Source organism: Sapajus apella, unplaced genomic scaffold, assembly GCF_009761245.1.
Source record: "Sapajus apella isolate SASKATOON/1434 unplaced genomic scaffold, GSC_monkey_1.0 scaffold21, whole genome shotgun sequence".
Taxonomy (NCBI): Eukaryota; Metazoa; Chordata; class Mammalia; order Primates; family Cebidae; genus Sapajus; species Sapajus apella.
The window spans coordinates 14,577,502-14,649,590 of NW_022436961.1; the positions used below are offsets into that span (position 1 = coordinate 14,577,502).

Consider the following 72,089-nt stretch of genomic DNA (forward strand, 5'->3'; position numbering starts at 1 on the left):
TGACACAAGGCTTATTACATTTTTCTTATCTTGCTAAGATCATTGGAGGTCGCTGCCCTGGTAATGTGGAGCCCATGCCAACCTCAACTGCTGGGGGTTTTTTTGTTTTTGTTTTTGTTTTTTTAAGACAGAGTCTCCCTCTATCACCCAGGCAGCTCAGTGTCACGATCTTGGCTGACTGCAGCCACTGCCTCCTGGTTCAAGCAATTCTCCTGCCTCAGGCTCCCAAGAAGCTGGGATTACAGGCACCTGCTGCTGTGCCTGGCTAATTTTTGTATGTTTTAGTAGAGACAGGTTTTGCTATGTAGTCTAGGATGGTCTCGAACTCCTGAGCTCAGGCAATCTGCCTGCCTTGGCCTCCCAAAGTGTTAGGACTACAGGCTTGAGCCGCCGCACTCGGCCTTCAACACCTTTTTAATCTGTTTGCCTTCTCTTATTCTGTTAGTCCTCTCCCCATACCTTCCTTCTCCCAGTGCTCCTCTGCTTGAGCTGATTTCTCTCTGCTTCTGCCTTAGGCCTGGTGCTTATGGTTGGCACATGGCCCTTGTAGCTACCCCCAAAGTGATGGCCACACAAAAAAATAATTCACAGTCCAGGTCAAGAGCGATGCAGTTGAAAACATCTCTATGGTAAATTTTGGGACTTGACAGAATCGTGTTTATTCTGATCAAACCACAGAATGACTAAAGCAGGGATGATGTAGATCAGCCCCTAGTTTTCATCTGAGGCACTTGCAGCCCACAGGTTGCCCAAGGAAAGCCAGCCAGTTTATGGCAGAATTGACTGGGAGCCCGTTGGGAGTCCTAGGGAGCTGGTTCCTTCTGTTCCAAGTAATGAGCAACTGACACCATCCATGGGTGACTCTGGAAAGTCTCAGGCTCTCTCCGGTGGTTCAGGAGCTGCTCAGGTGCCTTGAGGTGACACTTAATGGCCTTTTCCAGCAACAGGGCCACCTGCCGTAGATAGGCAGAGGCACTATTTAGTAGGATGCTTGTTAAATGAAATGCGGATAACCAAGAACTCACAATAGGACAAAGCTAACTGTATTTTCTAAAATACTCACAAAATGTCTGGACCTTCATCCTATTCCCAAATTTACACTTCTCTCATCAAGAGATGGAGTCTTGTCTGGGTTCGGGCTCACACCTATAATCTCAGCACTTTGGGAGGCCAAGGTGGGAGGATTGCTTCAGGCCAGTAGTTTGAGACCAGCCTAGGCAATTTAGGAAAACCCCATCTCTACAAAAAATTTAAAGATTAGTCAAGCATGGTGTTGCATGCCGATAGTCCCAGCTACTCAAGAGGCTGAGGTGGGAGGATTGCTCAGGCCTGGGAGGTTAAGGCTGCAGTGAGCCATGATCAGACCACTGCCTGGGAAACAGAGTGAGATCCTGTCTTTAAAAAAAGGTCACGAAGATCCTGTCTTTGTGACCTCTGAGGGTGGGTCAGAAAAGGTTGATGATTCTCCCTCATGTCCTCTCTCCCTCTCTCTTTCTTCATGTACCTCTGGAGCTCTAAGCTGTCACATAAGAAGCCATACTACTCTGACATGCAGAGACATAGAGACAGAGATGTCAGACATGTGAGAGAGCGAGTCTTCAGGTGATTCCAATCCCAGTTGCTGTCTGACTGTAATTGCATGAGAAACCCCAGTAAGTGCTGGAGGTGAAAACAAGACATCCACAGTGTGCTTGTGGAGAAGGGGATGATGGGCTGGGGTGGAAGTTGTCTTCACAGGGGAGGTACAACGTGAATTGGGTCTTGAAGGATGAATAAGAGCCCACCAGAAAAACAAAGGAAGAGGCTCTCAGGGCAGACATAGCAGCCTATGAGGCTACAGTTGGGGTGTGCAACAGCAACAAGAAGATGCAAGGGTTCCTGGGGTTGGAAATAAAGGACTTCATCTACAGAGTTAAGACATAAGCAAAGGGAAGCATCACGTGATGTTCTTTTTTTTTAGAGATAGAATCTTGCTCTGTCACCCAGACTGGAGTGCAGTGGCATGATCATAGCTCACTGCAGCCTCAAACTCCTGGGCTCAAATGATTCTCTCACCTCAGCCTCCAGAACAGGTATTCACCAGCACACCTGAATAATGGTTTTTTGTTTTGTTTTGTTTTAATTTTTTTAGTCAAGGCAGGGTCTCACTTTGTTGTCCAGCCTGGTCTCAAACTCCTGGGCTCAAGCAATCCTCTAATCTCAGCCTCCCAAGATGCTGAGATTACAGACGTGAGCCTGGATGTGATTTTCATTTGAGAAAGCTCATTTCATTTGAGAAAAATCACATCTTGGCTCACCACGCCCAGCCAAGATGTGATTTTCATTTGAGAAAGCTCCTCCTGACTGCAGAGGAAAGGGTGAGGTTGGGTGGGGGGTGGCAGAAATATCAGCAATGCTGTGGAAATGGTCCAGGTGAGAGAAGATAAAAGTCCAAATTAAGGCAGCAGCAGTTTAGATGGAGAGAAAATGGCAGTAGGGAGAAGGGAGGTGGCTTGAAAAGGGTGTGGTCACCTGCTAGGGGTGAGAGTGAAGAAACCTGCGATGGATCTGGGTTTGTAGCTCAGGCAACTGAGTGGTCGGTGGTGTTCTTCCTGTGGCTTCAGACTGCAGGCAGCCTGTGCTGGGTCAGGTGCAGGTGGACTCCTGTTTTGTCTATCCATGTATGAGCTTCTGCGGAGGATGTATGCTTCTCATCAGCAACAGAGGCATTTTTAAGTCCAGAAAAGGGATGAGCCTTGGAATAGTAAATAAAATGATGAAAGAAGAGGGTGATGAGCGAATTTGGAGGGCTACCACCCTTTGAGAAAGGAACAGAGAAAGCAGACCTGGAAATGGGAGTACGAAGAGCAGAGGAACCGATGAGAAGTCTGGGATCCCAAAAGCCAAGGCCATACCTGTCCCAGGGCTAAGGAATCAGCTCCGAAGGAAGCACGTTTCTTGGTGGAGTGTAGATGTTTCTCCCTTGCCTTACTGTCTGTCCTTCTGCAGCTGTTTAAGGCACAACATTGGAAGAATTGCATGGCTCGGCACTGATCTCTGGTTTATCACTTAAGGACAGTCATAACTTAAGTTTTTCAAGTTAACCCATTGACTTTAAATGGTTTTGGCCAGGAGTTTGCTTAATTTTTTAGGTAGTCATCAGAATTTTCAGTAAGAACATACTTAAAATGCAGGAAGCAGAGTGTTGTGGTCTTTGGATGTGGCTCAACTGATACAGTAACCAGATCTGCAGGTATATCCAAATTCCTCAGGGGCACACAGTACCAGGGAGCTTGCACAGTTTTTAGAATACGAAGGAATCCTGAGAGCTGCCAGCAATTAATTAATATTGATGGTTCCCTTCCTAGAAATGCTGGGCTTTGAAAGCACCTTAGATGTCATCAGTTGCAACCTCTAAAATGTACAGACTTTGGATGTTGTCATTAGAAGGCAGGGGCCAAGGTACTTTAATTCAGTTGGAAGCAGAACAAGAAGGGAAACTTGATTCTATGCAGAGCTGACCTACAGGTGGATATAAATTATTGATGAGGACTCAGCCTGATGAATTTGGGGGTAAAGGTGGATTGACTATAGATGAATCACAGAGTTTCTCTCAACCAGAGTGCCCAGGACTGGGACTCTAATTTTCCAGATGAGGAAACAAACAACTGCAGAAGTTAAGCAACTTACCAAAGTCAAACCCAGGTTAGAGCCAGAGCTGGGAAAATTCCTGGAGCTGACCCCTTGCTGAGTTCGTTTCCTTCCGCCCAGCCAGTCCTAGTTTTATCTGACGTGTCTATATCAAACATCATGAATATGAAAAGCAGAAGACCTTGTTCTAAGTGAACAAATGCTTGCAGTTAGGGATTTTTTTTTTTTTTTTTTTTTTTGGTAAAGCTTTTCCAATGTATACCAAATGCACCTGTGGAATATGCAAACAAGATTCCTACTGCATCTGGCCCAATAAATCATGTATCTTAAAAACTCGGTACTCATTGTATCCTTAAAACAGGTTTGGAAAATTAAGTAAAATTTTATCCACAGTGAGAATATAATTGTGAACTGCCTCCCAAAATCTAATTGTGTTTATCTCAGGATCATAGCACCACAGTGCACTACAAGGAATTCACCAATTACAGCTTAAAACTTCTGGGCTCGGCCAGGCGCGGTGGCTAAGGCTTATAAACCTAGCACTTTGGGAGCGGAGGCAGGTGGATCATCTGAGGTCAGGAGTTTGGGACCAGCCTGGCTAACATGGTGAAACCCTGTCTCTACTAAAAATACAAAAATTGCCAGGTGTGGTGGTGGACACCTGTAATCCCAGCTGCTCTACTCGGGAGGCTGAGGCAGGAGAATCGCTTGAACCTGGGAGAAAGGTTGCAGTGAGCCGAGATCGCACTACTGTACTCCATCCTGGGCAACAACAGCGAGACCTAATCTCAAAAAACAAAACAAAAAACTGGTTAAGTGCTCCCTTCAGCAGGTATCTGGATGTCAGCCTCTGCTTGCAACCCTGTACTTTGACTGCTGCCCTACTGCGGCTCCTTCTCTTCAAAAGTTTCCCTCACCCACTTGACCTCCAATTTGCCTATTGATTTGGCCCAGTGGACTTTTTTGTTTGGTTGTTTGGTTGTTTGGTTGTTGTTTGTTTATTTTATTTATTTATTTTTTTGAGACAGTTTTGCTCTGTCACTCAGGCTAGAGTGCAGTGGCACAATCTTGGCTCAATGCAAACTCTGCCTCCCAGGTTCAAGCCAATTTTATTGCCTCAGCCTCCTGAGTAGCTGGAATTATAGGAGTGCCACCACACTCAGCTGATTTTTGTATTTTTAGTAGAAACGGGGTTTTACCATGTTGCCCAGGCTGGTCTCAAACTCCTGACCTCAAGTGATCCACCCACCTCAGCATCTCAAAGTTCTGGGATTACAGGCATGAGCCACTATGCCCAGCCCCTAGAGGGCTTTTTACAGGCTTTGTTTAAAAAAAAATTGGGAGAAAAAGGCTTCCGTCTGTCTTATATTGAAAATGGCTCCCACATGCTCTCTCCTCTGTACAAGTCCTTTTTCTCTTGGCTTCCATAATATAGAATAGCAGAGTTTTTCTCTCAAGGACTAAATCCAGTGATTTGGAATTGCTTCCTAGAGCACAATATTGGGAAGGATTTTGAGGCAAGTCCAAGCTCTGCAGAGAAAACTGATCAGTTAGTGATGTCTGCAGTGAACAGACCATAGAAAGATCGTAGCTGGTGGATTTAGTATTTGGCATTGCTGATTACTTTTCTCAACTGGCCATCTCCTTTAAAAAAAAAAAAAAAAAAAACTGTAAATGTTGACCTTTTCTAAAGACTTGTCCTCGGCCTCGCACAATGTCTGTTACATTGTAGATGCTTGGAGATTGTTAGCTGATCTGTCCATTTCTGTCCTCTCTCCCCTAACAATTTGTTATAATCTCTTCTGTCATATCAACCTAGCGCTTCCACATACCTAACTCGTAAACTGACATAATAGCCAACTGACTGAGGGACAGCGCTACTTGGACAGCACACGATGACTTCAAGTGAAAAAGTTTTAAAAGTGTATTAACCTCCCTCACCTGTATACCATTCCCCATTTTTCCATACATTACTTCCATTAATGGCAATTTCGCCTCTGTCTTATTTCCTGTTTTCCCTTTGGCATCCTTTTAATTTAATCCCACGCCCTGGGACAACTGGCATGATCTTTTCTCTGGTCTATTTGGACAGTCTGTCAACCCTCTGGCCTACTGTATATGCTGCTACCATATTGTTATTTATGTCTCTTTTTTGGCATTTGTTGTTATCCTAATTTATTTTCTAGTTAGCTCCTTTTTTCAACTTCAGGGAATACATGTGCAGCTTTGCTCCATGGATAAACCAAAGTGCAGATCATGTAATTCCTTCCTTTGTTTGGCTTCCCCTAAAAGTGACCCTGAGACAAGAATTTGGGTGTAGGTATTTCATTTGGAAGGAAGAAAACCCCTAGGAAAGAGAGGGGTTAAAGAAGGAAGACAGAGAAGGGAGTGAAGTCAATGTTATGGTACATTGCCATGATTCCCCCTCAGGACTAAGGTCCTCACTCTCCCAGCTGCTGGGAGTGTTGCTGGTTGATGGTTTTAGCTGAGTCTCTAGGCAGGAACTGCTCTCAGCAGCAGAGAGCAGCCTCAACCCAGGTCCCAACCTGGGGCAGCCACATCCATTGACTAATCAACAGAGGATATAAAGCCCTACCCCCAACTTGGTCTCAATGGGTCAATGCTGAAGGGCTGTCCCAGCACTAGAGCTTCCTGTGGGATCCTCTGAAGCTTTAATGACACCACAGTTCAAGGACTCCTTCTATCCAGTCCTACTTTCTTTCTTCTTCATAGGTGTTGGTCTCAAAGGGATTCCCTAATAACCTTTAAACTTCTTACAGCCATCTGTGTATGGCAGGGTCTATTTTTCAGGTGACCCCTCCTAAGAGAGCTAATAAGGTTGCATTTAAGACAAAAATGCTGCTGTGAGCAACTGAGGTTCAATTCTTTCAGGACCCTTCGAGAACTGCATCAACCTCAGCAATGACCCATCAAGGAGCAAGAAAGCTGAGGTGTTTATCCAGCAGCTCTGTCCTTCATTGGTTGAGGAATGCTTCTAACGCAGTAATGTCCTGGTACTTCTAGCCTGTCTCTAGGTGGCCAGCCCAGAGAATGCTGTCAGGCAGAGATGCTGGAAGCCACCAACTCAAGGAGACTTGTCTGCAGGCGACTCTAAGAGTAGACTGATGGAATCTGGGCAGAGAACACCAATAGCATCTGCTACAATTCCCCTCCCCAAGAATCATCTATGGCTCCCATTTCCTAGAGCCAGGATCAAGCTCACAGAGCAGTTTTCAGCCACTGATGTGGCTGGTTGTTTGGACAAATGCAGCATTTTGACATTCTAAATGTAAACAGGGCAATCACACCCAGAGACTTCACACATCCGCTACTTATCCAGCCTCTGAAAACATTTAAGATCTGGGAACTTGGTCTAGAAAATAAGTTCAAATTTCTTTGACCACCTGCTTGGCAGCATTTGTGATCTTTCATCAAGTAAGCTTTCTAATCCTGTGTTCTTTTAATCCACTTCCTTCCACCCAGAATTGTCTATCTTGTGTGTGTGTGTGTGTGCGCGCGCGCGCACGCGTGTGCATGTGTGGTGTGTGTAAAACAAAATTCTAATCATGCAATACTATTCCAGAGACTTTTCACTGACCAAATCAATTTCAAATTCCTTGGTAAGGAAATGAGGGCTCCCACTGTCTGGCTAACCCCTATACATAGTCATGCCACCCCGAGGTACTCACGGTGGATTGGTTCCAGGATCCCCGCAGGTACCAAGATCCTCAGATGCTCAAGTCCATTAAACAAAATGATGTAGTATTTGCATACAACCTATACGCATTCTCTTCTATATTTTAAATCATCTGTAGATTACTTATAACACCTAATACAATGTAAATGATATGTAAATAGTTGTTATACTGTCTTCTTTATTTGTATTATTTGTATTGTTGTATTGTTATTTTTCTATTTCTTTGAATACTTTTTATCCATGGTTGGTTGAATCAGAACATTCAGAAATCATGCAGACAGCCACTGTGTTATATATTATATATAAAAGGCTGTATCTATCTTACTCTTTATTAGGACAGCCAATCCCGTAACTCCTAGTCTAAGACTGAAGGCCTGGGAACAAGGAGGGAGCATGGGTGCTGGTGGAAGTCCTGGAGTCTGAAAGTCTGTGCTTGTGACATTGAAGTTGAACCCAGGAGGATAAGGAAGAGGCTGCTGGGGAAGGATGATTGTAGTGGGAGCTATCTGTTGCCAACACAGAGGGTGGGGAAGCCTGCCAATTCTATGTGCATACTATGCATCAGTAGATACTTACCACACCTAGGGCAGAACCTTTAGCTTGGGTCCCCCTGAAACAGGATCCAGTGTCCAGTGTCCTCAAAGTGTAAACAGCAGCAACACCAAGAGACACATGCGTGGAAATGTTGGCCTCTAAAATCTTTGAAGTTCTTGGGGAATGTTGGTGACAGCTGGACACTGAAGAGCCTTTGGTGGTTCTCAGGCTGCTTCTCATTGATTGGAGGTGTCTCTAGGTCAGCACACACAATTTGCGGTTTTTATGGTTTAGTAATAGCTTGTTGTCCATTTTCAAGGATTAAGCCAAGTGGTGTTGATGTGATGATTACAGACATAAGTGCCATGCCCATTACTGCAATTAGCCCTCTATTAAAACAGATAGCATTTGTATAGAAAGCCTGAAGCTTCATAAGCTAAAAGGCAGGGAAACATTAAAATGTGGCCAGGAACAAGGAGACTGTATATTTCTGAAGAGGGCCAAGTTCCCTAAACGCACCTCTGGCCAACATATGTGACTTGACAGAGACGCATCTTTGCTAGAAAGGGGTTTTGTGAACAGCTTTCCATTTTCCCATCTACACTAGAAGCAACTAAAGGCCATTAGTCATTCCATGCAACACTGCTGTGAAACACAAGAACAATCTTACCATATTGCAGTTTGACAGAAGTTATAAGGCAGGTCAATGACAGATCCGAATCCTAAGATTCGACCTTTGATCTTTTGATGTTTCTCAGCATCTTCCAGTGTTTCGTTTGATATCTGCTTTGAGAGGCTTCAGGAAAAGAGATATGTTGCCAAGCCCAGTAATTAATGTTTGGTTTTATAAACAATTAAACAACCATCTGGTGGTTTGCTTCAGCGGCTGTGAAAGCCAGGCTTAATTGCTGTAGGGATCAAAATGGACATGATACATTTGGGTGACTGCATTTTGGGTTCCATCCAGTAGTTCCAGTCCCCATTACTATTAAAGAACCTGACATATGGGCCTGTAGTGATTCATTGACCGTCACTCCTCTGTCCAAGGGTGAGCACACATCACTGCAGCAATCCTGACTTGTCCACTCCACGTCCTCAGCCCTGACCAAGCATCAGGCATATAAATTGCGTTGAATGAATGAGTGAATAAATGTGGATGCTAGAAAGATGAAAATCCTCTATTTTTAAAAGAGTTTTCCCTGTAACATCTGCATTGGGTTTCTTGCGAGCACCTGTGCTGGTATAAGTGACGCACTTGTGCGTCATCTCTGTGTCTGTGTTTATGCAAGGATGGACTATTTTGGTGTCTTTGTTCCTTACTGATAAGCCTTAAACTAGTCAGTTGAATCTCTCATTTGGTTCTGTTTCTTCTACTGTGGTTTGGTTCAGTGCTTGGGTGGAAGAAGGCATCCTTCTCCCTGTCCTGCTATAGGAAAAAGTGCTCAGCACATAATATGTTGGAGCTGTTTCCCTCCTTGTTCTCTCGAGGCCTAAGAGTGCACAGAGTTGAATCATGCATAATGCATTTCCCAATTCCGTTGGACTTTCCTTCCTAAAATTTCATTCATGCTTACTGCTATGGTCTGAATGTTAGCATGACCCCAAAATTCGTATGTGGAAGTCCTAACTCCCAAGGTGATGGTGTCAGGAGTTAGAGCCAAGAGGTGGTGATTAGGTTATGGAGGGCAGAACCCTCATGAACGAGATCAGTGTCCATATAAAAGAGGCCAGAGAGCTCCTTTGCCCCTTCAACCACATGAGGACACAGTAAGATGACACTGTCCATGAGGAAGGGAAGCTTCACCAGACACCAAATCTACTCGCATCTCGATCTTGGACTTTCCACCCTCCAGAACTGTGAGCTATAAATGTGTGTGTTATTTATAAGCCACTCTGTATATGGTATTTTGTTATAGCAGCCCAAATGGAAAGAAGACATTCACCTGTGTTCATTCAGATGTCTGTCCTACCTTTTCATACGGTAAAATGCAGTGTTGCAAGAACCATGAGTTCTTGGGTCAGTTTGTGAAGTGCCAGGTTAACTAAAGCTAGCTAGAGCCTCATAATGCAGGATTCCTCTGAGCTTTTTTTTTTTTAATTTTAATTTTTAGTTCTTAGGTACATGTGCAGGACATGCAGGTTTGTAACATGGGTAAACATGTGCCGTGGTGATTTCCTGCACCTATTCACTCATCACGTAGTTATTAAGCCCAGCAGGCATTAGCTATTTTCCCTAATACTCTCCCTCCCCACCGCATCCTCTGACAGGATCTAGTGCATGTTGTTCCCCTTCCCGTGTCCATATGTTCTCACTGTTCAGCGCCCACTTATAAGTGGTTTTTGTTTTCTGTTTTTGCATTAGTTTGGTGAGGATAGTGGCTTCCAGCTTCATCCATGTGCCTGCAAAGAACATGATCTCATTTCTTTTAATGGCTGCATAGTATTCCATGGTATATATGTACCAAAGACCTAGAACCAGAAACACCATTTGACCCTGCAATCCCATTACTGGGTATATATCCAAAGGAACATAAATCATTCTATTTAAAAGATACATGCACACATATGTTCATTGCAGCACTATTTATAATAGCAAGGACATCGAATCAACCCAAATGCCCATCAACAATAGAGTGAACCTGGTTTTGATCCCAGAATACTTTTTGTGATGAACTTCTCTCAGGACTAGTATTCTATCTAAGCAATTTTGGAAACAATAGCTTACCTGGCTTATTTCTTATTTTTCCTTGTTTCTTTACATAATCGTATCTTTCCTCTAATGTTTTTCTAGAGATAAAATAATTTTCCTGGCTTTTCCTGTTTCCAATATTGGTCATTTCTTAATCAAAAGTGTTGTTTAACCAAATAGGTATTAAATACATTTATAAAGGTCTTTAAATAATTTGCCAAACAGAGAGAGTTAGGAAATCTTGAGGCCCCTGTGCACTGCAAGGAAGGTGGTCACAGCCCATGTCCTGCCTCCCCTGGGAGAAGAATAGGTGGGCATCCCTGCTAGTGAGTGGCACAAGTGTAGAGTCTTCTGCATCCTTGTTCTGTAGCTGGAAGTGGCCACAAAAGCACTAGGAACATTTGTCCCAATGGAGGTTTCCCCACAGTCCCTGTAGAACCCTAAACTCATGACCTTCCAGTGATCTGGGAAGCCTTGACAGTTTCATTACTCGTTTCGGCAACATATCATCTTATTTATAAAAATGCCAGATGACACATATTCATGTTTTAAATTAGTGTAAATTCAAATTAAAGTTAATTTTTGTTTTGGCAAGATGTCTTTGAGGCTGGTATGATCCCCCGGAGGAAATACTCTATATTTTGAGATCCAGGAAGTTCTCAAGGCACAAAGGTCAGTGGGACATAGGATTCACACACAAGATGACCAGCTGCAAACTGTGCCCCACTCCTGATCACACTTTCTTCTTGCAAGAGTCACTTGCTTCACATGCTGTGTGACAAGTGCCAGTCCTGGCTGGGGGCCATGAAGGGAGGCTGCAGATGAGGAGACAGGGCTCAGCCACCCAAGAGCCTCCACTCCGCTCCTGACTCCCACTAACCATGGGCCCAAGTGTGACACACTCTGCACATTGCAGCTTGCAGCCCCTAGATGTGACAAAGGCAGAGATGCCAGTGATGTCTAGCTGCCCTGGCCTCAAAGTATTCACCCACCCTAGACAATCTCCTCAAAGCAGGTTTGAATAAGATGAATTCCTTTCCGGTTTACTATAGAATTTCCCACCTCCACTGTTTTTATAGCAGGCTATTTGTTAATTTCTTTTTCATGCTGTTTCAGGACGTGGGTGTACTTGAGAATGATTTAGGGTAGAATTTTTTTCCATGTGTGGCTTCCTCCTGGAAACAGAGATATTTGGCATGTGTTCATCCATTGTGTGGCCTTTCCCTTGCACCCCGCACAAACCTTAGAAACCTGCCTCCCCTATGAGTGAGAACATGTGGTCTTTGATCTTCTGCTCTGAGGGGAGCACTACACACTGGGGTCAGTTGGGGGGAAATAGGGGAGGGACGGTGGGGGGTGGGAAGCTGGGGAGAGATAGCAAGGGGAGAAATGCCGGATGTAGGTGATGGGGAGGAAGACAGCAAATCACACTGCCACATGTGTTCCTAAGCAACAATTTTGCATGTTCTTCACATGTACCCCAAAACCTAAAATACAATAAAATAAATAAATGGGAAAAAAAAAAAGAAAAAAAAGAAACCTGCCTCCCCAAGTGTCCCCTCTCATGGTTTCTCTCTCCGCCTCCCCAGACTTCCTTCCCGCCTGCTCTGAGGCAGCCATCCAGGGAGGCTGTAAACCTCCCCTCCTCCAGCCAGAGCCGTAGCCACCACGAGTAATTTAATCATCCTCTCATTACATCCTGCTTGTGAATGAGGTGGTTGTCCTAGCAGTCAAATTGAATTAAGGGCTATGTTTGCAAAACCCCAAATTTATTCTGCTGAGGCCCAGTGGAGGCCCTAGAATTCAACCTAGCAGACTGAGGAGGAAAGACAAGGTGTCCCCAAAGTGAGACCATCACTCTCTTTCATCTGCTCGCTGAGAGCTGCAGCCTAGTGTGGTGGAAACAGCCTGGACTTTGGGGTCAAATCTTACTTTGAATCAAGACTCTGCTACTCACTGCTGCGTGATCTTAGAGGAGTTACTGAACATCTCTGAGTTTCACTTTTCTTACCTATGAAAGGGGTTTAAACAAAAATATCAAATTTTCAGGATATTGGTACCAAGTATGTAACGTGTCTGGGCACCATGAATGCTCAAAAAAAGTAATAGTCCTTACTGTTTAGATTGAGGCTGTGACACATAAAAAAATAGTAATGAGCTGACCAGAGGGCTTTCACCTGTGGAGGTCATGGCTCCTGCTTTGCTCAAAATGCACCAGCTAGTTTGTCGATGACAGGGACAAGGTCTCACCGGGTTTGCTGACGCTGCTCATAGCCACACCTTCCAAGGCTGACACATTCCCACTGCCTGCCCAATAGAGCATGAGGCATCATCTTGGAGACTTACTTGAGTGTCTCCTCACTGGTAAAGACCCCACAATGAGCTTGTTTCTCACCTGGTACCAAGTGAACTTGTTTCTTAAGCCCTGAACACACCATCCTGCCCTCCCTACTGCTGACTATCTTATCCAAGGGAAGGGAGAGAGACCACCAAGACCCCTGGAAAGGTAATATGTTTTGGCTGTGTCCCCATCTAAATCTCATCTTGAATTGTAGCTCCCATAATCCCCAGGTGTTGTGGGAGGGACCTGGTGGGAGATAATTCAATCACGGGGCTGGTTTCCCCCATACCATTCTCGTGGTGACGCATAAGTCTCACAACATCTCATGTTTTTATAAGGAGCTTCCCCTTTTGCTTGACTCTCATTCTTTCTCATCTGCTGCCATGTAAGACGTGTCTTCCCCCTTCCACCATGATGGCGAGGCTGCCCCAGCCACATAAAACTGTGCTGTGAGTCCATTAAACTTCTTTTTCTTTATAAATTACCCAGTCTCTGGTAGGTTTTTATCAACAGAATGAAAACGGACTAGTACAAAGCGGCTCCAAGACAGAGGAGAAAGTCTCCACAAAGCACAGTGGACACCTGCTTACACATGCAGGTTCCTAAGCCCTCATGCTCTCTATAGTCTTTCCTGAGCAGGAGGCAGGCTGGAGAGTGTCCTGTATCTTCCAGAAGTGGGCTTGGTTACGACCAAGGTGAAGGCAATGTAGGGGAATTATTCACTTCTTTTCTCCTTTCCTGGAAACACAAGATATTTGGCGATAACAGCAGGTGGAAAATAAACTCCGTACTAACCAACACTTGCTACCGATAATGTAGTGGCTATTGTTTAGATCTGCCCTGTGCCCATTTCCTCCCCATTTTTTTAAATTTAGTGACAGAAAATGCTCCTCAGCAGAGTGGTGAGCATGGAACCAGGCTGGGTCATCCCTCTGGCCACAGTTATGCAGCCACCAGTGTCCCCCCCTGGGAATTTTGTACACTTACAACAGGTAGAAGATGCCCTCTTTCCTCTCTGCTCTTTAAGTGGGTTTGATGTTGGCCAAGAGACATGAGCAGCCATGTTCCCTGCGATGTGAAGAAGTTAATTCTTGGCCCAATTCTGCCCCTGCCTTCCTGGTATGTGCTTATGAACCAGTTCATTTCTTCTTTTGGTTTGTTAGTTAGAGCAGGGCTCCTCTCTTTTGCAACCTAGAGAGTTATGGCTCACCTAAGAAGAGAAGCTACGAAATCTACAAATGCAGGAGATGATCTTGCCCCTTGTATCTGAACCAGTGTTTGATGAAAGGATGTCAGGTGTCATGAGCCAAGTCTGCTTGCTTAGAAAGGACGTTTTGTTACTAGAGCCCTCAAAAGTCAAACTTTTCTTTTTTTTTTTTTGGCAGGATTTCACTATACTTCCCAGGCTGGTCTTGAACTCCTCAGCCTCTTGAGTAGGTGGGATGACAGGGGTGAGTTACTATGCCCCTGGCAAAATTCAAAACTTCTAAGAACTTTGAAACACTGGCTAGAGCATGTCTTCTGGATCCTTGGACTGTTCTATAATGAATACCTTGAGTTTTCAGTGGCTCCAAGGTGCCATGTTGGTGTGCCTCTGCTTATTGTTGGAAATTCACTGACTTTTTTATTATGGGGCATTAGCTTGCCTTTGGCCATTCCACAGGCTTTGGACCCTAGCACTCACAAAATTCTTCATCATGGTGAAGATGGGATCACTTGGGCCTGCCAATAGACCTTGTCCATCAGTGTCAGCCTGGTGAGGGATGCAGAAAAACCAGGAGCCTAGCTGGCCCTAACACAAATGGTATCTGAATCTGTGACTCTAAACAAGCGATGGCTCTTTTCTGGGTCTGTTTTATCACCTGTAAACTAAGGATGCTACCCAGAAGAGTCCTTTAAACTCTAATAATCCCTGGTTTTTCAAGATGATTCATAAATCAAAGTCTTAGCATTTGGAGTAAAATTAAGGGACAAAGACTTGCTATGTGGAGCTTTTCCACCTAAGCAAACACTACGCCCACAAAGTAGAAATTCCCAGTGGTAACGCAAACAATAGGACCACCCTTGGAGTGGGAGAGATGAGGTTAAAGATGTCATTGGGAGAGAGAGATCTCTTTTCTCAACAGCAAATAACACTATCACTGCCAGATTAGAGGATCATTAAAACCAGACTTAAAACACAGAGAGAGAGATGGTGAAGCATAAAATTGGCATTTACATATAACTTTAGAATCTCATCAAGAAACTAAATTACCGTGGTGGATAACATACAATACCCACTCTTTTGAGTACTAATCATTCTCATTGCTATATTATGGTAATAAAACTAGGGAGTATTAGGAAGCAAGGTCATTTACACATGAAAGTCAACTTGGCTCAATATAAAATGCTTTTAGGGGCCTCTCCATTGTTTTCTGAATGTAGTAGTACAGAGAGGTCAGAAGTCAGAAGTCAGTCTGGTATTTGTTCTTCCATCAAAAACTTGTTTGGGGTTGGGGGTGGTATTTCCCGTCTGAATACTTGCAGCACTTTTTTTTTTTTTTTTTTTTTTTTTTGGTCTTTGGAACTAAAATCTGTTGTCAATATGTGTCTAGGTGTGGGTGTTTTAAAATTGATTTTACCTGGAATTTGTGAGCCCAATCTATACACTCCAATCTTTTTCCAGCCTGGAAATGTTTTCTTCAACAAAGTCATTATCACTTATTTCTGTAGTTCTGGTTTTTGATTAGTAACACTATAAGTCTTAAACTGAATTCCCATTCTTTTTATTTATCAGTATCTATCACTTTTCTTAGTAACATTTATTTTGACTTATCATGTCTAACTCTAGGTTCTTTTCCTGTATATCCTAAAAGACCTCTCAAGGTTTGCCTCCAAATCAATGTTTCCATTTTCTACACTGTCAGTTTTGCTTCTTTCCACCTCCACGAGTGATTTTAATCTTTGATTCTGTTTTTTTGCCATCCATTCTTATCTCATCTCTCTTTGTATCTTGTCTTCTTAACTTTTCATCTTTTCTCTGTATGTGGTTTTCTATAATTCACAGACCATGTGTTCTTGCAATCCAAGATGTTTTTAAAATTTTCTTTTGTTTCCTGTAGTAAAACTGTTTCAGAGGGGGTATTTAGCAAACTGGTGATGCCCTTGGAATAATTACCATGCACTTGATAGTTTACAGATGTGTCAGGATGTAAATTTGTGTTTCATTCTCATATACCCCAACATCTTACACTGGAGGGAAAGGTAGGTCTTTGTTTTCCAAGGTCTTGGCTCTTTTAGCCCCAAAGTGATACTAACAGCTCCTTCATGTTCCAGGAGCCTCTGGAGAAACTACTTCCATAAAGCATTTGTTTGGGAATTATGGACCCTCCCAGGAAGAGGCCAGAACTGTCCCAAAGTGGGAGGGGCTCCAGCCTGGTACTTCTGTGGATTTACAGAAAGATCCAGCCCAGAAAGGGAGTGAATCCCTAGAGTCTGTGAGCTGTGGGACTGAAGTTTCTGCAGGTGGTAGGACACCCCATCTGAGTGCAATATTCTGGAAGAGGCTTCTCTCTGAGGGTGCATGAGTTTCATGTCAGGCCAGCTAAGTGATCATCACCAAAGCCTGCCTTGAGCACTAGCCTCAGTGGGTGGTGAGCACCTGACCTGCACAGAGGCTGGACTGCAGAAGGAGCAGTGCTAAGGGCTGTGACCACAGAGTCGAGGAACAAAAGGTCTGTTCCCAGTTCCAAGAGCTGCATAAACCATTTGACATTTAGCTTCTTGCTGGCCTTAGTAGGTGGAGGGTTCAGTTGCAGATTTCACTGTATTTAAATAATCAAGAAATGTGACTTTTACACTTAGGTTTTATGGAGCAAGTTATCCTGGTTATACATAAATATTGTTCCAGGAAATCCTCAGAATAACCCTACCAAGCAGGCATTAGTTTTCCCATTTTATAGATCGGGAAACAGAGGTGCAAAGTTGGCAGGTAAATTCCCCCAAGGTCCATAGCTCATTTTGGCAGAGTCAGCATGCTGATCCAAGACCACCAGGTGACCGAGCTCTTACCCTATACTCCATTATCGCTAAGGCATGAGGGTCGTGTGAGTCTTCAGCTTTTTGTCTTTCTTCCTAGGAATTTCAGCAGGAAGTTAAACCAGAAACTTCCTTACTTATTTTGCAATCAGTCCCTTTTTTTTTTTTTTTTTTTTTCCATAAACTATGTCTTGGGATTGTTCCTAAAAGTTGATAACCAATGCTGATTTATAAGAGGGGAGAATGACAAAGAGAATTGTTTATTTACTAGTCTTGCAAAATTATGAGAAAAATTTCTAGATTTTTTAAACTAAGGAGGAATACGTTTTATTTTATTTTATTTATTTTTTATTTTTTTGAGACGGAGTTTCACTCTTGTCACCCAGGCTGGAGTGCAATGGCGCGATCTCGGCTTACTGCAACCTCCGCCTCCTGGGTTCAGGCAATTCTCCTGCCTCAGCCTCCTGAGTAGCTGGGATTACAGGCACGCGCCACCATGCCCAGCTAATGTTTTGTATTTTTAGTAGAGACGGGGTTTCACCATGTTGACCAGGATGGTCTCGATCTCTTGACCTCGTGATCTGCCCGCCTCGGCCTCCCAAAGTGCTGGGATTACAGGGTTGAGCCACCGCGCCGGGCAGGAATACATTTTAAAAGGAGGCGGAAAGAAAAAAGAATAAGGGTTAAATTCAAGGAAGAAAGGATAACTTACTTTTCTTTTTGGAATAAAATGCCATGAGTAAAATAAGAGACAAACGACCCTCTACTTTGGAGGACTTTGCATTTGAAAGTGACCAAAGAATTAACAGAAAAAAAAATGAGAATGGTGCCAAATACCTTTGTTAAGGCTAAATATATGGTTATAGCAATCTCTAAGGTTCAGATGGAAATAATGGCAAAGTCTGGCTTTGTATATTTTATAGTCCTGGCTATCTACCAAGTAAGACTCGCATTGTGAGTTATCACATTGTTGTTTTTGGTGAAGAATAACTGCATAACAAACTCAAGCAGTCTTTATAACAAATGCGCTATTGTCCTCCGCATTTTATTATACAGTAGGTGAAATCGCCTCATTAGGCAACGGCTGCCCCTCTGCCCTCTGAGATGCGTGTCTCCTCAGGCACACAAGCCGGGGGTTGAAGGAATAATCTCAACGTGTGTGACCTCCTAGTTTTAACTGCTCCATTTGAAACTCCAAAATAGCTTGTGGCTCTGCTTGGCGAAATCTTTAACATGAGTTTTGAGAAGAAAGAATGAAGTCTTTAAGTTGTAATTCTCCAGAGGATATCAAATAATCATGAGGAAAACCATGAAGTCAATTCACTTCTGACTGTAAATTTCAAAGAAAAAGAGGAGTGACAGAAAATCAAAGACTGATGGAAAACATAGTGGTGTACACTTAGGACTTATTGCACATAAATACTTAGTTTGTTTTCCCTCATCTTTCAAGGGAGTCGTTGTTTTCTTAATATAAATATATATCATTGCATGTTTGTAAGTATGATCCAGGCAGTTTTGTAAATATAGGATGAAACCGGATGAAATTGCTTATACATACTCTGAAGTGCTTGCAGTATCAGAGTCACTTGATTCCAGAGGCGTGCAAGAGAAACATCCCAGACCTGAGGCACAAAGCATGCAATAGCCAAGTGGTCGGTTACAGTCCTAAAGGCAGTTTGACATATTTTTCTCCTCACAAAAGTGCATGCCACTTGTCAAGAAATTCCGCATGCAGTTTTGCTATGCCTTGCGTTACACGTATATAGAGTTACATGTTTAAATATAATTTATGAACAGAGGATGAATAAGCAAAGAATATAAATATATACTGGCTCTGCCTAATGGTGTTTAAGCCTTTGACAAGGTGGTATTCCCTGGTTTCTAGCCTCTCCACCTTCTCCCTGACCAGCCACCACTTAATACTATTTAAGTCAATAATATGGGTTATGAAGTCCTCATTCATAACACAAATTGTCTGTGTACTTTGAGATTCAAAGCTAAAGCACTAGATAAGGTGTGCAGCTATTTTTACCCAGGCATACAGTAAATGATTCATTCATAAAAATTCTCATATGGCTATTTTGCAAGACGAGATATAATTTGCCCCAAGTCCAGAAACCAAGACCTTATTGAGATTATTTAACTTAGTTTTCCCCAGTAGCAAGAATGAAAGGTCAATACTAACCTTTCTAAAAGGTTAGTATTCAAATTTGGCAATAAAAATCCAGCCTGAAGAATATCTATACTCTGTAGGAAATAGAGCTGTAGGAAATAGCCAGGAATGCGGACAAAATTTAAATATAAAGATGCTTATGGAAGTATTAGGTTGGTGCAAAATTAACTGTGGTTTTTGCCGTTACCTTTAATGGCAAAAACCACAATTACTTTTGCACCAAACTAATATATTTACAATAGAGAACATTTGGGAAGAAAAATCTAAGTGTCCCACAATAAGAAAATAGTTAAAGTATGATCTCTCTATGTGAAAGAATATTATGCAGGCATTAAAAAGCATATGTCAGGAAAACTATAATACTAATATACCCAAATGAGAAGCAGCAGTCATGAATAAAAATGAAGATATTAAACTATATACATATACACACACACACTATGATTCAGATAATATAATGTTTATACAAAGAATAAATACTGAAAGAAAATATAGTGAATTATGATAGTTATCATCATTGGGTAGTACTGATTCTATTTTCATCTTTATATTTTTCTGTATTTTCTGTATTTTCCACAATGTCTAATACTAATACATTGTAGGCCTCTGAACAACATGGGTTTGAACCGCATAGGGCCACTTACACTTGGATTTTCTTCTGCCTCTGACACTCGTGAGACAGTGAAACCAACCCCTTCACTTCCTTCTCCTTCTCAGCCTACTCAACATGAAGACAACCAAGATGAAGACCTTTATGACAGTCCACTTCCACTTAATGAATACTAAATATATTTTGCTTCTTTCTTTTTTGAGACAGAGGCTTGCTCTGTCACCAAAGCTCAAGTGCAATGGTGCTATCACGGCTCACTGCAGCCTTGATCTTCCTAGGCCCACATGATTCTCCTACCTCAACCTCCTGAGTAGCTGGAATTACAGGTCCGTGCCACCATGCCTGGCTACTTTTTGTAGATACAGGGTTTCACCATGTTGTCCAGGCTGGTCTTGAACTCTTGGGTTCAATCAAATCTGCCCACCTGGGCCCCCAAAGTACTGGGATTACAGGCATGAGCCACCATACCTAGCCAACATATTTTCTCTTCCTTATGATTTCCTTAAAATTTTCATTTCTCCAGCTTACTTTATTGTAAAACTACAGCATAGAATACATATAGCACACAAAATATGTGTTAATTGCTGATGTTATTGGTAAGGCTTCAGGTTGACAGCAGGCTATTGTAGTGAAGTTTTTGGCAAGTCAAAATTCTATGTTGATTTTCAACTGCACAGGGGGTTCATGCCCCTAGCCCCAGATTGTTCAAGTCAACTGTAAACGTAAAAAAGAATAAACAACACAAATTAAAGAAAATACATCGGGCTCACACAAAGCACTGCACAAAGTATGAAGTTGTAGAATAAAAGCAGTTCTGTAGTCGCATATCTTTCAAACAAGTTATCCATTTATCAACCTCACTCAAGAACTCAAAAGCCCTCAACGGTAAGAAAAATGCCCAAATGGGCTCTAGGAGCTTTGGAGTGTAAACTACTCAAGATCTTCTCACATGCTAAGGACACCGAGGACTCTGTCTGTTTATCTGCAGACAGAGGTTTATAGAGTTCCTTTGGAAGAATTTATCTGCCTGTCCCCATAAAACATGACCTTGCAAGTCAATGTCAGTCAAATCTGAGAGAGGGGCAGGGGCCCCCAGGTAACATAATGCGCCAGAACACGTCTGCAGCTCTGACAGGTGCAAACAACTCCACTCGGCTAAATATAAATTGACTTGGGCAGTTTGGAAGCAATCTTTCTCACTTACTATTCTGATCAAGCAAAAGAATGTTCTCTTCTTTAGCTCTGACTCCCAAGGCTGGTTATTTTTATTTACATTAATTTTGCAATCATTTTCATTCAAAGAAAAGCAAGTTAGAAGTCACACACACACAAAAAAAAAAAAAAAAAGAAGAAGAAAGATTTCTCTTCCAAAATCTCCGATAAGAATAGGACTAGGTCTGAGCTGTTTTTGAAATACATTAAGTTGAGAAGGAGATAAAACATTTGCAATCTTTTTTAAAACTTTCTGGATGAGCAGAAAGCTGATGTGAACACCAGTATAAAGGAACATTGTTTAATATTTAAGCCAGAAAGAGGACCTAACTTTTAATCAGCAGAGTGGAAATACTTTGGGTACTTAACAAATTCTGTGTCTTTGCCAATTCCTGCCATGCTCCCTGACATGACCCTTTAACTCTAACTACTCTTCCAGGATCCTGCTCAGTGGTCTCATCTCTGGGATCATCCTCTGGTCATCCTCTTCCCCACCCACTCTGCTGCTAAACACACAGAGTCTTCCTCTTAACTCTCCTAATACAGAGACTTACCTTAACATACATTTATTACAAATCCATATTTTTTAGCCTATGAGCTTCTCAGGGGTAAAATTATATTTCACTTATTTTTTCCATGTTCAGCATCCAGGCTTAAGGGGGTTCCTTAGTAATATGTTGTTGAATAAATAAGTGAATACATGAATGAATGAAGAGAGGACCAAAGAAGACACACATAAGCCTAAATGCAAGGAAGACAATGGACAGTGCTACCACTAATAGCCATGAAAAAGAGCAGTTTATGGATGAATAATAATTTGCTATGCTTAGCCACTGCTGTTTTCTGGTTTAGTGTTTTCTGTTTTGGTTTGGTTTGGTTAGGGAGGGAGGTTTATTAAATGAAATTAAAGCTAAAACCCAATGCCAGATATAATAGAGGGAACTTGGTGTGCATTGACTGATGCACTAAGCATTGAAATTTTCCATTTTCACTTTCCCTTTTTGTTGCCATAAAATGAGAAGGTAAGCCAGGTTCGTGTCTGAGGGTGGGTCCAGCTCTCAGGTTCTGGGGCTCTGGACTGCTGTGTCTCCTGCTGAAGCCACCCTCTGAGCTTGCATCTCAACTCTATCCTGATGGCAAAGACTGTGCTCTTTTCAAACTCAGATGCCACCCTCCTACCTACTAAGACTGTGGTGTGCCACAACTAAGTTTAATCCCTCTCTCCTGGTCTGAAATAGTCATCTAAACCACAGGGGAAATTATTGTCTATGGTTTCCTAGATCCATGCAAGAAAAATGCTTCCAAACCCTAATGCTACAAAGCTGTATTTACTTGTCCCAACTCTTTCCTGGTGTGGTTCGGATTACTCTTTGTCTGCATACCTTTTGCAATACCTGTTGGCTCTTCATCTTTGCCCACTCCTCCAGCATGCTCACTACACTTGAGAAACTTAGCCAGAACTTGGCTTAAAAATCTTCAACCTACTCATCACCTAACAAGAGCAGATTTAAAGTTGGCAGAGGGAATATTGCATAGAAACCCTATTTGCTAACCACCTACCAATAGATGATTTCACAGGTGGTCCCTTATCAGATCTGCCCATCTGAAAAGAAGGAATAAGATTAATAATCACCCTTCAGACAGGAAGACTCCCTCCAGGAAAGCTTTCTATAGAGCTAAAGGCTTGTGTTGGGTTATTGTCGCCGATTAGTGTTTTAGGCTTGCAATCCTAGTAAAACTGGAAGCCGAGCTTATATCCCTTATAGTAAATTTCCCAACTGCCATATTCAACATAATCAGTCTTCAGAAAGCTAAATATATCCAATGGGAAAGACTGGTCTTTCTTTACATCCTTTCTGCATTTTGTTGTTACTGCTATTAAAGAGTACTTTTAAAAATAAAAATAAGGCCAGGCGCGGCGGCTCACACCTGTAATCCCACCACTTTGGCAGGCCGAGGTGGGCAGGTCACAAGGTGAACAGAGCGAGACCATTCTGGCCAATATGGTGAAACCCCGACTCTACTAAAAATACAAAAATTAGCTGGGCATGGTGTCGTGCGCCTGTAGTCCCAGCTACTCGGAAGGCTGAGGTGGAGGAATCTCTTGAACCCAGGAGACGGAGGTTGCCGTGAGCCGAGATTGCACCACTGTACTCCAGCCTGGCGACAGAGCAAGACTCTGTCTCAAATAAATAAATAAAATAAAAGGATGGTAATAGAAGACGGTAGGGTTTGTTTATTTTAATGTCTTTCTTGGCAGTTTAAAAAGTTGGCAATCCTATATCAATTTCTAATATTTTTTTTCCTAAAACTTTACTGGTCATTAAAATTAGAAAACTGGTAGCCTTATGTCTAAAGTGGCTAGTTCAGATTAAGTTACATGTAAACTGAAAAAAAGAAGAGCCTCTGATTCAAACTCTTTATCTTTTTTTTCTAAAATCATTTTCTATAGACCTCAAGGTGCATAATATGTGTCACGGAGGCCCTGTAGATTTAGGTAGTGATTATAACAGACTCACGTCAGGACGTTTCTTCTGAAGTGCACCTACCTGTGAAACCCTCCATATCTGGGACTCTCTGTGCCACGGCTGTCAGTCCTTTGCAAACAGCCCTGTCATTCTAACGGGATGCTTTCCTATAGGAAGTTGCCCCTGCCCCCTGGCGCCCGTCCTCGGGCTTCTGATGAAACGGTGACCCACCACCCCCTTCCGGTACCCTGGACCGCAGCCCGATCACTCCGGGCACGTTGCCGATCACGTGGCGGAGCAGTGCTCCGGGGAGCCGCGGCCCCGCATCCATTGGTCGGCGGCTGGAGTCCTGGGCGCACCCATTGGCTGCGGGGGGCGTTCACGTGAAATGGGGTCCGGGATGGAATCCTGAGTCCCCAGAGGTGGCCGGAAAGTTAAAGGGGGCAGAGCGGCCGCGGGGAGCTGGAGTCCCGGGTAACTGCCAGAGGTAGGAGGCGAGCGCACCGCTCTTGCCTACGGACTGACGCGGCCGCCCGCTGGGGGCGCGAACCCGAGACTGGCGCCCGGCTCCTGCCATCGCTACTGCTGTCCCTGTTCCCCCGCCACCACCGCCCAGCGGGCGGATGCTGCCGCAGGCTGGCACGTCTGCCCTCGGGACTTATGAGCTGAACCCGGTACGTACTTCCCCAAGCCTCGAGTCCGAGGGAAGGGCCGGGGACACCGAGGCGAGGGCGTGCAGCGGGGACCTGTTTGGGTTCCTGCCACCTACACTTTCACCGTGAGACTTGCACTGTCACGCCGGCGCTGCAACACTCTAGGTGGGCCCCAGGGAGCTGTTGCTTCAACGTGGAGAGTGCGATTCAGGGACCGCAGCTGGGATGCGCCTGGCGCGCCCACGTGTTCCACCGAGCTGCTGGGCCCCGCTGCGACGGTGACCCGGGAGCTGCGGCTGGGCAGCTGATTGCTTTGCCACCTGTTGTTCTGGTTTCCAGCCTCTCACAAGTTCCCAGGCCCGGGTCGCGACAGGTCCGGAGATGTCTCCAAAGTTGGGTAGTGGTGTTTGGAGCTTAAAAACAAGCCGCTTCGTCTCTCTTTGGGCCTCAGTTTCCCTATGCAACGTGAGGAAATGCACTTGGTAGGCTCTCAGGTCTCAGGTCGCCGAGGGCGACGGGACCTAGGACGATCCCTCGTCCCGGGCCTGCGGGGGCCAGACGGCCACGGGAGGGTGCTGGCGTCGCGCTGCTCGCACCGGCCGGGGTTGCCCGGTTGTCGGCCCCACCCGGGTGCGATAACAGGCTCCTCCTCCTTGTCGTCTTCCTCCCCCCGCCGACATCTCCGGGAACCCAGCCCAGGCCCTGCCTCCCGGACACACCGAAGCTCACGTAGTCGGGCAGCGGTGGCCGCCCTTGCCACAACCCTGCAGGCTCTCCGATGAAGCGAGCGAACTGGGGAGGGGGCTTTTCCGCCGCCCAAAAGGTGGGTGCAGCGCGAGGCCAAGGAGGCTTGTAGGGAGGTTGGGGGCGGAGTGCAGCCCTGGCTGAGCTGGACGGAAGGGACAGGGTCGGAGAGTGACTTCTGGGATCCTCCAGCCTGGAGAGCACTGGCCTTTCCTGTCTCCCTTTACAACCCAAAGAAAGGGGTGTGGATGGCACAGTAGCTGCTAAAGAGCGATTGGGGGCCAGTAATGACTTACCGGGAGATTTGGGGCCTGTTAGGGCATTGTATTCTGAAAAAGTGGAGAAAAGAGGAAAGACTGGACTTGGGAACTGGGAGAGTCGGTGGAAGGTATTGGAGACTGTGGTCTGAGTGGCAGAGTCTGCTTGGGAGACCCAGGGTGCAGCAGAAGAGACAAGTCAGGCTTTGGCCTGGGAGGAAGAGGAGGAGAGGAAGGAACGGTTCCTTGGGTAGAGTTGTCCAGGAGCCAAAACTAAAGTGAATACAGCTGGAGGACTTACCACAAAAGTACAGTTGAGGTATTTAGGGAAAAAAGTTAGAGGGAAGAGAAGCGTCACCAGGCATGGGTCGCAACATACAACGTCAGGTCCAGCAGGGACCTTGGAGGGGCACCTCAAGCCCAGAAGGGTTGAGTGACTCGCTGAAGTAGCACAGCAAGGTGCGGGCATTCTTAGCCTAGTGCCCTGTTTTCCCTTGTATGTTTTTCAACGGCATGGGCGGTGTCATTTGAACTTGCCTTTTTCCTAGAATATGCAACCTCATTCACAAATATCAATCTCCAATATGCTTTGGATGATGAGGATGGAATCAAGGGGTACAAGTAGCCTTTAAGGCTGTGTGAATAGGGCCCCATGGTCTGAGCACAAAGGGGAGAGACGTGCACTCTCTCCACTCTGGATCAGTCAAACCTTTTGGAAGGGAATAAAGAATTATTGGAGGGAGGTAGGTGGCCATATCTTTAAAAATGAAAACTATAACCTGGTTATGAATGTTTACTTAATGCAATTTGGCAGTTTTCAGTGTTCCTGGTAGGTTGTTTGTGCATCTGTGTGTGTGTGTGTGTGTTATCAGAAGAGAGAGAGAGAGAATGAGTGAATGGAGGGGATAATGTGGCCCTAATTTTTTAAAAAAGATTTGTTTCCTATAAAAGGTACAGCCAGAAAGTCAGTAGCTTAGCTGCCTGAAACCGTGAAGGTCATGGGGTTATTTTCTGTGCAGGTCTGTAGTTTTCTCAAGAAAAATCACCATGGCTGCCTAACCTTGGCCAGCTGTCTTGAGAAGGTGTGCTGTCATTAGTGGAACAGAGAAAGCATTTATGGAAATCTATCTCCATGCTGTGTTAGGGTCTGCCCTGTCTTAGCCATGAATACTGAAATCTACCCTGAAGCATGGCCCAGTCCCTCACCAGGGAAATTGATCCCTTATCTCTGAGGCATCTCTATGGAAGCCCGTCTTTGAGAATTCATACCTACCTGGGAGCAGCACTCATACACTCTTGTTCCTGTCCTGCAACTGTCCTGCTCTCCTGGTTCAAATGTATGTCCATAGCTTCTGGTTCTTCTTTTTTTTTGTCTCCTGGCCAACTTTGGTGACTCATATTCCCTGGCCTGGGAAAAGGACAGAGCTGGAGCAGCCAGAGAGTCTGTCAGGAGAGGAGGCCTGGGGTGCAGCCTGGTGCATCCTGTGTTAGAACCGATCATTTTCATGTCATTTGCAAAAGAAGCACCTGTCCAGGTGCTTTCTTTTCAGTAACTTAATATTACCTTGCACAGCTCAGTTGCTAGGAGTTCTTCCGAATGACGGCAACCATCCCTGTCACCATCTATTGGGGAATTCCTGAGCAGATCAGGAAAGCCTGCATCAAACCAACACTTTGGTGTGCTGATTCTTGGACAATGATCAGGGAAAGAAAAGCTGGAATCTGTCTGTGAGGACAGGCAAGATGACTGACAGTTGAGTCACACCCCAGATTGAGGCCACACAGGTTAGTGTCCTCACCTGCAGTTATGGTGACACACAAACAAAGTGAAGTGATTCTAGACTGAGTTTGCTTGTGCAATGTCTTTGGGGCAGTAGCCCTCCTGGGCCATCATAACCCTACTTTTGCCCTTCATGGAAGAATCTTGCAATAGCAATTTGGCTCCTGCAAGTGCTGGCAAAATTGTTTAATTTGCTCTGGCTCTGACTAGAGCCTGGCCTCTCCAACCCAAACTTCTGCTTGTTCTTACAACTTGGTGATAAAAGGGATCTCAGGGGCAAATTTATGCCACCAGGTTGAAAGAATGGAACTCTACCAAGGTCTTCAGCTAAGTCTCTTCAGCCTGCAGGATTAGAACTTGGGACAGTGGCTTTCGTGGGCTGCAAGTGTGTAGATTCTTTGATTGATCCTTTTGCTTTGGAATTCTGTTTCCACAGTATCTTGAGAGTTTCCAAGCCTTTTTCTAACATGCAGGAAAGTACATAGGAGATTGGTTTACAGGCTTGTTGGAGGAGCATAGAGAACTTGCAGCTGACCTGTGCTAACTCAGGTGAGGAGGAAGCTGTAAAGAAGAACCCCTCCTCCCTCAATTCACACCCAGATTGTTAAGGATGGGTAGAGTGGGGGTCACTGGGATAACAGATATAGCCTCGTTTGGTTTTCATACTTAACTAAAAATGAGGCCGGGCACAGTTGCTCACACCTATAATCTCCTCACTGTGGGAGGCTGAGGCAAGCAGATCACAAGGTCAGGAGTTCGAGACCAGCCTGGCATGGTGAAATCCCATCTCTACTAAAAATACAAAAATTAGCCAGGCACAGTGGCATGCACCTCGGGAGACTGAGGCAGGAGAATTGCTTGAATCTGGGAGGTGGAGGTTGCAGCTGAGATCGCTCCACTGCACTTCAGCCTGGGTGCAGAGCAAGACCCCGTCTCAGGGGCAAAAAAAATGAGACAAAACAAAAACACTACTTGTGTTAAAGTTAGAGCTGAGGTTAGAATTCCAACACAGTTTTGTGAAGAACAAGAACTAAAATTTAGATAATTTGTAAGTATAGGATTTTTTTTTTTAAACGTTGAACCTGTTAGTCAATCCATTGAATCTGTGTAAACCTATTTTGCCTAATTCAGTCAGAACTTTCCTTTCCAGAACAGTTATGTGGGTATAAGAACACATAATTGAAAGCATATTTGCCCTTAAAATTTTCACTAGATTGAGTTTCTTAGAGGGGAAACAGTGAGACAGATATCCTTTAAAATGCATGTTTAAGCATCTGCATTCTGGCCATAAGTTATTGTTTTATATGGTTCTGAGGCCGGGCGCGGTGGCTCAAGCCTGTAATCCCAGCACTTTGGGAGGCCGAGGCGGGTGGATCACGAGGTCAAGAGATCGAGACCATCCTGGTCAACATGGTGAAACTCCGTCTCTACTAAAAATGCAAAAAATTAGCTGGGCATGGTGGCACGTGCCTGTAATCCCAGCTACTCAGGAGGCTGAGGCAGGAGAATTGCCTGAACCCAGGAGGCGGAGGTTGCGGTGAGCCGAGATCGCGCCATTGTACTCCAGCCTGGGTAACATGAGTGAAACTCCGTCTCAAAAAAAAAAAAAAAAAAATTTAAAAATTAAAAAAAAAATTTATATGGTTCTGAATATGTGCATTTCTCTGACTGGCCATCTGTTAGTGCTTCTTGCATCCCCAGGGAAGTGCTCGACTTTTGGAAAAATGGGGTCAAATCTGATATGTGTTTGTTCTCTCACATTTTTTCTTTACGTGTTTGGTTAATCACAATCAAAAGGTGAAAATGAGAGGTCATTTATTGGACTGAACCAGTGGTCCCAGCTCTTGACAGAAGACAGTTGACATGTTGCCTGTCACCTCTCCGGGTGGCCATGACTGCTCGAGAGTGAGCACCCTAACACATCATCACAGACCTACGCCTGTGCCATAGGGAGGGGAGACAGGTTTGCGGACTCATCCAGATCCTGTGTTCTGTGATTCTCAGACTTGAGATTTTAATCCTAGTCTTGTCACTCATTTCCTTAATTTACTCCACTGAAACTGCCAAATCAAAATATAAATTTGTCCTGGTAATTAGAATGATAAAAAGTGCTCAGACTCTGGGAGGCCGAAGCGGGAGGATTGCTTGAGCTCGGGAGTTTGAGACCAACCTGGGCAACATGGTGAGACCCTGCCTTATAAAAATTGAAAAATTAGCTGGGCATGGAGGTGCACACCTGTAGTTTCAGCTACTTTGGAGGCTGAGGTGGGAGGATTGCTTGGGCCCAGGAGTTTGAGGTTCCAGTACACTATGATTGCACCACTGCACTCCAACCTGGGCAACACAGCAAGATCCTGTCTCAAAAAAAGTGCTCAGCTTTAGTAAGACAGTAGTGTTGGGATGGGTTTTTGGCATATCTTAAAATATTTGAGGATTTTTTTAAGGTTCATTTTGTTCTGATGATAGACGCAATATTATTTTAGAAGATATAAGACAATACAAACAAGGAAACCAGAAATTCCTGAAATCTTGTCACCTAGGTATTCTGATTTTAAATATATCTCTAGTCTTTTTTCTCTGCATTTACATAATACAGTTGACCCTTGAACAACATGGGGTCTAGGGGAACCTAGCCTCCAACACAGTCAAAAATCCACATATAAGTTTCAACTCCCCAAAACCTTCACTTCTAATAGCCTACTGTTGGCCAGAGTCTTACCAATAACATGAACAGTCAACTAACACATATTTGTATTTTATATGTAATGTATACTGTATTCTTATAGTAAAGTAAGCTAAAGGAAAGAAAATGTTAAGAAAATCATAGAGAAGAGAAAATGCATTTACTATTCATTAAGTGGAAGTGGGTCATCAAAAAGGTCTTCATTCTCACCCTCTTCACATTGAGTAGGCTGAGGAGGAAGAAGAGAAGAAGGGCTTGGTCTTGCTGCCTCAGGGGTGGCAGAGGCAGAAGAAAATCTGAGCATAAGTGGACCTAAAAAGTTCAAACTCATGTCATTCAAGGATCAACTGCATTTTTCCCCACAAGGCTAGTTTCTATGAACTATGTACAATTTGTCTTCACTCTCTCTGTCTCTTTCTCATAAATATATATATATATATATAAATATATCTTTTTCTATTCATTTTAATTCTTTTTTAAAACAATGGCTTTAATGATGATATAAAATTACATCACATGGGCCAGGTATGGTGGCTCCTGCCTGTAATCCCAGCACTTTGGGAGGCCCAGGCAGGTGGATCACCTGAGGTCAGGAGTTCGAGACCAGCCTGGCCAACATGGTGAAACCTTGTCTCTACTAAAAATATAAAAATAAGCAGGTGTGGTAGCAGGCTCCTGTAATCCCAGCTACTTGGGAGGCTGAGGTAGGAGAATCACTTGAACCTGAGAGGTGGAGGTTGCAGTGAACAGAGATGACACCATTGCACTCCAGCCTGGGTGACAAGAGTGAAACTCTGTCTCAAAAAAGGAAAAAAAATAATAATAAAAATAAAAGTACATCACATGGATGTAGTGCATTTGATTTAACCAGGTCCCTGTTATTGGTCATTGGGGTTATTGTCACTTTTTCGCCCCTCTAATGTGGCACTGAACATTTTAGTACATTAACCTCTATGCATTTTTTAATTCTTTACTCAGGATAAATGTCTCTATGTGATATTAGAATAAAAATGATTCAAAAATTAGAAAGATTGTGCCAATTTAAACTAATGAAAATGTTTGCATTGGTTGGGCACAGTGGCTCATACCTATCAATCCCAGCATTTTGGGAGGCCAAGGTGGGAGGACTGCTTGAGTCTGAGAATTCAAGACTGGCCTGGGCAACATAGTGAGAACTTGTCTCTATAAAAAATGTTTTTTAAAAATTAGCCGGACATGGTGGCTTGTGCCTGTGGTCCTAGCTACTTGGGAGGCTGAGGTGGGATGACTGCTTGAGCCCAGGACATGGAGGCTGCCATAAGCCGTGTCCACACCACTTCACTCTAGCCTAGGTGACAGAGTAAAACCCAGTATTTAAAAAAAAAAAAAAAAAAGTTTGCATTATCTTTTAAAATTTTTTTCATAATTTAATAGGTAAAAACATACATTGTTTTTAATCTAAATTTCTTAAATTAATAATAAGGTTGAGCATTTTGCATATTTATAGGCCACTTTAAAATTTTTTTCATGAATTTTCTATTCATGTTCTTTGCTTACTTTTCTATGTGGAATATTTGTATTATTGCTTTGTAAGAACACTTTACATATTAAGGTATTGGCTCTGCTGCTATGCTTATTGTGAAATATTTTCACAGTTTGTCTTTAATATTTTTTACTTATTTTTACTTATAGAAGAATATAGTTTTTGTTAACTCAGATTTATCTTCTTTTAGCATGATATTATTTGATTTTTATTCTTACAGAGGCTATTTTTCACTTGTGGAAAAAACAAATATTCACCTATGTTAAAGGTTTAAAAATACTAAATTGTTGGTTCTTTTTATTTTTATTTTTTGAGAGGCAGTCTCACTCTGTCACCCAGGCTGGAGTGCAATGGTGTGATCTCTGCTCACTGCAACCACCACTTCCCGGGTTCAAGCAATTCTCCTGTCTCAGCTTCCCGAGTAGCTGGGACTACAAGTACATGCCACCATGCCCAGTGAATTTTTATATTTTTAGTAGAGACGAGGTTTCACCATGTTGGTCAGGCTGCTCTCGAACTTCTGACCTTGTGATCTGCCCACCTTGGCCTCCCAAAGTGCTGGGATTACAGGTGTGAGCCACCGCACTTGGCCTGCTAGTTCTTTTTAAAAGAATGGCTTCCTGACATTTAAAAACCTATCATAAGCTGGCCTGGCTTGGTGGCTCACACCTGTAATCTCAGCACTTTGGGAGGCCAAAGTGGGTAGATCATGAGGTCAGGAGTTCAAGACCAGCCTGACCAACATGGTGAAACCTCGTCTCTACTAAAAATATACAAAAATTAGCTGGGTGTGGTGGCACATGTCTGTAATCCCAGCTACTCAGGAGACTGAGGCAGGAGAATCACTTGAACCTGCGAGGCGGAGGTTGCAGTGAGTGGATATTGTGCCACTGCACTCCATCTTGCACAACAGAGTGAGACTTCGTCTCAAAAAAAAAAATATCCTACCATAAGCTTAATGAAAGTAGGGTTGTATCTGTCTTCATGATTAAATCCCACTGTCTTGCTGGATGCCTGGCATATGGGAAACACCCAATCCATATTAGTGGGATGAATCCATTTCTTTTTATCGGATTGTAGCAAATATAAAACCACAAAGAGATGTCACATCACACTTGTTAGGATCGCTATTTTCAAAAAGACCAAAGACAATAAATATTGGCAAGGATGTGGAGAAAACAGAACCCTTGTCTCCTGCTGGTGGGAATGTAAATTAGTACAGCCATTATGGAAAACAGTAGGGAGTCTCCTCAAAAGACTAAAACTAGAACTATTCTATGACTCAGCAATCCCACCACAGGACATATATTCCAAGGAATTTAAGTCAGTGTATCAGAGAGTTATCTGCACTCTTATGTTCATTGCAGCATTATTCACCAAGCCAAGATATGGAATCAACCTCAGTGCCCAATAGCGGATGAATGAATAAAGAAAACATGATATATAAACACAGTGGAATACTATTCGACTTGAAAAAAGAAGGAAATCCTGTCATTTGTGCCGACATGGATGAACCTGGAGGATGTTAAGCAAATAAGTCAGGCACAGAATGACAAATACAGCATGATCTTGCTTATATGTGGAATCGGAAACAGTCAAATTCATAGAAACAGAGAATACAGTGGTGGCTACCAGAAGCTGGGGGTGGAGGGACTGGAGAAGGTATCCTTTCGCCAAAGGGTACAAAATTTCAGGTAGACGGGAGGAATAAATTCAAGACATCTACTGTACAATATGGTGACTACACTTAGTAATGATACGTTATATACTTGAAAATTATTGAGAGTGGATTTTAAGTGTTCTCACTACAAAATAACATGTGATGTAATGCATGTTAAATAGCTTGATTTAGCCATTCCACGATGTATACATATATAGAAACATCATGGTGTATACCATAAGAATACACAATTTTTACTTCTCAATTAATAAAGTGTGGACAGGGAGGCTCACACCTGTAATCCTAGCACTTTTAGAGGCCAAGGCAGCAGGATGGATTGAGCCCAGGAGTGTGAGACCAGCCTGGGCAACATAGCGAGACCTGTCTCTACAAAAAAATTTTAAAATTTAGCCAAGCATGGTGACTTGTGCCTATGGTCCTAGTTACTTGGGAGGCTGAGGTGGGAGGATCACTTGAGCCTAGGAGATCGAGGCTGCAGTGAGCTGTGGTCACACCACTGCACTCCAGCCTGGGCGACAGAGGGAACCTTGTCTCTAAAAATACATAAATAAATAGTGTCCCTCAGGACAGTTATCTATGGAAGATACCTTTATAATCAAATAGGTTTGGGAAATTTTAAAACAGTATATGCCCTTTTAATGATCCTCTGTGGCACATTAGCCAACGGAAGGCCCCAAGAAATGCTGATGAAAAAACCTGTTCATTTAGTTTTAAAACTAGTGAGTTGCATACTCTTTTGTTTTAACCTTGAATCCCCCATCTTGTCCCCTCCCCAACATAATCTTCCCTAAAACCGGTGTTGTGCTGGACCACACTGGAGTTAATCCTGACCTGTAGCCATGTGGGCAGAGATAAAAGGAAACATTGTTTGCCAGTCCCTGCTGGAATAATGCGTTTACATACCTATCCGATCTGATCGCTCTGCTGTTTTCTCTCTTCTCTCTTTCTAGGATTCTAGCCTATTCATCTAGCTCCATGATGGCTGTGGATATCGAGTGCAGATACAACTGCATGGCCCCTTCCTTGCGTCGAGAGAGGTTTGCCTTTAAGATCTCACCAAAGCCCAGCAAACCACTGAGGCCTTGTATTCAGCTGAGCAGCAAGAATGAAGCCAGTGGAATGGTGGCCCCGGCCGTCCAGGAGAAGAAGGTGAAAAAGCGGGTGTCCTTCGCAGACAACCAAGGGCTGGCCCTGACAATGGTCAAAGTGTTCTCAGAATTTGATGACCCGCTAGATATCCCATTCAACATCACCGAGCTCCTAGACAACATTGTGAGCTTGACGACAGCAGAGAGCGAGAGCTTTGTTCTGGATTTTTCCCAGCCCTCTGCAGATTACTTAGACTTTAGAAATCGACTTCAGGCTGACCATGTCTGCCTCGAGAACTGCGTGCTCAAGGACAAGGCCATCGCAGGCACTGTGAAGGTTCAGAACCTTGCATTTGAGAAGACCGTGAAAATAAGGATGACATTTGACACCTGGAAGAGCTACACAGACTTTCCTTGTCAGTATGTGAAGGACACTTACGCCGGTTCAGACAAGGACACGTTCTCCTTCGACATCAGCTTGCCCGAGAAGATTCAGTCTTATGAAAGAATGGAATTTGCTGTGTGCTACGAGTGCAATGGACAGACACACTGGGACAGCAACAGAGGCAAGAACTATAGAATCATCCGGGCTGAGTTAAAGTCTACCCAGGGAACGACCAAGCCCAACAATGGACCGGATTTGGGAATATCCTTTGACCAGTTTGGAAGCCCTCGGTGTTCCTATGGTCTGTTTCCAGAGTGGCCAAGTTACTTGGGATACGAAAAGCTAGGGCCCTACTACTAGTGACTGCAGGTGACAGGGCGTGGCGGAGCTGCTGCAGACAAGCCTAGCTCTGCTCACTGCGCAGTGGAGATGGAAGGCCAGGGAAGAGCAAAGTGGGACTTCCATGAGGCCCAGTTTTGGAAAATCAAAGGATCCTCTTTACTTCATAAACCAGCAAATCCAGCCAGGTTCAGATTACACAACCGGTGTCGCACTCAAAGGAGTGGTGGTGGCTGGCACGCTTTGGCACTGTGGCAGCCACGAGTGTCTGTGCAGGTCAGTGCTGGAAAGGGAACCAAGCCTGTGCCAGTGCTGATGAAGCTGGAGGAGTCTCTCTTCTGCTCTTCAATCAGATGTGGGACATCAGTCGCTGAAAGCCGCTCAGCCCCTGCCGCCTCCTGTCGGACCCTCACTGTTCGTCGTGTTCATCTTTGGGTGCTTTCTGCTAGCCAGGCCTTTCCTGCAAGCTGCTGCAGGTCCCCCGTCTACGTGTACTTCATGCTTTTTCTCTGCACTGTGACACACTGACCTGATGCATATTTCTAATGCAACTGCAGAGGAGAAATGAGATTGGTTCCTGTTTTCTGCACGTTCATCTTTTGCATTTGATGTTCAGGAAAAGATGATAAAGGCAAATTAGCTTGTGATTGAAACAGGCATTTCCTCTCCCCTCTTCTTGGCCCTGTAGATTATTCCAGCGGAGAGCAACACACCAGTCATCAAAAGCCACTGGCTCCTGGGCAGTGTCACAGAGTGCGGGGCTCTGACAAGGCAGGACGGTCATGAGTGGGGACACTTTCAGCTTCTCCTATTGCCTTCTGAGAGGAGCTCTCCAAGTCCCCACATTTCCCCTGAGTTGCTGGAAGGCTCAGTGACAAGATTTGTTTTAACTTGCTTGGCTGGTTTGTCTCATTCTTTATGAAAGAATTTTGGATCTCCCTTCCTGAAGAGTCATCTTTTCTGCTGTGTTTCGGACATTTGATTTGCAGATCCAATATCTCCTCGAAGCCTTCAGAAAATGGTTTTATTTTGACTGTGATTTACAATATCTAGAACATTTTACCAGCACCCAGGGACACGGATTTGGGTGTTCTTATTTATGGTGTGTGAATATGTAAAGGGATAAGGGAGAAAAACCTCACCCAAGGTGTTATACATTATTTTAAATGTTTGCCATCTCTGAAATTTCAGAGATTAATTGTTCTTAACCATATTGGACTAAAGTCTGTTGGTTAGTGCTGTTGTAAAAGAGACCTCCGGGGCTCACGCCTGTTATCCTAACACTTTGGGAGGCCAGGACGGGTGGATCACCTGAGATCAGGAGTTTGAGACCAGCTTGGCCAACATGGTGAAACCCCATCTGTACTGAAAATACAAAATTTATCCAAGTGTGATGGTGGGCGCCTGTAATCCCAGCTACTTGGGAGGTTGAGGCAGGAGAATCATTTGAACCCAGGAGGTGGACGTCGCAGTGAGCAGAGATCATGCCACTGCACTGCAGCCTGAGCGACAGAGTGAAACTGTGTCTCAAAAAAAGAAAAAAAAAAAAAAAGAGAGACCTCCGGGACATTCATTTTCAGATACAGCCCAAACCTGTGATTTTTCTTGAGTAAGATTGGTGTTTACTTAGGGGTGCTTTAAAAATATTTTTTTACATGTATATTTGTAGGAAGTTGGATTTTTTTTTTTCTATTTTTGTTTTTGGAGTTTGGCTAAATGACTCTTATTTTCTGTTTGCCTGATCTTACTAAAGTGAGATCTTGCTTCCTAAGGCAAGCAAGAGGAGGAGTGGAAGCACAGTTGCCTGGATTTGGAGGCACAGCTGTCAGGCTTTTCAAGCTAAGAGTCTTGTGCTTGGATTTTCTAGATTAATTTGAAAAGACCTCTCATATGTGGCTTTGTACATAACTAACAAACAGGCAGATATGGAGTGCCTTGCCTCCTAGAGCTTTGTGGTTGGGTTAGGTTGTTTTTGTTTTGTTTTTGTTTTTGTTTCTGAAGTTTAAAATGCCTTGACTTTTTCGATGATCTTAAGTGCTGTTTCATGTAATTCTTATTCCTAAAACTGGCTGTTCTTAGCCTGAAATCTAATGCTTTGCTTTTTGTACCTCTCCCAGGCAGGTAACACTCTAGGATTACAAGATAATATAATTTTAGGGGAAAAAATATTTTTACCTTATGCTGTTACTGGGCAGAACTAGGTTTTATATAGACATACCAGACATCAGGTACACAGACAGTACTTTAAATGTTATAAATTTGGTGATCAGAACTATTAATGGCATAAATCATACAAAGATGGAAACAAAACTGATTTCATGTGGGTCCTGAATTTTACTTTAAGAAGTGCCCTCCCTGCAATGCAGGAAAGGCAGAGTGTGCTGTCATTGACATGTTACCCAACTAAGGATCATTCTGTGCTCATAAGAAAAAGGCCTCAAAGTGACTCTGTTTAATAAAGTCAGTTTAATTTTACCTAATAATGATCTTAAGACATTCCCATGTCAAAATTTGAAATATGGTAATTCACTGATAACTATCTCTTCTAAAGCAGCCATAAACCCTCTTTCTCTCAGCTCACACCAGGTTTTTTTTTTGCTGGGGGCGCTGGTTGCAAGCCCCCAGCCAGCACACCTGGGATGCTCACCCCACTGCACAGTTCAGAAGGCAAGTCCTCACCTGCTTGCAAAGACCCCTCTTCTCCAATAAAAGACTCTACTTGCCTGACTTTCCTCATCAGGGCTGTCATTCAGTGATGTATGCGGGTCTGAAGAATACTGTCTTCTATCTGGCTTCTGTTTACCACTTGTTCCCCTACTATCCTCCTGCTGGAAACAGTCTTTTTCCTTTTGTCTCCGTTCTGTCCCATGAAATTCTCAGATGGCCTCAGGAGCTGCACCAATGGATTCTCTCCCTGTTTGATAGCTCATCATCAGTAGATAAGCCTACATAGTTCAGAGGGTGACAGGTTTCTTAGTTGGAGACTTCACTGCAGCCTGACTTGTAGGTTTATCTTCAGACAGATCTTGGTTATGGTAACAAGTGGACCCCGAGTCCCAGAATCTTTTCCCATTGCCCCAGAAAGACCAGCCACTTGTCACAGGTGCAGTTGTCCAGGAATAGGGAAGCAACTTCAGTTTCGTTTTGTATTTATTCCCTCAAGTGCCCTGGGGAGCATTTGCAAATTGGGAACAATAAATAAGCTGGATTCTATACAGATATTTAATAAATAAGCTTTCAGCATCTCTTGGAAGACATGAAGAATTTCAGTGGGTTTCTTTATTTAAAAAGTTAGTTATTGGTCTACAGGAGCTGGTGAGAAATAATGGAGCTGTGCATTTCTCCAGAAATTAAAACAGTTTCAGAGTCAGTGGCAGAATTTATTTTACCACTAAGATTTCATTTTAATGGTGGTAAAATATGATACATTTTTAGAAGATGTAAATTTGGAACTGTTAAAAGAATGCTCTGTGGTTTGATCTTTTCAAACCATTTTCTTTTTGAAAATAGCATTAGTTGTGGTCACATGGACATTAAATGGTAGATATATGTTTATCAATCAAAAAAGTGTTCACTTTTTTGGAAGTGCCCATTTTCTGGATCTTCCCTCTCAATGGATAGGGAATGAAAACCTTGGTTGCCTTGTTTCCTCTTTTAAAATTTCTCACCCAAATGTCGTTCTGGGAGAGTTCCGATCACGTCTCCTGACATGATCACTGAAATTGGAGATAAGAAGTTACATGGATGATGGGATCTTGCAGGGTCTCACGAAGACAATTTGACAGCTTAATTTCCTACAGTGAGACACATCTGGAACTGGGAAGGACAGCTGTTGTTATGGGCAGTTTTTCCTGGCCATGGTTGTAAAGCCGTGAATGTTTTCGGTCTTGTTGATGAGATTTTAGAGACTGCTGGACCTCTGAGGGCTTTGGGAATGCAGCTGTGATGATGTTTCACTTTTACTTCAATGTGAATGTAGAACCAAGGACTCATCTTCATTTTATACCAAAAAGTGCCTTGTCAAGAAATTTCTGCATATTTTAAAAGATAAATATTTTTGTACACAAAGTTCAAGGGGAAATGCACTTTAAAAATCACAAGAATGGATGTTTTTTTGTGTGGTATGAGAGATTTGTTTGTATCTCAAAAGCAAAAATGTAATAAAGGTAGACAAAACAAAACTGAAACTGTCCTTCAATTCTTAGAGCCAGAGGAAGCGGAGAAATATTTTAAATCAATACATTTCCACATGTAGATCTTAGGTTTCCAAAGAGAAAGCTCACAGTCAATGTCCGAGTTAAAGATGCAAAGCAGAGAAGGAGATAACTGCTTTTTTAAAGTTGTCACAGCATAGCTAAGAAGGTAAGTGCCAGGGAAGAGATCCAGGGGCTAGTGTTATTCTGCACCCATTTTGAATGATCCAAGGTCACAGGCATTCTTATCCTGTCATTTGCACTTGAAGTACAGTGCAGACAGATGTATTCAAACAAAAGCAGGAAAACTCTAAGTGGCTATCATAGCTTTTAACTGCTTAAGCAAACAAACTCTGTAACCAGCAAAACAAACCAGACCTTGGTAGGTAGTGGATATTCACCCTAAGTGAGATTTCCAGAGCTGCTGTTTTTCCAAAGTTCAGAACAAGATGCAGACAGAATAGGGTGGGAAATTGCATCTTGAAGTTCTATGTCAACGAGTCCTTTGCCACCCCAGGGAAGTGGGTGGTGGCTTTAGTGGAAAGGCAGAGTGTATTTAAGTTTAGCAGCTAGTGTGTAGATGCAAAAAGTGAGCTCCGTACATAACTCAAGATTTTCACACATTGCCCACAGTTTGCCTTCACAGACGTGGGAAGGGTGGAGACGTTAACTCTGGTTTTCGTGAATGTCTATTTGAGGTTCAATGAGGTTTTAATAATCATTACCTAATCATAAGTTGTGAGACCAAAACCTCAGGGATGTCTGGAATAAAAACAACGTAAGAAAAAGAAAAACACATTTCTAGAGCAATGTCTCCAGAATAGCAAATGCCCAGCTCTGACTAATTCAATTGAACATTTACCACTCACCTTCCATATACAAAGCAGTGCCAGATGCTTTTTCCCCCAGTCCCTATGAAGGACATTCACATGTTCTGGATAACTGCTCTGGTGAGCATGGAGAGCCACTGGCAGGAATTGGAATTCAAGAAGTCTGGCTTCCAATCCAAGCTTTGCCACCGACCTCCTTGGCCTCCCATTTTCTGTTAGTGGCTCTGCTGAAGGGGCCCTGAGCATGTTTTGTAGGAATAAGGGGACCAGGGGCTCTAGCAGTGCCCTGAATTCTTTTGAGAGTCAGCCAACATGTTCATTTTAAAGAGGTTTCTAAATATATGCACTCATAAGAAGCACCACGTACACTATTTGTGTCCTTTCAGAATCACAGAAGTGAATCACATTCCAGACAATCACTTGGACTTCATCACATCCTCAGTGATTGGGCAAGGAAGAAATGTCAGAGAGTTCTCTTTTTTATGGGTAGAGGAAGGTTGCTGGGCACAGTGGGTCACATCTGTAATCCCAGCACTTCAGGAGGTCAAGGACAGAGGATCGCTTGAGGCTAGGAGTTCAAGACTAGCCTGGGCAATGTAGTGAGACCCCATCTCCACAATTTTTTTAAAAAAATAGCTGGCTGTGATACTGTGTCTGTAGTACCAGCTACTCAGGGGACTCAGGTAGGAAGATGACTTGAACCAGGAGTTCAAGGCTTCAGTGAGCCGTGATTGTACCACTGCTCTCTATCCTGGGCAAGAGTGTGACTGTCTCCAAAAAAATAAATAAATAAAAGAGAGAAAGAGGAGTGGGGAGGGAGAGACAATGGCTTTCAGTGAGTTTCCTCAAGTCCCAGAGCCCATCAGTGACTGAGCCAGGAGGACAACACAGGTCTCTTTTCTAATAACTGTCCTCGTGAACCAGAATCAATCTCATAGAACTGAGAAACCAAGATGGTGATTCTAAAACGTAGTCCCTCATGCTGGAGAGATGCAGTCCTGGGTAGGGGGTGAACACAATCATTTTTTTACAAGAAAAGATGCATTCCTCCCAAGGGCTTCCTCAGCATGTACCAGAACCACAGACCGCATGAAAGTATGAAAGTTAGAATAAAATGATTTGGGTCTCTGAGGGCCTGATTAAACCTCGGGATAAATTGGTGGAAGGAAACCACCAAGGAACAGTGGCTACAAGGATGTTCCAGGAGAGAAGCAGAATTATTGGCCTCAGCGCTCCCTTCTACCAGAATAGAAACCCTGTGTGGCACAGGAAGACTTTAAACCTCATTTCTTCTTGTCACCTTCCCTTGGAGGAGAAGAGAGAGAAGGAATCTCAACAGATGCCTTTTGCTTTCTGCATGGGATTCTCTGGTGACATGCTTGCATTGATGTTGTTCATTCCACAAACACTGCTTTGCCTCTCCAGCACTGGGGGCCCAGGATTTGGCAAAGGTAGGATGAGGATACAGAATTGTCAACATTCTTTGGGGCCAAGGACATCAAGATCCCAGCCCTCTATCCAAAGCTATAAGATCAAGTGGCCAGGTCAGGGGTCGGCAACCTTTTCCTGCAAAGCACCAGCTAGTGAATATTTTAGGTTTTGTGTGCCACCTGTGATCTCTGTCACATATTTGTTTTCATTTAAATGACCTTTAAAAATGTAAAAACCATTCTTAGCTCATGGGCTATACTAAAGCAGGACCAGGGCAGACTTTGTCCCGCAGGCCATGGTTTGCCAATCTCTCGTAGGAAGAGAATTGAGAGCCGACTTGCTAAAGTCTTGAGTGAGCAGATTATTTTCAGTTGCTTTCTTTCTTTTTTTAAGATGACCATACAATTTATGATCTAAACTGGGACACTTCTGAGAATGGCTCAGGCTCCTGTGAGTTAGCCAGGAGCACCTGGTGGTATACACTAGGAATACCTGGGCAAACCCAACGGCATGAACCCTGTCCGAGCTCACCTTTCCTGGTCTTTTGGGATCTTCTTAGACCTCTAGAGAGCTCAGAAAGCCCAGGCTGGTCTTATGCTGGGAAATCAGTTCTGGCTGGATCCTGGATCATGCTTTTGTTGGATGGGTTATCACAGAGTGGTGATTTAGTCTGTGGTTAGATTTGTTTTTATTGGTTGGCTTTTCTTTCCTAATTGTAGTGCTGATGGCCAAAAACTCTCTGGAAACTTCACTCTTAACAGTAGCTTGTTTAGGAGGAAAGGGGTGATTCATGGTTTGGGCTTATTTCTTACCAGTGCTTTCCCCCAACTCTCCCCTATGCCCAACAAATCGAGCCTGGCCAAGCTCCCAAGGAAGCTGTTCATTGTGGACAGAGACCCTGAGGCTGGATCTTGCAGTATTCCAAACCCAAGTCCCCAGAAAGTAAAATGAAAGCACTCCTGGGAATTTAACTAACTCCAGGGTCTCAGCTCATCTTTCTCTAGCCCAGCAAGTTCAAGAGGCCTTAATTAAGCATTCCAGGAGACCAAGGATCTAGAAATTCATCTCCGAAGTGCTCTCCCTGGGCCCTGACCCTGAAGTCCCCCCTGCTTTCCTGGTGGCATCATGAGGGGCAGGCACACATGCTCTTCCTTTTCATCTCTGTCATCCCCTCTGGCTGGTATTTACCATTACTCCCATGCTAAAGGTGGGTCTGTAATGCCGAGCACCTAACATTAGTGCTGAGGGGTCCTGAAAGGTTTTAGGAAACCCCGACATATCAAAGGGGAATCGTTCATCACCAAAGGAGGGTTAGTTTTCCAGCATCCATCCAAACACCACACATCCCTACCTGCACTGCTAGAGTTGATGAGAAAGAAAAACCGGAGGATTGGTAGGAAGATGGCCAACTAGGAACAGCTCAGGATTGCAGCTCCCAGTGAAAGTGCAGAGGGTGAGTGGACGCCGCATTTCCAGACGGAATTTTACTGCCCACAGACCAGGAGATTCCCAGGCGGAGGAGCCCCACAGGTCGCCAGCACAGCTGTTTTGGCCCGCGTGGCTGCTTGCCAATGCCCTGGCGTGGCAGTTCTCCGTACAAAATACACTGGTCCAGGTGCCCTCTTAGCTGGCAATTGGAGCCCGGAAAAGGCAGATCGCCCATTCATCTGATTTAAAAGGGGACTGAAATAGGGAGCCAGGCCAGGAGATTCCTGGGCAAAAAAAACCCGCCAGGAATCTCAGCGCCGGCAGCAGTGCAGTGAGTTGCCGCACAAGAAATCACACAGATCCCGGCGCCTTTTCAACAGGTGACTGGAACACCTGGGAGAGAGTTGACCGTTAAACTAAAAGAAAAAAAAAAAAGACTCTGAGTCAGGGAGCCAGGTGATGAGGCTCGGCGGGTTCCCCGCCCCCCCTCCACACACACAAAAAACCAGTAACTGAAAACGCTCTGGGTTGAGAGTTTCACAGCAAGCACAGCTGAAACCGGGACGGTCCAGCTCTGTGGGGGAGGGGTGTCCGCCATTACTGAGACACTCCACCACTAGGGAGGAAGTCTGCCATTGCTGAGGCAGCCTGCCATTGCCAAGGCAACCCGCTGTTGCCGAGGCAACCTGCCACTACTGAGAGAGTCTGCTATTACAGAGGCGGGCCACCATTGCCAAGGCAGTTCTAACTACACCCATATAAACAGTATTGCAGGGAAGATCACATGGCAGCTGGGCAGAGCCCACAGCAGCTCAGCAAAGCCTCTGCAGGCAGACAGTGACTAGGCTGCCTCCTCATGGGGCAGAGCAGCCCTGAAAGAAAAAAAAAAAAAGGCAGCAGCACAACGGAAACTCATAAATAAAGTCCTAACTCCCTGGGACAGAGCACCTGGGAAAAAAAAAAAAAAAAGGGAGTTTATGAGTTCTGCTGCAGCAGACCTAAACGTACCTGCCCAGCAACTCTGAATGAACAATGGAGCTCACAGCTCAGCACTTGAGTCCAATAAAGGACAGACTGTCTCCTCAAGCAGCTCCCTGACCCCTGTATATCCTAAGAGTCACCTAATAAAGGAGAGAACAGACTGACATTTGGTGGGCATCATTCTGGGACAAAGATAGCAGAAGAAGAAAATGGTAGCAACCTTTACTGTTCTACCACTGCTGCAGGTGATCCCCAAGCAAGCAGGGCCTGGACTGGACCTCAGCAGTCCTACAGCAGAGGGGCCACACTGTTAGAAGGAAAACTAAGAAACAGAAATAACTTGATCATTCACAAACTGGAAGTTTACCCAGAGACCCAATCTGAAAGTCAGCAACTAAAAAGACAACAGGTGGATAAATCCAAAAAGATGGGAAGAAACCAGCACAAAAAGAATGAAAACGCCCGAAACCAGAACACCTCTCCTCCTACAAGGGATCACAACTCCTCACCAGCAAGGGAACAAGGCTGGATGGAGAATGAGTGTGATGAAATGACAGAATCAGGCTTCAGAAGGTGGGTAATAAGAAACTTCCATGAGCTAAAAGAACATGTTCTAACCCAATGCAAAGAAACTAAGAAACTTGAAAAAAGATTTGACGATATGATAACAAGAATGGACAAAATAGAGAGGAATATAAGTGAATTGATGGAGCTGAAAAACACAACACAAGAACTTCACGAAGCATGCACAAGTTTCAACAGCAGACTTGACCAAGCAGAAGAAAGGATATCAGAGGTCGAAGATCAACTCAATGAAATAAAATGAGAGGGCAAGATTACAGAAAAAAGGGTAAAAAGGAATGAACAAAGTCTCCAAGAAATGTGAAACTATGTGAAAAGACCTAATCTACGTTTGATAGGTGTACCTGAATGTGACGAAGAGAATGAATCCAAGCTGGAAAATACTCTTCAGGATATTATCCAGGAAAACTTCCCCAACCTAGCAAGGCAGGCAAATATTCAAGTCCAGGAAATACAGAGAACACCACAAAGATATTCGTCAAGAAGAGCAACCCCAAGGCACATAATCGTCAGATTCACCAGGGTTGAAATGAAGGAGAAAATGCTAAGGGCAGCCAGAGAGAAAGGTTGGGTTACCCACAAAGGGAAGCCCATCAGACTCACAGCACATCTCTCAGCAGAAACCCTACAAGCCAGAAGAGAGTGGGGGCCAATATTCAATATCCTTAAAGAAAAGGACTTTCAACCCAGAATCTCATATCCAGCCAAACTAAGCTTCATAAGTGAAGGAAAAATAAAATCCTTTGCAAACAAGCAAGTACTCAGAGATTTCATCACCACCAGGCCTGCTTTATAAGAGCTCCTGAAAGAGGCTCTACATATAGAAAGGAACAACCAGTACCAGCCACTCCAAAAAACATACCAAATGGTAAAGAGCATCAACACAATCAAGAATCTGCATCAACTAACGGGCAAAACAGCCAGCTACCATCAAAATGGCAGTATCAAATTCACACATAACAATATTAACCCTAAATGTAAATGGACTAAATGCCCCAATCAAAAGACACAGACTGACAAATTGGATAAAAAGCCAAAACCCACTGGTGTGCTGTATCCAAGAAACCCATCTCACATGCAAGGATACACAAAGGCTCAAAATAAAGGGATGGAGAAAGATTTACCAAGCAAATGGAGAGCAAAAAAAAAGCAGGAGTTGCAATTCTCATCTCTGATAAAATAGACTTTGAAGCAACAAAGATCAAAAAAGACAAAGAAGGACATTACATAATGGTAAAAGGATCAATGCAACAAGAAGAGTTAACTAGCCTAAATATATACGCATCCAATACAGGAGCACCCAGATACATAAGGCAAGTTCTTGATGACTTACAAAGAGACTTAGACTCCCACACAATAATAGTGGGAGACTTTAACACCCCATTGTCAATATTAGACAGATCAACCAGACAGAAAATTAACAAGGATATCCAGGACTTGAACTCAGACCTGGAACAAGCAAACCTAATAGACATTTACAGAACTCTCCACCCCAAATCCACAGAATATTCATTCTTCTCAGCACCACATCACACCTACTCTAAAATTGACCACATAAATGGAAGTAAATCACTCCTCAGCAAATGCGAAAGAATGGAAATCATAACAAACAGTCCCTCAGACCACAGTGCAATCGAGTTAGAACTCAGAATGCAGAAACTAACTCAAAACCGCACAGCTTCATGGAAACTGAACAACTGGCTCTTGAAAGTTGACTGGATAAACAATGAAATGAGGGCAGAAATAAAGATGTTCTTTGAAACCAACAAGAATGAAGACACAATGTACCCGAATCTCGGGAACACATTTAAAGCAGTCTCTAGAGGAAAATATATAGAAATAAGTGCCCACATGAGAAGCAAGGAGAGATCTAAAATTGACACCCTCACATCAAAATTGAAAGAGCTAGAGGAGCAAGATCAAAAAAAATTCAAAACCTAGCAGAAGACAAGAAATAACTAAGATCAGAGCAGAACTGAAGGAGATAGAGACACAAAAAAACCCTTCAAAAAATCCAGGAGCTGGTTTTTCAAAAAGATCAACAAAATAGACATACCACTAGCCAGATTAATAAAAATGAAAAGAGAGAATAACCAAATCGATGCAATAAAAAACGATAAAGGGTATATCACCACAGACTCCACAGAAATTCAAACCATCATCAGAGATTATTACAAACAACTCTATGCACATAAACTAGTAAACCTGGAAGAAATGGATAAATTCCTGGACACTTGCCTCCTCCCAAGCCTAAACCAGGAAGAAGTCGAAACCCTGAATAGACCAATAACAAGGTCTGATGTCAAGGCAGCAATTAAGAGCCTACCACCCAAAAAAAGCACAGGTCCAGATGGGTTCACAGCCGAATTCTACCAGACATACAAAGAGGAGCTGGTACCATTCCTTCTGAAACTATTTCAAATAATCCAAAAAGAGGGAATCCTTCCCAAATCGTTTTATGACACCAATATCATCCTGATACCAAAACCTGGCAGAGACTCAACAAGAAAAGAAAACTTCAGGCCAATATCCATGATGAACATAGATGCAAAAATCTTCAATAAAATACTGGCAAGCCGATTGCAACAGCACATCAAAAAGCTTATCCACCATGATCAAGTAGGCTTCATCCCAGGGATGCAAGGCTGGTTCAACATACGCAAATCTATAAACGTAATTCACCACATAAACAGAACCAAAGACAAAAACCACATGATTATCTCAATTGATGTAGAAAAGGCCTTTGACAAAATTCAACAGCCCTTTATGCTAAAAACCCTCAATAAGCTAGGTATTGACAGAATGTATCTCAAAATAATAAAAGCTATTTACAATAAAACAACAGCCAATATCATACTTAATGGGCAAAACCTGAAAGCATTCCCTTTGATATCTAGCACTAGACAGGATGCCCTCTCTCACCACTCCTATTCAATATAGTACTGGAAGTTCTAGTCAGAGCAATCAGGCAAGAAAAAGAAATAAAGGGTATTCAAATAGGAAAGGAGGTAGTCAAATTGTCTCCATTTGTGAATGACATGATTGTATATCTAGAAGACCCCATTGTCTCAGCCCAAAATCTCCTGAAACTGATAAGCAACTTCAGCGAAGTCTCAGGATACAAAATCAATGTGCAAAAATCACAAGCATTCCTATACACCAATAACAGACTTAAAGAGAGCCAAATCAAGAACGAACTGCCATTCACAATTGCTACAAAGAGAATAAAATACCTAGGAATACAACTAACAAGGAACGTAGAGGACCTCTTCAAGGAGAACTACAAGCCACTGCTCAACGAAATAAGAGAGGACACAAACAGATGGAAAAACATTCCATGTTCATGGTTAGGAAGAGTCAGTATCGTGAAAATGGCCATACTGCCCAAAGTAATTTACAGATTCAATGCTATCCCCATCAAGCTACCAATGACCTTCTTCGCAGAACTGGAAAAAATCACCTTAAACTTCATATGGAACCAAAAGAGAGCCTGCATAGCCAAGTCAATTCTAAGTAAAAAGAACAAAGTGGGAGGCATCACACTACCGGACTTCAAACTATACTACAAGGCTACAGTAATCAAAACAGCATGGTACTGGTACCAAAACAGAGATATAGACCAATGGAACAGAACAGAGGCCTCGGAGGCAACACAATGTATCTACAACCATCTGATCTTTGACAAACCTGACAAAAAACAAGCAATGGGGAAAGGATTTCCTGTTTAATAAATAGTGTTGGGAAAACTGGCTAGCCATGTGCAGAAAGCAGAAACTGGATTCCTTCCTGACATCTTACACTAAAATTAACTCCAGATGGATTAAAGACTTAAACATAAGACCTAACACCATAAAAACCCTAGAAGAAAATCTAGGCAAAACCAATCAGGACATAGGCGTAGGCAAGGACTTCATGACCAAAACACCAAAAGCATTGGCAACAAAAGCCAAAATAGACAAATGGGACCTAATCAAACTCCAGAGCTTCTGCATGGCAAAAGAAACAGTCATTAGAGTGAATCGGCAACCAACAGAATAGGAAAAAATTTTTGCAGTCCACCCATCTGACAAAGGGCCGATATCCAGAATTTACAAAGAACTAAAACAGATTTACAAGAAAAAAACAAAGATGCCCATTCAAAAGTGGGTGAAGGATATGAACAGACACTTTACAAAAGAAGACATACATGAGTCCAACAAACATGAAAAAATGCTCACCATCACTGGTCATTAGAGAAATGCAAACCAAAACTACATTGAGATACCATCTCATGCCAGTTCGAATGGCAATCATTAAAAAAATCTAGAGACAACAGATGCTGGAGAGGATGTGGAGAAATAGGAACACTTTTACACTGTTGGAGGGAGTGTAAATTAGTTCAACCATTGTGGAAGACAGTGTGGCGATTCCTTAAGGACCTAGAAATAGAAATTCCATTTTACCCAGCAATCCCATACTGGGTATATATCCAAAGGATTATAAAGGATTATAAATCGTTCTACTATAAGGATACATTCACATGAATGTTCACTGCATCACTCTTTACAATAGCAAAGACCTGGAACCAACCCAAATGTCTATCGATGATGGACTGGGCAAGGAAAATGTGGCACATATACACCATGGAATATTATGCAGTCATCAAAAACGATGAGTTCATGTCCTTTGTAGGGACATGGATGAACCTGGAAACCATCATTCTCAGCAAACTGACACAAGAGCAGAAAATCAAACACCGCATGTTCTCACTCATAGGCAGGTGTTGAACAATGAGAACACATGGACACAGGGAGGGGAGCACTATACACTGGGGTCTGTTGGGGAGAAATGGGGGAGGGACAGTGGGGGGTGGGGATTTGGGGAGAGAGAGCACGGGGAGAAATGCCAGATATAGGTGAAGGGGAGGAAGGCAGCAAATCACACTGCCACGTGTGTACCTATGCAACAATCTTGCATGTTCTTCACATGTACCCCAAAACCTAAAATACAATAAAAAATAAAATTTAAAAAAAAAGAAAAAAGAAAAACTGGTCACTGTTCAGCCAGGCTCCCTTCCAGAGCCACCGCATGGATTGCCTTCCAGTCAACTTCTTGGTCTCATTTGAATGTGGAATTAGCCAGGTGAAATTTCCCTGATTTCAATTATTATTATACCGTTTTATTACAAATTATTATATTATTAACTCTTTACCATTAGTCAGTTATTTATTGGACCTAGCACTGAAATATCTCTCCCAATTTTTTTTTATGTAGGGTCTTGCTCTGTCACCCAGGCTGGAGTGCAGTTCCACAATCTCGGCTCAATGCACCTCTCGGCTCACTGCACCTCCCAGCTCCCAAATATTTTCATAGGATATTTTTGAACACTGCTTTGCACATTTGCACTTGCAACTAAGTATTTGTTCACAGAAATTTTGCAGGGGCCTTTCTCATCAATTGATCAATCACTTCACCACCTTGGACTCTCATTGCTTCTATTAGTCACACAGTATATTACACACACAGACTTTGAAAGCAAACATTTTTTAAAAAGTATTTTCTCCAGAAAAAAAGTCCCTCTTATACTGGTTGATTGTCCTGCTTTGAAATGTCATGGCTTTGCCCCAGGACTTCTGCAAGGCAAGACACACTCTGTCTTCACTGGGCAATGAGCAACATTGAATAGGTGACATTCTGCTGGCCGTGGCAGGAGCCGGAGAGAGAACGACAAAAGACACTCTTTCCAGGCCTCAGGATACCACTCATGCCTCAACTCAGCCTCTGCACTTCCTCCCCACTCAGGGAATGCAGAGGCCCAGTTCTCCAGCTGCAACCTCAGCCTGGTGCCACTGAACTCCGACAGGAACCGCTGATGGTTTTCTAACATTTTCTGAAGCCACGGAATCTGTTCTTAAACCAAAGCTAATGTGAAGCCAATAGACAAGCAGGTAGAAAATAGGTCGCCCAAGACAGAAATTGCAGAAAGTGGGGAACAGCACACATTCCCCTCCCTAGACCCCTGTAGCACCTCTGAAGAGCCCCAGGGCTCCAGAAATACAGATGCAAACCCTTTCCTTCCAACACAGGAGTTGTACTCTCCTGCCTCCTAGGCTAATGAATGTAGTTGAAGGATATCCTATAAAATAAGGCAAAAGCAAGTGAACAAGCAAAACCTTAATGGAAAGAAAACACAACTGCAGACCCCAAAATACAGACAGACTCTGGTTATGTTTTCCTTCTGTCCTCAAGGATAATTATGTTCTTTCACAAAAAAAAAAATATATATATATATATTGGCTTGTTCACACAGAACCACACTTGAGCTGCCTATTATACATATGTGATTTATATTTACATTCATACATTAAACTGCTTGACAGGGCAATGTCTATTCCACACTAATAATAATACAGAAGACAAAATTACTAAGTACTCTATGGGAATGTAAAAAAAAAAAAAAAGCATGTCATTGTCACCAAGCTATTTAGAATCCTCCAATAGTTATTTTAGTCTTTGCCCAAATTATACATTTTTTCCTCCATTTGCTTGCATCTAAGACCAGAGAGTCCTCATGCTTCCCTTTTGAAATGTAAACTGTTGTTTTGAGATAATTGTAGATTCACATGCAGCTGTAAGAAATAATACAGTGAGGTTCCATATAACATTGGCTCAGTTTTCCCCAATGGTAACATCTGGCAATACTAGAATACAGTATCACAACCATGATATTGACGTTAATCCACCCAGGATATGATTTTTACTTTTTTGGGGGGAGGTGGGAGAGAGTGTCTCACTGTCATCCAGGCAGGAGTGTAGTAGTGCGATCATGGCTCACTGCAGCCTCAACCCCCCGGGCCCAGGTCATCCTCCCACTTCAGCCTACCAAGTAGCTGGGACCACAAGTGTGTCACCATACCTAACTAATGTTTTGTATTTTTTTATGTAAATGGGATTTTGCCACATTACCCAGGCTGGTCTCAAACTCCTGGACTCAAGTGGCCCTCCTACCCCAGCCTTCCAAAGTGCTAGGATTACAGCCATGAACTGCTGCACCCGGCCTCAGTCAGGATATAGAACTACAAGGATGTTTCATGTCCTTTATAAGCATAGTTCCTCCCATCTCTCCAGCTCTTCTCCCCCCCAGCCCACCCACTCCCACCATAGTCCTTGACCCCTGGCAACCACCAATCTGTTCTCCATTTCTTTAATTTTGTCATTTCAAGAATGTTATATAAGTGGAGTCATAAATGTAAACTTTTAGGATTGACTTTTCCCTGCAGCATATTTCCCCAGAGATTCACCCAAGTTGGTCAGTATAGCAACCATTTGTTCCATTTCATTGCTGAGGACTATTTCACAGTACAGAATAATGATATATTGATGAGCATTTGAGTTGCGTCTAGTTTGAGTTTATCATAAATAATGCTATTATGAACATTCATATACGCTTTTGTGCAAATAACATATTTTCATTTCTCTGGGATAGATGCCCAAGAGTGAAATTGCAGGGTCATATGGCAGTCTCATGTTTAGTTTTATATGTAACTGCCAAATAATTTTCTAGAGTAGTTGTACTATTTTACAATGCCACCAGGAATGTATCCAGTTTCTCTGCACCCTCGTTAGCTTTTTGTATTGTCACTGTTTTTATTTATTTAGAGGCAGGGTCTTATTATGTTGCCCAGGCTGAACTTGAACTCCTGGGCTCACACAATCTTATAGGTACACACCACCACACCTGACCACTGTTGTCACTACTTTTTATTTTAGCAATTCTGAAAGATGTGTGGCAACATCTCATTGTGGTTTTAATTTATATTACTTCAGTGGTTAATTATGCTAAACTTCTTTGTGTGCTTGTTTGCCATATCTTATTTAGTGAAATGTATGTATGCCTTTGGCCCATTTTCTAAGTAGACTGGGTTTTTTTTCACTATTGAGTTTTGAGAGATCTTTACATATTCTAGGTACTAGTCTTTTGTCATATGCGGTTTTTGAAAATATTTCTCCCAATCTGTAGCCTGCCTTTTCATTCTCTTCACATGGACTTTCTCTTAGTAAAGTTTGCTCTTTACCAATTTTTTCCTTTATGGGATTACACTTCTGATGTCAACTATAAGAACCCTTTGCCTAGGCCTACATCCCGAAGATTTTTTCCTTTGTTGTCCTCCAAAAGTTTTATAGTTTTACATTTTAAATTTGCAAATATGATGCACTTTGAGCTAAGTTTGATACGGTGAGAGGTTTTGGATGAGGTTCATTTTTTTGCCTATAGATGTCCACTTACTTCAGCACCATTTGTCGAAAAGGCTTTTGCCTCTTTGTCTAAAAGCACTTAGAGGTATTTACGTAGGTTTATTTATAGGTTGTCTCATATTTATATAGGTTAATTTATGGATTTTCTATTCTGTTTCAATGATTTATATGCCTATCCCTGAACAATACCATACTACCTTGAGTACTGTGGCTATATAGTAAAACCTAATAAGAGGTAGAGCGATTCCTCACACTTTATATTTTTTTTCCAAGATTTTTTTAAATTCCAGAATTTGTATCTTTTTATATAAACTCTAATCTTGTTTCTGTCTATAAAAACTCTTGCTTGGATTTTGATCAAAATTGCATTAGATCTGTCAATCAATTGGGGAAGAACTGACCTATTTCTATGTTAAGTCTTTCAATCCATGAACATTTATCTTGATCTTTTAAAAATTTCTTTAATAGGCATTTTGTTATTTTCAGCACAGAAATCCTTCACATAGTATTTAATTTTATTTGGAGTGACTTGTTTTGTGTTCTAATTTGGGTTTCAGGATGTTCATTTTCATAAATGGAAATGCAATTAATTTTTGTGTGTCAATCTTATATCCTGCAGGATTACTGAATTTGCTTATTAATTCTAGGAGTTTTTGTAGATTACTTGAGATTGTGTAGATAATCACGTCATCTGAAAATAGGAACAGTTTAATTTCTTCCTTTCCAATCTCTATGCTATTTACTTATTTCTCTTGCACTCTTGCAATTGCTAGAATTTCTAGCACCGTGTTGAGTAAGGGTCGTGAAAGTAGACATCCTTGCCTTGTTTCTATTCTTAGACAGGGAGCAGTCTTTCACCATTAAGTATGATGTTACCTGTAGGCTTTTAATAGCTACTCTTTATCAAGCTAAAGAAGATTTCCTTTATTCCTAGTTTGCTGAGAGTTTTTATCATGAGTGGGTGTTGGATTTTGTCAAATGCTTTTTCTGTGTCAACTGATATAACTGTGTGATTTTTTTCTTTCTTTGCAGTGGATTACATGGATTGATATTTTTAATATCGACCTAACTTTGCAAAGTTGAAATAAATTTTGTCACGGTGTATAATTCTTTTAATATATATTTAGATTTGATTTGCTAATCTTTTGCTGGGGATTTTTGTGTTTACATTTATAAGCCATGTTGGTCTGGGTTGTTTTTTGTTTTGTTTTGTTTTATATTAGGATAATGCTAGCCTCATAAGATAAAGTGATAAGCATTCCCTCCCCTTCTATTTTCAGGAAGAAATTGTGTAAAACTGTTAAATTTTCTTTAAATGTTCAATGGAATTCACCATTGAAAACTTCTGGGCCTAGAAATTTCCTTTTTTGGAAGCTTTTAAATTATAGTTGAATTTCTTTATTAGTTACAAGACCTAATAAATAGTATTTCCATTAAATGTTTTTGCACACTTCCTCATACATTTCAACACTCAATAAATATTTAATCAAGCGGTTTTCTCAGTGGATTTTGCAAAGACTACTTCTAAATTAAATGGGGCATCACAATAACCAATCATATAAACTAATCCTTAGTAAAATAAAAGGCTCTTGTCTACTGTGCAAAGTTCTTGTTCTGTTTTTTGTGGTTTCTAATAGCTTTGATATTTTAGGCAAGTCAGAACTTGCCTAAACAAAAGTTTCATTAAACAAATCTTATTTATGTGTGATGTACTCTGGTATTTTCTACTATATTCTGTATTACATTTAAAAAAAAAAATACTGGTTGCAACTATTTAAATGGATTTCAGGACCCACTAATAGGCTACAACCTGCAATTGGAAAAACAATGATTTAAATATTCTCTCATGTCTCTTCTACTTCAGATATTTACTACTAAATGTGTCTACTGCTTTTTTCTCTTGACTATAACACAAAGCTTATTAGACACCTACAGCACTATTTTACAATTCATTTTCAAACCACTTCCAAAGTGGATTTAAGATAGTTTACAATAAATGCACACCTTATGTTTTTAAGTTAAAAGAGAAAAATGAGAAATGATGGCAAAAGTACTTTTCCACTTTTCAGGAGTGAAAATAATTATGGAAAGAAAAGTAAAGTATCAGGAAATACAGGTATCAAGTCATTTAGTCTAAATTACTTCTCACTATATTTTGTTAAAGAGAGATCAGAATTTCAAAGATCAGAAGAGGTTGCTGAGAGTGGAACTGTCCAGCCATTGCAGCCCTCCTTCCATGGGGTAAAAGAAAGAGGTCTTGGACAAATGTGGGACTCCTATGGTCTGGAAGTAAAGCTAAGGTACACAGGCCATCTCCCCACCACCAGAGCCTGAGCCTGGCGTATCCTCCTAGCTGGGAAAGTAGCAGCAGTAAATGCTGTTTGCTGTTCTTTCTGTAACCACAAGAAAAAGAAAAAGACAAAATTCACTGAGAAAGAGAGATTTGAATTTTTGTGGCCAGAGGATGGTCTTTCCAATGTTGTCATAGGACACACTTTTCACTCTGTTTTCCCTATCACTTTGCCATCCTTGTGACATTTCCTTGTCACTTTGCCCATTATTCAGGACGTACCCGTGATTCATAGTACTTCATAAGATCCAAGACAAAAAACTGTAGAACCACAGATGTGAAGAGATCATGAGGTCCAAACTCCCAATTTTATAGATTCAGACTATGAGGCCCAGAGAGGTTAGGAGACTTGCTGAATGTTAAAAGAGTTCGTGGCAGAAACCAGCCTACACCTGTCACCCTAGTTGTCCTTCCAAGCTGGATGTCCTGCTCTTCAGCTCTGAGCTTAAAGTAGCACAATTCAGCAGTACGGTCATTTGCCAATCTATAGGGAAGTCATTTTTGCATTCACTTCTGACAGCCTATAAATCAGAGGCAGGGAGGGAGAGAGAGTAGGTGAAAGAGAAACGGCTTTGGAGCCTCTCCCTTGCCTAACCATTTCAGAAATTTACAGATTTCAGTCCCATCTAAAATATGAATTAGTGAGGTGATGCAACACTGTAGAAAAATAGGGATGAGCCCTCAGTGTTATGGTTAATGGCCCAGCTGGGAAAAATCAAACTTCGAGTCATTGGCTAGTAATCACCTACTAATTGCAAGACACGGTGGGTGACTACATAAGCCTGCCATACTCCCTCTTGCCCTAAATCAATTTGGAAGTGCTAGCAAGTACTCCTTGACCAAGTGACAGGATGTGTGAGCTCACACTAGACAACCAGTTATCCTTGACCATAGAAACACATTTATTTTTCATTTGCTAATTTCAACAGAGGCCAAAACACAGGATTACTTGATGTCTTGAATTTTATTCCAACATCATGCTGCCCACTAGGACCAAGATCAGGGCCGCGAGTTTCACAAAGGTGCCACAATTTCAGTCATAACTGCACACAGTGGGTGGGTATCTAGAATATGTGGAAGCAGTTTCTACAACCACTTCTATTTCTGGTGGTTATGGTTATTTTGCTCCCATCTGGTGGAGGCTGGAGACCATGTTCCCTCATAAACATGACAGCAGTAATGGCATTAAAGCATTACAAACTGTACCTCATGGGTGAGCACTGCTTGTATCTCGTAGAGGGGACTCCACTGGCATTTCAGTGGGACAAGCCATTGTCATGCAGGACTGCCTTGTGCACTATAGAACATTTATATCCCTGGCTCTTGTCCACCAAATGTCAGTGGGCCCTAGGCATTGTGACAACACATAACACCCCCACATTTCCAAATGCCCCTTGCCGGAAAAACCAGTGGTCTATTTTTTTGTCTTCTATCATCAGATATGATGCATGTCTAGACCAGTTGACAAGCATCCTGCTGATTTAGTGACATTAAAGCCAGCACTGATAGCCTTATTCCCACTGCAAAAACCAAGGCTGACATGCACTGCAGAATACACAAGCACCATCCCTCCCACACAACTGGCAATGATTACAGTCTTGAAGTAGACTTAGAGATATCTAAGACTCCTTCATTTCAACTTTTATATCATCCTGACAGATAGACTGTCTTATACTTTAAATCCTAAGGTGAAACAAAGGAGTAACCATACTGGTAATCTCAATTTAGCCTTTGCTTACTTCTAATTAAGAAACAAAAATTTGGCTTCCTTCCTCTGTTTACTAATTCAACCCAAGAGTCACTGAGCAAGCACAAGAAAGGGAAGTGACGGTGGCCTGGGCAAGAGTGATATTGGAGCAAGGTGGCAGAGGCAACTGGTGGCACCTGGCAATGAAAACAGTAATGAGGATAGAGTCAGAGCAGGGTGAGTAGGCCCCTCACGTAGTCAAGAGAATGGCTGCCTACAGGGGCGAGCAAATAAACATACTAAGGATGATGCAACCCCAGGAAATCGAGATAGAAGTATACATGTAAAGGTATATGTGTGTATACACAGCTATGTGCGCGCATATATGGAAGAATAAAAATACATCTATTTCCTAATTCTGTCCACCAAGAGGGCCTGGGGAAGCAACACTCCAGTAGCAAAGGCCTACTTTGCACCTAGATCTTGGCTTCTAAATACCACCCTCCATGAAAAGGAACTAAGGCTCCTTAAAGAACTGGCTGATCCAGACCTGGAACAGAGAAAGTACCAGATATCCTGGAAGGGCTTTTTGTGAAGAAGTGCTCAAAGAATGACAGGCACATGGCAAAGGGATGCAGAAGCCAGCTTCACAGGAAACTGACCGTCAAAATCTGGGTCTATGTGAACATCAAAGTAATTAATGAGAGCAAGGTTGTAACTTATTGAATAACAGAAGAATAGAATGGATAATAACACATTTGTTTGTAAAAATGGGGGCTGTGAAAGTTCCTCCGCATAATAGAATGCCAATTTATTAATGTAAGGGGAATGATACAATTAGAAAATTGCCATTTGGCAACCCTCACAGTAATAATTAATTCCAGCAAGAAACATCAATGGGTTCTAAAGCAAGGAAGTAAAAATGGAATGAGTAATGGAATATTTACATAATATTTACTAACTATAAAATAAAAAAGTAACTTTAGGGTGGAGAAACGGGGCAGATGCCACCTTAATCAAGCAATCAAAGTTACCATCATCAATGAGGCAAAATGACCTCAGGGCTATTTGATAGTGGGCAGTAAGACCACTGCATCATTTCTGTGACATTCTTGTTCAAAAGGCATGACCTGGTCTAATTATGAAAAAGCAAAGGACAAACCAACTTGAGGATCATTCTTCAAAATGTAACCTTCATAAAGGTCAAGGGCATGGAACACAAAGAAAGATCCAGATAGGTAGAGGCTAGATCATGGTATCATGAATTGGACCCACTGGTAACAATCACATCATGCGTAAAACTTGAAAGGAGTCTGAATGAAAGGCATACAGGGGCCAGGTATGGTGGCTCATGCCTATAACCCCAGCACTTTGGGAGCCTGAGATGGGAGGATTGCTTGAGGCCAGCAGTTTAAGCCCAGCCTTGTCAACATAGCAAGACCCCATCTCTATAAAAGAAAAAAAATATTTTACAATTTTTTAATCAAAAAAGGCACACAGGAGTTTTTTGTAGTTGTCTTTCAACTTCTCTATAAATTTGAAATTGTTTCAAAAGAATCTTTTTAAAATTGAGACTGATTAATAATTATAGATTGTGTCTTAAACAGATTATACAGATGCTGTAAGCGACAGTCAAGTATATGTCAAAGTGCAGTCTATAGACAGATGTTGGTCTGCAAATGGTTACCCTCCCACATCAAGAGGAGAGGCTTGCACCATTATGTGTGTCAGCTGCCTCACCAAGAACACTGTAGTTGGATGGACAGGTTTTTAGTGCCTGACTTTCCCCGTGAAGAAAGCAGTATGTTGATCCACAGTCTGCGCCAAGCTCCTCAAGCATCAGAGACCCACACTTTGAGTAGCACTGGTGTAAGTGACAATTAATCATGAATTGAAACTTCATATAAAGGCATGTTAAATTGGAGCAGAAGTTCTCTCCGGTGAGAGTCACAGTTAAAAAAAAAGTCATAATCATATAACCCCTAGGATCCCAGTTCAGAACATACTTAGGAAAGCATACTGGATGAAAAAGAAGGACTTGGCGTCCACGTGACCCAGAATGGACCATAAATCAACCCAATAACCTCATGGACCTTTTCGTTCAAGAGTATTTCTATCTATCAGCATCTCTACAGTCCTCAAAGGAAGAGAATGCCTTCCCACACTCCCTTAGTTCATCACTGATTCTTCATCAAATGAACACCAGTGAGACTCTTGCAATAGAGAAGAAAAAGTAATAATTTGACTCTAATGCTTAAATGAGTTAGTACAGAGGGAAAGTTGTTTCATACAACTTTAGGAAAAACATGTCTTGGTCCTAAAAGAGATATTTTTTGAAGTGCTGTTGTCTAGCAAACTGGAAAACAAATGTCTGCAAATGATTTTTTTTTTTTAAGAAGTAGGGTCTCACTATGTCACCCAGGCTGGAGAGCAGTGACTATTAGTCACGATCATCACACACTACAGTGCTAAACTCTGGGCTTAAGTGATCCTCCTACCTCAGTCTTCCAAGTAGCTGGGAATATAGGCACATGCCACCATGCCTGGATTGTACTTGATTTTTAAAGTTCTTGGCCATGTGTTTCTTAATAATTATCTTTGAAAATAATCATTGTTGGCATGTTCTTCTCATGTGATTGGAGATAGCTCTTCCTGCTAGTTTCACATTTTTCCTTTTTTTGGGTTCTACTTGCCCATTGCACTGATATTAGCATTTTTTCCCCTTTCTTTCCTTTTGTTTATAACTTCCTGCTTTATGCACCAAACCATACTGCTCTGCTCCTGTTGCCAAGAACTTATGTCGCCAGTGTAAATAAGATCACCTGCTTTGTGCCTTACAGTTCAGAGTGGCAGGGAGTTCAAGATCCAGTGGCTTCAGGGTAGTACTCCAGGTTGGAATATTTTGGCCTTTTGGACCATCTAAGTCTACCAGCAGGAAGAACGATTAAAGAAATTGGCAGGATCTTCAGTGTCAGCCAGCATTATCAGCAACTGCTGCACATTCAGGAAGAACATAAACACTCCTACCTTGACCCACACGAATCAATTGTCCTTGCTGCACCAGTTTTTCTGTAGCACCAAACAAGGACTGACTGCCCAGGGTTGGCTGTTCCAGGCAGCATTGTTTATCCTGGGCCTCCAGAAACTGTCCATCAGCACTAAGTCTCCAAATATGATTAACATACACCTGGACAGAGCACTGGACAGAGTGCTGGAGGGGACAGAGAGGTTTTCAGGGATCAGCAGAAGCCCTGAAAAACGGATGGTCTTGCTGCAGGTGTGGTGGCTGCCAAGGCAGTCAGGGCCCTTGGGATAGAGCCACACCCGAGGTACCTTTTCATTTCCAAATTTAAAAAAAGTACGATGTTTCTTGATGTAGGTTCTCCATTATTTGGCCTCTGCCTATTCCCATTGCACATCCCTTGCTGCCACACACTGTAGGCATCCACCAAAGCCAAGTTGCTTGGCGGGCCCCACACATGCCCCATGCTATTTCCCACCTCCAGGCTTTGCTCATAAAATTCCTTTTGCCCTGTTTACTAGAGGGAGTGCCTGGCATGGGGTAGCCACCTAGGCATGATTATGGAACTGAGGCTTCATGTCCGGACTACATAATTTCTATGGCATATTTTTTGCCATTTTTTTTTTTTTTTGAGATGAAGTCTTGCTGTGTTGCCAGACTGGAGTGCAGTGGTGCAATCTTGGCTCACTGCAACCTCTGTCTCTCAGGTTCAAGTAACTCTCCTGCCTCAGCCTCCCGAGTAGCTGGGACTACAGGTATCTGCCACCACGCCCGGCTAATTTTTGTATTTTTAGTAGAGACGGGATTTCACCATGCTGGGACTACAGAAACACACCACCATGCCTGGCTAATTATTTTTGTATTTTTAGTAGAGAAAGGGTTTCACCATGTTGGTCAGACTGGTCTCGAACTCCTGACCTCAAATGGTCTGCCCACCTCAGCCTCCCAAAGTGCTGGGATTATAGGCATAAGCCACGCCTGACCTGCCCACTCTCAAAGGCTTCTCCTTGGTCCATTTCCCATATATGTGAGGTCTGACCTGTCTCAGCATAGGCTAAGCCTATCCCAGAGGCATGGTGCTGATCAGAATTGCAACCTGGAGAAAATAACACTTTGCATTAGATTAACCAACAACATGAATATAGCTTCTAGAAATATCTCAGGTAATGAAAGAGACTGCCTCATCCAAATTTAAAAAAATCCAGAGTGTGACAATATCTGTTTCTATTAACATGATGGTCTTTCATTCCTATGGTAATCTTCTCTGTTGACCTGACTCTAGTGGATGAGGTTATCAAGGCCCTATCACTTCCCAGCATCAAAGCAATCTTCTAATCCACCATACAAACTAGGGCACTTTTGAAGGTCAGAAGGATTGCTATTTATAATACACCAATGCCACAGGTAAAAATAAGACAGTTTCTGGCAAATTGAGACACATGGCCACATTTCCTATCAGACTTCAAAGTATCTCACATAAATAGATCCTCAACAAGTGTTTGCTGGATGAACATATCTGTTTTTTCCTCTCTAGTTATAATTTAAGGTTCCTAAGAACAGAGGTGGCAGGGCACGGTGGCTCATGCCTATAATCCCAGCACTTTGAGAGGCCGAGGCAGGTGGATTACCTGAGGTCAGGAGTTTGAGACCAGCCTGGCCAACATAGTGAAACTCTGTCTCTACTAAAAATACAAAAAATTAGCTAGGCGTTGTGACAGTCACCTGTAATCCCAGCTACTTAGGAGGTGGAAGCAGGAGAATCACTTGAATCCAGGAGGCGAAGGTTGCAGTGAGCGGAGTTCACGCCATTGCACTCCAGTCTGGGCAACAAGAGTGAAACTCCATCTCAAAAACAACAATAAAAACAAAAACAGAGGTGATGTCTAATGTTTCTTCTAGATTACGCATAATAATGGATACATCATAGCCACTCAAAAATGTCTGTTAACTGACTTATGATGAGATGTTCTTTCCAAGTGAAAATTCCCTATGGGTAATTGGAAATACAAGAATGGAACTTTGTTGAGAAGTTAAAGTTAAAATAGTTGGGCAGATCTTGAGCATAGAGGATATAGTGTTAGCTGGGAATAGAAACCTCCCTAAGATACTACAGATACCTAAGAAAAATCAGTGATGAGACCTGAAATATATCCACAGGAAGATGAAAGCCTCCTGTCATTTGCTGAGCTAAAGCAAGATAGAAGTCATGGGCTTTTACTAATCATTGTATTTTATAGTGTGGGAAGGAGAAAATGAAGACTGGAGATTATTTTGTTTAGCCAAAAGAATAGTAATAAAATGGCTAATTTTAGGTAACATTAGCCTTTGGAAATAATACTTGAATGCAATAGAATAAAAAGACAACCAGGTGCAGTGGCTCACGCCTGTAATCCCAGCACTTTGGGAGGCCGAGTCAAGCAGATTTCTTGAGCTCAGGAGTTCAAGACCAGCCTGGGCAACATGGTGAAACCTTGTTCCTACAAAAAAATTAAAAAAAATTACCTGGACATGGTGGTACACACCTGTGTTACCTCCCAACTACTCAGGAGGCTGGAGTGGGAGGATTGCTTGAGCCTGGGAGGTCAAGGCTGCAGTGAGCTGAAATCACACCATTGTACTTCAGCCTAGGCAACAGAGCAAGACCCTGTCTCAAAAAATAAATAAAATAAATAAATAAATAAATAAAAAGAATAAAGAGACAGACTCTTACCCACTTGACACAGGAAAGAACTGTGGAGCACCACCAGTGACTCCCACTGCCTCATTTTACAGATGAGAGAATTAAGGCCCAGGAAAGTTAAATGACATCCAGTTACTGATTCCCCTTCTGGAGAATTCTTGCTGTGAGAATTTGACATTTCATTAGCCATTTATGATACTTCAGCAGTCCTTGGGAAACTTCAGTCTTCATTCCAAGGCATGGCTGTAGTTTTCCCCCTTTAGATTAGAAAGTTGAAATTTCTGAAATTTTGCCAAGCTAAGGGCCTTCTTCTCCTTGCTTGGTGATTCTAACTACCATGAGATCTAGGTTAGCAAACGTGGATCTGTTCTTGCAAGCAGCCGGGAAAGTGCAAAGAGGGAGAGGGCAAATAGAAGTCATAGGCAAAAGTGGTGTCACCTGGCCTTCCTATGTGCGAAAATCCAGCCCTCATCATGGCTGGCCTACAGCGTGTAACATGCTAACATGTGATTTAGACACCCCTAGAACCAACTGGAGATCTCAGTCTCAGAGCAAATTGACAGCATAAATTTATGACAAACCAGAAAGCTCCATTTTAAGTCCTGTTGTAGTTTTAGCAGTAGCCAGAAATGTCACTTTTGCAAGGTCACTCTATTTTTCTACAACTCTCCTAGTATTTCAATAATTCTCATTGTCACAAAATTATGGGAGGTAACACCTTGGACCTTTGCACTTGGACTACTGCAAGGTTAAATTCATTCCTCAAAGGTATGCAGGGAGCCTAAGGGAAAGCATATTTTATGCCCATAACTTCATTCTAAAGCCACTCCTGAGAAGATCAGGAAGGTGAATTCTTCCATTGGCTGTGTCCCAAGCTGTCATTCTCAAAAAGATGGCTATAGCACACTGCGTCTGCCCCATGCCTCTTTCTGCTTCACTTTTTTTTTTTCCAAGCAGGATGATTTTTCCAGCATAATTATTTAAATAAAAATAATACAAGGTGGAGATAAGGAAGGGGAAGTACGGACCTTTAGAGATTTCAGAAACTGACAAACTTCTTGTGCCAGGAAGGCACTAGTGAAGGCCTTAGTTTCATTAATGAAAACTTATGGATTGATGAATTCTTGGGAGAAAAGGCCCTGTATCCAATCTACCATGCTGTTAATATAGGGCTAGGCCTGGTACTGACGTGGTGTCATGGAAACTGAGTTCTGCAAGGGAGTCAGAAATGGAAACAAACTTTTCCGCCCACCTTGGACAGATTAGGCAAGGAGATAATTTTGGGAGGTGAGAAAGATAAGCTGCCCAACTCAGAACACAGGCTTTCAAGGTGGATGACGATCACACCCTTGAGTTTTCTCCCTTTGTAAGAATTAGTGCCTTATGATAAAAGAAAAAAAAAAAAAAAAAAGTGACCCAGCCAGGATCAAGGCACTCCTAAGGAATGGCAGGTCAGCAGCATGGATTGGAACATGATAGATGGGAGGGAAGGGGGGTTAGATGGAGTCAGAGATCTGGAGAATACCACGTTAAGAACCAGAAATCCTGGCATTATTATTTGAGTTTCATTATTGGAAATATCTGGGAATTAAAGGTATCAGCGATATCATGGATACTCTAAGATTCATGGTCCACAGCAAAATTTTGCTGAGAGATTTATTTCTGGTTTCTGGCCACTAGAAACCAACCATATAATTAGGCCAAGTAATTTCAGAAAGAGATCTCAGTTCATTCTGACTTACTGAGGAGCAAGTAAAGGTGAAGGAAGGGACAGTGAATTGCCCAAGATCACACAGGGGGTTAGCAACAACAGGGACCCTGCAGTCCGATCTCATGACTCTCCGACAAAAGCATATCTTCTACATCCACTGGACTCCCTCCCTCTGGGGACCCCTGGACTACAGGGGTCTCTTGGATGTGGATATTCCCCCTACACAAGAGAATCGGAAGGGTAAATATTCAGGGCGTGTATTTACATGACCATGAGCCATACTACCACTTTTTGTCCATGAGGAAGGAAAGATAAAACCTGTATCTACCCCATTCTTATAAGAAGAGGGACCTTCAAGACAGGCAGATTTTAGTCCTGCTCCCAAACACACTCAGCTGTGTGACTGAGGGACAACTCTCTTGATCTCTTTAGGTCTCACTCATTGATTCAGTACTCAGGTTTGGGGGAATGCCAAATGAGATAATGTACATGGAACATTTAGCACTGGGCCTTGCAAAGAATATCTGAGCAATTATTATTACAGTTAACCCTTGAGTAATGTGGAATTTAGGGATGCTGATCCCCGCCATGCAGTCAAAAATCTGCATATAACTTTTGACTTCTCAAAAATCTATTAATAGCTAACTTTTGACTAGAAGCCTTGCCAATAATATAAAGTCAATTCGCATATGTTTTGTATATGTATTATATACTATATTCTTACAATAAAGTAAGCTAGAGAAAAGAAAATGTTATTAAGAATATCATAAGGAGAAGAAAATACATTTACAACACTGTACTGTATGTATTGATAGTGTAAGTTCCCACTGTCTGTTCACATGATGAATAATCTGTCTGAAATGGTGGCAACCATAGTTGCAGAGCTCAATCTATGGTACATATCAAGCAAATCAGCTTTTTCTTGTAATGTCATGACTTTTCTCTGTTTCTTGGGAGCACTTCCAGTGTCACTAGGGGCACTTTAGGATCTTATATTATTCAAGGTTTATGGTATTACACTAAAAATAATGAAAAAGTTTGAAACATTGCAAGCATTACCAAAATGTGACACAGAGACACAAAGTGAGCACATACATTTGGAGAAATGGTGCTGATAGTCTTGTTTGATTCAGGGTTGCCACAAACTTTGATTTTGTAAAAAATTCAGTATCTGCAAAGCACAATTAAACAAGGTATGCTCATGTTGAGGAGTTCTGTTATTTGGTCCATACACATACATAATTGTTATGTCTTCCTGATAAGTTGATGCTTTTGTCATTATGAAATGTCCCTCTTTATCTCTGGTAATAATTTTAGTTTCAAAGTCAACTTCATCTGATATTACTGCCACCCAGTCTTCTTATGTTTACTGTTTATATGGTATATATTTCCTTTTCTATCCTTTTACTGTATCTTTACTTTCAACCTACTGTTTTCATATTTACAGTGTATCTCTTGTAGGCAGTGTTCATTTAGGTCTACCTATTTTTATCCATTATGATCATCCCTGCCTTTTAATTGGAATGCTTAGTTTATTAATATTTAATATAATTATTGTTGTGGTTGGATTTAGGCCTACTATTTTCATTTGTTTTCTGTTGGTCTCATCTGTGTTTTGTTCCTCTACTCCTCCTTTCCTACATTCTTTTGAGTTAATTGTACATTTTAGAATCTTATTTTAATGTATCTATTGGCTTCTTAGTTATGACTATTTGCATGCATTTTTAGTCATTATTCTAGGGATTACTAGGTACACCTTTAACTTTCTTTAATTTTCTTAATTACTTAGGGCTACTTTTGTACCACTTTACATGAAATGTAAAAATCTTGCACTTGTACAGGTTCTTTTACGCTCCCATTCTTTTTTATATAGTTTTCGTATATCTAGATACATTATGCCAATGTCCATATACATCTGTATACATTATAAACAGTGTCTTAATTTTTGCTTTAAATAGTTACATGGGGATTTTCCCTCTCAGGGATCCCCTCCTACAACAGTGTGGGAGCTTGCTCTATTTCTGTTTCTCTCTCTCTGCCTAAATAAATCATTTTCTATAAAATAAATAAATAAATAGTTATATGTATTTTAAAGAAATTAAAGGGGAAAAGTCTTTTATGTTCAACCAAATGCTTAACATTTCTTGTGCTCTTCAAGAACCTTTAAATTCCAAGTTGCTATGTACTATGGTCTGAATGTTTGTGTCTCCCCAAGATTCATATGTTGAAAAAACCCTAAGGTGATGGTATTAGAAGGTGGGATCTTTGGGAGGTGATTAGGTCATGAGGATGGGACACTCATAAATGGGATTAGTGCCCTTATAAAAGAGGCCTGAGGAAGCTCAGTTGCCTCTTTCACCATGTGAGGATATAACAAGAAGACATCATCTGTCAACCTGAAAGTATGGGCGCTCATCAGACACCAAATCTGCTGACAGTTTTAGCTTGGACTTCCCAGCCACCATTATTGTAAGAAATGAATTTCTGTTTACAAGCTACCCAGTTTATGGTATTTTGCTGTATCAGCCTGATTGGGTTAAGATGTTGTGTGATACCTTGTCTATTATTCTAAAGAACTTATAGTATTTCTTAGTGTTCAGATCTGCCAGTAATGAATTATCTTAGATTGTTTGTATCTGAAAAATGCTTTCATTTCAGTTTCATTTTTTTTTTGTTTTGTTTTGTTTTTGTTTTTTTTTAAGACGGAGTTTCACTCGTTACCCAGGCTGGAGTGCAATGGCGCGATCTCGGCTCACCGCAACCTCCGCCTCCCGGGTTCAGGCAATTCTCCTGCCTCAGCCTCCTGAGTAGCTGGGATTACAGGCACGCGCCACCATGCCCAGCTAATTTTTCGTATTTTTAGTAGAGACGGGGTTTCACCATGTTGACCAGGATGGTCTCGATCTCTTGACCTCGTGATCCACCCGCCTCGGCCTCCCACAGTGCTGGGATTACAGGCTTGAGCCACCGCGCCCGGCCCAGTTTCATTCTTGAAGAATATTTTTACTGGATATAGATATTTTAGGTTGACAGTATTTTTCTTTTATACTTCAAAGATATTACTCCACTATCTTCTGTCCTCTATTGTTTCTGTGGAGAAATCGGTGATAAATGACATTGTTGCTTTCCATTGTAATCTATGTTTTTTTTAGCTACTTTCAAGATTTTCTTTTTGCCTTTGGTTATTAGGAATTTGATGGTTACTTATTTGATAAATGTCGTGTATGTTCTGATTGTTCCACTGACCAGCCATTCCCCTATCTCCCACCATCTCCTCAGTCCATCCTATTCCCTGAGACATAACAATATTGAAATTAGGCCAATTAACAAGTGTTATTGTTAACAATTTCAATAACAATATTGAAATTAGACCAATTAGTAATATTATGATGATTTGTAAGTGTTCATGTGAAACGAAGAGTCACGTCTCTCACTTTAAATCAAAAGCGAGAGATGATTAAGCTTAGTGAGTAAGCCATGTCGAAAGCTGGCATAAGCCTAAAGCTAGGTCTCTTGCACCAGTTAGTCATGCTGTGAATGCAAAGACAAGGTTCCTGAAGAAAATTAAAAGTGCTACTCCAGTGAACATGAATGATAAGAAAGTGAAAGAGCCTTATTGCTGACATGGAGAAATTTTTAGTGGTCTGGATAGAAGATAAAACCAACCACAACATACCCGGAAGCCAAAACCTAATCCACAGCAAGGCCCTAACTCTCCTCAATTCTGTGAAGGCTGAGAAAGGTGAGGGAGTTACAGAAGAAAAATTGGAAGCTACCAGGGGTTAGTTCATGAGGTTTAAGAAAATAAGCCATCTCCATAACACAGAAGTGTAAGATGAAACAGCAAGTGTTGATACAGAAGCTGCAGAGAGTTATCCAGCAGATTTAGCTAACATAATTGATGAAGGTTGCTACGGTAAACAACCGGTTTCTGATGTAGAAGAAATCGCTTTTCATTGGAAAAAGATGCCATGTAGAGCTTCATAGCTAGAGAGGAGACATCAATGCCTGGCTTCCTAGGAGAGGCTGACTCTCCTGTTAGGGGCTAACACAGCTGGTAAATTTCATTTGAAGCTAATGCTCATTGACCATTCTTAAAATCCTACGACTTTAAGAATTACGCTAAACTGACTCTGCCTGTGCTCTATAAAGAGAACAAAGAAGCCCAGATGATAGCACATCAGTTTACAGCATGGTTTACTGAATATTTCAAGACCATTGTTGAGAACTATTGCTCCAGAAAAAAAGTTTCCTTTCAAAATCTGACTGCTCATTGACAATGCACCTAGTGACTCAGGACCAGAGACGGAGATGTACAGGAGATTAACGCTGTTTCATGCCTGCTAACTATCCATTCTGCAGCCCATGAATCAAAGAGTAATTTAAAATTTCAAGTCTTATTTAAGAGATATATTTTGTAAGGCTATAGCTGCCATAGATAGTGATTCCTGTGATGGATCTGGGCAAAGTAAATTAAGAACCTTCCGGAGAAGGAATTTGCCATTCTAGATGCCATTTTGAGCACTTGTATGTCATGGGAGGAGGTCAAACTATCAACATTTTTAATTTTTTTCTTTTTATAAATACTTTTAGAGACAGGGTATCACTCTGTCACCACCAGGCTGCAGTAAAATGGCACAATCATAGCTCTCTGTGGCTTCGAACTCCTGGCCTCAAATGATTCCATCTCAGTTCTCCAAGTACATGGGCCTACAGGCATGTATCCAAAATATCCACATTAACAGGGATTTGGAAGAAGTTAATTCCAACCATCATGGATGACGCTGAGAGGTTCAGGACTTTAATGGAGGATGTCAGTACAGAGGTGGTGGGAATAGCAAGAGAACTAGAATTAGAAGTGGAGCCTAAAGATATGACTGAATTGCTACAATCTCATGATAAAACTTGAACAAATGAGGAGTTGCTTCTTATGGATGAGCAAAGAAAGTGGTTTCTTGAGATGGAACCTACTGCTGCTGAAGATGCCGTGAACATTCTTGAAACAACAACGAAGGATTTAGAATATTACCTAAGCCTACTTGACACAGCAGAGGCAGAATTTGAGAGAAGTAACTCTAATTTTGAAAGAGGTTCTAGCGTGGGTAAAATGCTATCAAACAGCATCACAAGCTACAGAGAAATCTTTTGTGAAAGCAAGTGTCAATCAATGCAGCAAATTTCACTATTATTTTCATGAATTGCCACAGCCACCCTAACCTTCAGCAACCACCATCCTGCTAAGTTAGCAGCCATCAACATTGAGGCAAGGCTCTTTACCAGCAAAAGATTATGACTTGCTGAAGGCTTGGATAATTGTTAGCAATTTTTTAACAATAAAGTCTTTTTATTTTTATTTATTTATTTTCTGAGATGGAGTCTCACTCTGTCACCCAAGCTAAAGTGCAGTGTCATGATCTCAGCTCACTGCAATCTCTGTCTCCCAGCTTCAAGCTATCCTCTTGCCTCACCCTCTCGAGTAATTGAGATTATAGGCACCTGCCACCATGCCCAACAAATTTTTATATTTTTAGTAGAGAAGGGGTTTCACCATGTTGGCCAGGCTAGTCTCAAACTCCTGACCTCAAGTGACCCACCCGCCTCGGGCTCACAAAGTGCTGGTATTACAGGCGTGAGCTACCTTATCCGACCTGAAGTATTTTTAAATTAAGATGATAGGTACATCTTTTTTTAGACATAGTGCTTCGGACATTTAATAGGCTATAGTATAGTATAAAGATAACTTTTATGTGCACTGGGAAACCAAAATATTTAGGTGATTTGCTTTATTGCAATACTTGCTTTATTTATTTTTACTTTTATTTTATTTTATTTTAGAGATGCAGTCTTGCTCTGTCACCCAGATTGGAGTGCAGGGGCATGATCTTGGCTCATTGCAACCTCCACCTCCCAAGTTCAAGCGATTCTCCTGCCTCACCCTCCCAAGTAGCTAGGATTATAGCCATCCACCACCACACCTGGCTGATTTTTGTATTTTTAATAGAGATAAGATTTCGCCATGTTGGCTGGGCTGGTCTCGAACTCCTGACCTCAAGTGATCTGCCGACCCTGGCCTCCCAGAGTGCTGGGATTACAGGTGTGAGCCACTGCACCCAGCCAATACTTGCCCTTATTGCAGTGGTCTGGAACTGAACCTGCAATTTCTCCAAGGTATGCCTGTACAGAACATCAGAAAGTTGCATGGGACATTTGATTATTCTACATGGGAGAGAAGGTGATAGGAAGTAAACTGCTGGGTTCAGGTTAGCATCTGTGTGGCATTTCACCTTCCCCAACAGTGGAAAGTCTGGCTTATTCCTCTGACCTTTATGAACAAGACATTTCTATGTCCTCAGACATTCTTTAGTATGACTACAACAACCTGGGCATCATATGGAAGTGCTTCATCAGAGCAGATGAATGACCTTATATATGATAACTAATAGTGCCTTGAACTGGGTTCAACAGACTTTCTTGAGATCTGTGAGAACATGCCCTTGCCTGCCATTGTGCCACATGCTATGAATCCTCTGCCTTCAAAGAGCTTAAAATATATTTGAGGGGATAAGTCAGAAAGACATAAAAACAATCCCTAACAATATAAGGCACCACTAAAGTTTTAAATAATCCATTCAGATACAAAGTTACCAGGAAAAGAGAGCATTTAAGAATGGTAGGATTTGGAAAGGAATGGGGTCTGGGACTCCAGGGGTGGCTGTGCTGTGAGCAAAAGAAGACAATGATCTTGATGATCTTGGCTTCCCAGGAAAGAGCACAGGACACTGGCTGGAGGGGAGCTTCATGTAATAATCCTGCCCTTCAGATGAAGTAAGCCGATGAAGACCTAAGGTTACTGTTGGCTTCCACTTTTGCCATTCATAAAACAATATACATGTTTGAATTGAAGCTTTGCAAACAGTGATAGGGACTGTTGGCCAGATGTACCCTATAGAAGGTGGGAGAAAAGCAGAAACTCCCCTTGCCCCATGCAGGGAATGTATTTTTTATGCCATGCAGAGCCCCCAGAATAGTGTAAAAAGCCAAGATCTCCACTGTTGCTGTGATGGATTTCCCAGGCAGGGGAGAGCAGAGGGGCTCTTTCCTTCTCTCTAAAACAAAGGAGAATGGTTTGGCCCCAAGCAGAAGCAAGCAGGGGACAACTATTTACTGGCGACTTAAAGGGAAACGAGGAATGATGTCGCTCTGTCCCACCAAAGGAGTTGTTTCTCTTTACTTGACGTTCCCGCAGCATTTTGTACACAGTTCCTATCTCCCTAAGAGACACTTGCACATCTAACATCTTGGGATTTTTCCTCTCATTCTTTTAGATACAGGCGTCTCACTACCATATGATTATAAGCTCTCCAGAGGCAGGGGCTACTTCCTCTTCCCCTACAAATGCCCCCGAGATTCAGGATGCTGCAATGCAATGAACGGGTGTACAGTTAATGCCTATCAAATGAATCTGGACAGAGCTGCTTTCTCTGCAGCTTTTACTTCCCAGACCCCCATGTGTAGGCCGACTGGGCACAGGCTGAGATACCAGCTGTCCCACAGGAACTCTGAAAGAAGTGGCCACTGATAACCTGGCCCCTGCTGTGTTGTTCAGTGTCTGTGACTCCGAGAGCACAACAGATTTTTCCGTCTCACTACAGAAATTCCATGGTGCCAGAGAGGAGGACTTGCCTTGAGCCAGAGCCAGCTTTGTCAAAAGTATATAGTGAGACACAGAGGGTATTATGTTCAAAAAGCGAATACCATAGAAGAGGCAGAACTAAGCAAAAATGATACCACTTCACTGTAAAGAACATTTTTCTAATCTATCATTTGAATGCAAAAGCTACAAATAGTTTGTCGAGTGTCTGTATCTACAAAGCACAAAGGTAGGGGCTGGCATAGAAACTGCTAAGAGCTTAAAGTTTAACTTTGAAGAACGAGTAGGATTGGATTTCCAGGCCTGGCAATGCAGCCAACTAAGAAGGTTTCAACAAAAATGTTTTTAAATGCACAGATGAGCTCTCAAGAAAGAAAATTTCACTCAGTTTCCAAAAATGCAGAGAGAAGTTTAAAACAAAGAGCCCAGAGAAAAACACGAGGTAACATTATAACTTCTCTACGGGAGAGGTGGAAGAATAAGCATTATAAAATGTGTGATCTGGGGCAGTGCTTCTCAAATTGTAATGTACACAGGCATCTACCTGTGAATCTTGTTAAGATAAAAACTATGATTCTACAGTGGGGACTAAGAGTCTGTATTTATGACAGCCCCAAAGATGCTGTTTCTGTGGCTGCTGGTTCGGGAACCACACTTGCAGTCTATGTAGCATTGCATCTTAAAGCCAACATTGAGACTACATGTTGACCTCAGCAAAGCTTTGAGCCTGATAAAACCATGGAGCTGGGAACTGAAAATCCTGCATTAAGCTGGAACGCTGCTAGAGCTGCCTCCTTGGTTATAA

At 42.3% G+C, this 72,089-nt stretch overlaps 1 protein-coding gene and 1 long non-coding RNA gene across 3 annotated transcripts; one reads left to right on the forward strand and one right to left on the reverse strand.

Annotated features, from left to right (window-relative positions):
* Nucleotides 1-20,164: 20,164 nt before the first annotated feature.
* On the reverse strand, nucleotides 20,165-23,689 carry LOC116558393. The gene is made up of 3 exons (XR_004271985.1): nucleotides 23,453-23,689; nucleotides 22,464-22,506; nucleotides 20,165-20,405 (listed from the first exon to the last, which is right to left on the reverse strand). It is a non-coding gene; the product is annotated as an uncharacterized LOC116558393 (long non-coding RNA).
* An 84-nt stretch (nucleotides 23,690-23,773) lies between these two features.
* Nucleotides 23,774-38,684, forward strand: PPP1R3B (protein phosphatase 1 regulatory subunit 3B). Of its 2 annotated transcripts, none has more exons than XM_032288314.1 (2): nucleotides 23,774-24,045; nucleotides 33,642-38,684. In XM_032288314.1, exon 2 carries the CDS (start codon nucleotides 33,667-33,669, stop codon nucleotides 34,522-34,524), a length of 858 nt encoding a protein of 285 aa, XP_032144205.1. In that variant the 5' UTR covers nucleotides 23,774-24,045; nucleotides 33,642-33,666; the 3' UTR covers nucleotides 34,525-38,684. The 2 variants fall into 2 exon arrangements, with proteins under 2 accessions (XP_032144205.1, XP_032144204.1); XM_032288313.1 differs by lacking the exon at nucleotides 23,774-24,045 and adding an exon at nucleotides 24,709-24,847.
* The last annotated feature ends 33,405 nt before the right edge of the window (nucleotides 38,685-72,089 follow it).

Coding starts and splice junctions, on each gene's coding strand:
- PPP1R3B (XM_032288314.1), top strand. CDS start 33,667: ATGATGGCTGTGGATATCGAGTGCAGATACAACTGCATGGCCCCTTCC.